Raw genomic sequence first — 70,956 nt, 5'->3', positions numbered from 1 at the left:
AGTCTAGAACAGTTGTACAACTCCAAATAAAAACTCGTAACAAATGAACCATTGTTTAAACATCTAAGTCCTGGAAAAGAGAAGGACTACAAATAACGATAGAGTCTATGGCAGCTTGAAGGAACATCTCACCTTTGAACTCAAAACAACATAATCACTCTTCTAGATGAGGTCTTTTCACAGCCGGCTGAATATGTCCCATTCTCCACAAAAGGCAGAGCAAGAGTAGTATCAGTACACGAAAATAATGGTGTAATGGTAGGATCACGCGGTTAGCCAGTAAGCGAATTATAGACAAGCAAATTCCACATAATAGGCATATACATATGCAGAATAATCAACAAGTCTTACATTTAACCAAATTCAGCAATATCTCAACTCACTATCTTCCATATACTATAACTTTACACAAAAGTCCTCTCAAAGGACCTAAAAATAATCAACCTTGTGTCGGAATGTGACATCTGATTCAAATACATGTCGAAATATGACACTCGATCCAAATATGTGTCGAAATATGACACTCGATCCAAGCATATCACAATCATAATCACATTTAGTATTTACAACATTTATATCACTAAGAACAGTTTCATCATAAAAACAGGCCAGCAAGTGATTATTTTACATATAATCTAGCATATTTCCCTATTCATAGACACACATGCATATCATGAACCAATTTAACAAGTATATGAAATACATACGTGAAACTAGACCATCACCTACCTCAAATTCAAGCTTCAACAACCTTACAATGTAAGAACCTTCTCTTTCCGGATTCGTTCTTCTCGTTCTTGGTCTAGAAATAGTAAATACATATAAAGGATCAATACAATGGACTAACTATTAGGAAATATGATATAATTTCACACCCTACACCAACCCATGATCCTAACCCCACCCTAGGACTATTTTCCACCATAGATTTTCAATTCAAACCTCCTCCCAACAATCACTAACCATACTTTATAGGTTTTAGAAATTAAAGTATGAATTTAGGGAGTAAAATCCTTACCTTAAACATAAAAATCCATGAAAAATTGGTAGACTTCGCCCTAGGTCGCCCCTCAAAGTCCAAGAAACCAATTTTGTATAAAAAGACCATTTTTGGACTTTGTCACAACTGTCCTGCTCTAGTAGGACCCATCCTGCTCTGGCGGCCCCGCTCTGGTGGAAATAATACTGCTTTTGTGGGATATGCGGAAACACTAAGCTTGGATTTTATTCTCCAAGCCCCCATTTCAAATTACACCCCTTCCAAAGATGTATTAATATTATAACTTTCACGTTAAATTCGATTCCGAAAATTATACTCGCCCGAATGCGATTCTGTAAAGTCGAAATGCTCCATATCATCCTGGATATTAGCCTATCCAATAAAATTAGACGTTTGGCCTCCCATCATTTACATGATCACCCTAAACTTCACTTGACTTAGAATTCATTTAAGTCTGGCCTAGGCTAAGTTTTTTCGAAGTTACTACTCAAAATTTTCTGGCCTAAAATCTTTCCCCACTAGCCTATTACTAATGATGGGAATAGGTCATTATAATAGATACCAATTTACCCATCACTCTTCCTTGAGAGACTAACTAGGGAAAATAGAATAGAGTAAAGATAGAATAGTACCTGTCTCACCAAATAATTGAGGATACTTGTCTCGCATGTCTTTCTCAGTCTCCCAAGTAGATTCCTCTACTAAACAATGTTTCCATTGTGCTTTAACCATACTGATCTCTTTAGTCCTTAACTTTTGGACATCACAATCAAGAATTGCAATTGATTCTTCCTCATACTAAAGCTCTTTGTCTAATAACACTGAGTCCTATTTAATGTTGTAATCCACATCTCCATGGTACCTTTTCATCATAAACACGTAGAACACTAGTGTACCCCCAACAAAGTAGGTGGTAAGGCCAATATGTACGCCACTAGTCCTACACAGTCAAGAATTTCAAAAGGGTCAATATAGTGAGGACTGAGTTTTCTTTTCTTGCCAAATCTCATCACCCCTTTAATAGGTGACACTTTTAGAAGCACTTGCTCACAAACCTCGAATTTTATATCTCTCACTTTTCGGACATCATACTCCTTCTAACAACTTTGAGCCGCTAGAATCTTAGCTTGGATGCTTCTTACTTTATCTTGAGCGTCCTTCACTAAGTCAACCCCCAATGGCTCCACTTTCTCAGCTTCAAACTATCCTATGGAAGACCTGCATCCCCTCCTATACAGGACTTCAAATGGTGCCATATCAATAATGTAGTGGTAGTTATTATTATAGGGAACTCACACAGGGGCAAAAACGTGTCCCAATGTCCCCCAAAGTCTATCACACATGCCCTCAACATATCTTTCAGCACTTGGATTGTCCTTTTTGGCTGCCCGTCTATCTATGGATGGAAAGCTGTGCTGAAAGTGAGTTGAGTACCCAACTTTTCATGCAACTTACCCCAAATTTGGAAGTGAACTATGTACCACAGTCCAAAATGATAGAAAGGGGCACCCTGTACAGCCTTACTATCTCCTTCACATAAATCTTGGCAAGCTGTTGTGCATTATAGACCACTCTAACCCGAATAAAGTGTGCTAACTTTGTTAACCTTTTAACTACTACCCAAATAGAATCATGCTTTCCCAAAGTCTTAGGGAGTCACACCACAAAATCCATGGCTATTCTCTCTCACTTCCATTCAGGAATGGGCATTTTTTGAAACAAATTTGCAGGTCTTTGGTACTCATACTTCACCTATTGGACGTTCTGACATTTGACTATGAATTCAGCTATGTATTTCTTCATACCAGGCCACCAATATAACCGCTTCAAGTCTTGATACATCTTAGTCACTCCCGGGCGAATAGAGTATCATGAACCATGAGATTCAGATAGGATCTTCTGAATTAGCCCATTTACCTGGGGAATATAACTCCTTCCCCTAAAGTGAAGCACTCCACCTACATCAAATGTTGAGTCTTGAGCCTTGCCATCAACACTTTTCCTCTGATTTCATTTAAGTTTACATCCTCAAACTGCTTGGTCTTAATATTTTCTATTAAAGTGGGGCTTAGATCAACTTCGGCCATTATCCCACCTTTCTCTGAGATGCCCAGTCATATGAACTTTGCCTCCAAGGCTTGTATCTATCTAGCCAAGGGCCGCTTAAGAGCCCCCAAACAAGCTAAATTGCCCATGCTCACCGGTTTCTAGCTTAATACGTCTGGTACCACATTCGCCTTACCTGGATGGTACTGGATAATGGCATCATAGTCTTTAAGTAACTTCAACCACCTCTGTTGTCTCAAATTCAAGTCATTTTGGGTGAACATGTGTTGTAAGCTATGGTGATCTGTAAACACCTCACACTTGACACCGTATAAATAATGTCTCTAAATTTTTAGTGCAAACACTACTGCTTCCAACTCTAAGTCATGAGTCGGGTAGTTCCTCTCATGCACCTTCATTTATCGGGAAACATATGCTACAATATTCTTATCTTGCATCAACACAACACCTAAATTTGAATGTGAAGTATCTCAATAAATAATAAAGTCTTTACCTTCAACCAGAAGGGTCAGAATTGGTATTGTGGTTAGAAGAGTCTTGAGCTTTTGGAAGATTTCTTCACATTTGTCAATCCACTTGAATGACACTTCCTTTTTAGTCAACTTGGTCAAGTGTGTAGCAATATAAGCAAAGTTTTCACAAACCGGCGATAGTAACTGCCAGCCCACAAAATTTCTTACCTCGGTCACGGAACTAGGCCTAGCCCAATTCTTAACTGCCTCAATCTTTTGTGGATCCACCATTACCACTTCTTTTGAAACAACATGGCCTAAAAAGGTCAACTGAAGGCAGCCAAAATTCACACTTAGACTATTTTGCATATAACCTTTGTCTTCCTAAAATACCTAACACAATTCAAAGATGATCTACATGTTCTTTTTCACTCTTTAAATACACCAATGTGTCATCTATAAACACTATCACGAATGAATCGAGGAACGGTTTGAATACCCCATTCATCAAACTCATGAAGGGTGCAGGTCCATTGGTCACCCCAAAGGACATTACTAAAAATTCATAGTGCCCATACCTGGTCTTAAAAGCTGTTTTGGGCACATCCTTTGGCCTAATTTTTAGGTGATGATAACCAGACCTAAGATCAATATTTGAGAAGACTGAAACACCTTGCAATTGGTCAAAAAGGTCATTAATACGAGGCAAAGGGTATTTATTTCTGATGGTGACCTTATTCAGTTGTTGATTGTCAATGCAAATTCTCATACTACCATCCTTTTTCTTGACAAACAACACCAGAGCAACCAAGGGAAAAACTAGGACGAATGAACCCCTTATCAAGAAGCTCCTCAATCTGAGCCTTAATCTCTCTCAATTTTGTCGGAACCATATGGTAAGGAGGGATGGAAATTGGACGAGTACCTAACTCTAAGTCAATAAAGAAATCTATATCTCGGTCAGGAGGCATACTATGCAAGTCTGACGGAAAAACTTTTGGAAATTCACACACCACTGGGATAGACTCAATAGTAGGAGACTCTATATCCACATATCGGATATGGGTGAAATATGCCAAAAAACCTTGCCCTACTATTTTTCTAGCCTGGAGAAAGAATATGACCTTAGCTGGCTTAGGGTTCTACATCCCTTATCATTCTAACTTTTCCCTCCCCGGGATCTCTAGAATCACAGTTTTTGCATTACAATTAAGTACAACAAAGTAGGATGATAACTAAGTCATGCCTAAGATCACATCAAAATCTATCATTTCTAAAATTACTAGGTCAACCCAAGTCTGGTATCTCATAAACACAACAGAACAAGTAGGATACACATGGGTGACTATGACTAACTCTCTAACAGGGGTAGAAACATGAACAGGGGCATCTAATATATCACACAGTGCATTAAAACCCAAGGCATATTTCACGGACACATAAGAATAAGTGGAACCCGAATCAAATAAAATAGTAGTCATCCGATCACAAATAAGAATAATACTTATGATAACTGCGTCAGATGCCTCTTCTCCAGTCTTACCCGGAAATGCATAAAATTGAGTCTAATCATCTTGATGGGCTACCTCCCTATCTGGACAGACTTCTCCTCGACATGCAGTACCATTACCTCGGCCCCCACGACTTCTCGAATTACCTCCTCGCCCAACCTGTGGACGTCCTCTACCATTTCTCCCTTCAGCTACTGGTACCACTACTTTGGCCTGCTGGGGTGCTGAAACTGCCTCTGCATATAGCCTAGCTCTCCATAATTAAAAAACCATAATCAAAGAACGAGCGACTACTTGGGAAAGATGCTCTCTGACCCTCATGGGCCGAATGCTGCTGTGGAGTACCTGAAAAGATGCCAGTAGAAGTGGGCAATGCTGACTGAATTGGCCGGGCTGTAATCACTGGCCCGCCTGACCTTCTAGAATATGATCCCTGGAAATTACCTTTACTTTTGGGCTTCTTAGCCAAAGATTTGGCTTTCCCACCTTTTCTCACACCTACAACTTCTTAACAAAGTTTGTTACTTCGTTGAAACTCCTTCTCGATAAAGTTATATGGATGCAAAATACCTGCACCTCGGGGTTTAACCCCTTCACGAACAACCTGATCCTCTCTTCCTCAGTAGTGACTAGTTGAGTGGCGTACCTGAACAGTGCATGAAACTTGGCCTTATAAGTAGCCATTGATAACATTCCCTGCTCAATGGCTATAAACTCATCCTTCTTTCTGTCCCTCAAAGTATGGGGCACATAATTCTCTAGAAACAGAGTATGGAATTGGACCCAAGTGAGTGGGGGCAACAAAGATGAATGATACTCTACATAAGCCCTCCACCACTACTTGGCCTCACCCTGCAACTGAAAATTCATAAACTCCACTCCATGTTGATGCACCATACCCAGCTTGTGCAACCTCTCATAGCTATTAATAATAAATTTATAGGCATATTCATTTTCAATACTATGGAAGACTGGAGGTTTGAGCTTAAGGAATATGGTGAGCATGTCATGCTCCATACCAGTCATCACATTACCCATTAGTGGCCTGAAAAATACATTTGTGCCTACCACCTCATCTGTTGGCTAAGCTGCAATAGGAAATAGATGAGTAACAAGAGTAGGTGTTTCACACATGGTGGGGATGGAGCCAGTGCCAGTCATCCCACTCAGGAAGGCCATGATCTACTAAGTTAATATTGGATCTAGAAGGGGAATACGAACAGCCCTAGTTTGGGCGCCCTCCTCCTGTTCAGCCTACTCTTGTTCTTCTCACCTACTGACACCTCCTCAATGGGAAATTCCACTTTGGCAGGTGCTGCTCTACCTCTGCCCCTGTATCTCCTCCCTCTCATGCCTCTTCCTTGGCCATGCCCTCTAACGGTTGGCTCTTCTTCTGGCTCCACTGCAGCTACGGGCCTGACACTGTTGTAGCGAGTATTTACCATCTTTGGAAAATAGAGTGAATGAGATTAGATACCAATTTGGATCGCCAGATACTAATTGGAATCAAGTTATAGCACGAAGGAAAGAAAAAATGAAGCTTTTCCTAAAATCCTGTAGCCTCTTGAAGAAAAGTACAAATGTCTCTATACTATTCTGCAAGACTCTACTAGACTCATTTTGGTACGACGAGATCAACGAACTTAGGCTCTGATACCAACTTTTTCAAGACTTTAATCCATCGTGACTGGCACTCACACTAACCCTCTAGTGGAAGAACCATCCTAAATAGCCCAATATTAATAATCGTAAGGTATACACAAGCTTAAAATGCAAAAGCAATTTTAAATCAAAGATAAATGTTGAGTTCCCATAAACTCAGAAACCAACTAGTTATAAACTTAAAATATGCAGAAGCAAACACATCCTAGAAACTGAAAGTCATCGTATCAAAACTCTAAAACTAACAAGTCTAGAACAGGAGTACAACTCCAAATAGAAACCCATAACAAATGAACTATTGTCTGAACATCTAAGTCTTAGAAAAAAGGACTAGAAATAACAATAGAGTCCATGGCAGCCTGAAGAAACAGCTCACCTTAGAGTCCATGGCAGCCTAAAAGAATAACTCACCCTCAGAGATTTTCACCAAGGTGCCTCATACAATATCCGTGATGAGCATGAGTGCAAATCTTTGCAATGTCGTAGGCAATGCTCTTGTGTCTATCGGAGATAAAGCGCAGATCTGGTTTATCGACCACAATCTGCTGCAACTTCTCAAAGAAGAACATCCAAGATGCATCGTTCTCTTTATCCATGAAACAAAAGGCAATTGGATAAATATGATTTCGGTGTCTTGTGCAACAATGCTCAACAACACGCCCTCATATTTACCATGTAAATTAGTATCGTCGACTGCAATTACCTTTTTCATATGGGCGAATCCCCTAATGCAAGCACCGAATGCTAAGAAGTAATACATAAACCTATGGCTATCTTTATTTACCATGATAGAATAGTTAGAACCAACATTAAGAGTGTCAAACATGTAAGAAAAAGTTGGTAAGCACGAATACCCATGCTCTGCTGTCCCTCGGATCATTTTTTTGGCAATCACACTTCCCTTCCAATATTTCTAATAGCTTGAACTACAACGAAAAGAATTAAAAACAGCCCTATGAATCTCTTTAACATTTGGACCCTTTCCATCATGATATAGACTCACACAAAGTGGTGAAATAACTTTGGTCGAGACTTTTCTATGGCTACTAATAACATGTTCAACACCGCAATTGTGATCGCCAATGTATTTATAAATATTAAATATGTCCGAACATTCATACTTTCTTAGACGCAACATCCATGTACAACTATGAGACACATTTTACCATTAAGTATTTTGTACAACTCTTCAATGTAGCAAAATCAAAAGACTTTTTCGCTGCCGCTTCGACTAATAATAGTTGCAGCTCATTTTTATTACTAAATGTTTGATTTATGTAGAAATTAGTTCCATCATAGAAGGAATGGATGGGTTGTGACCTCAATTACTACTCTCCCTATATTTGTTTAGAAGGTTCGGGGTATTTAGCATCGATTACATCGACTGACTGTCTACCATACCCATTAGATGTTGATGCTTATTCATTGAATCATCACCCAAGCTCTCATTTGAATGATCATCAAATCTCTCATTTGGATGATCACCCAAGCTCTCATTTTTCACTGAATCATCATTATCGTCCTTGTTCAATGAATTTATTGGTCCAATCGAAGGCCTCTCAATGACATTTATCCTCAATATAGGCCTAGAGCTATCAGGAACAACATCCAACATGTACAAGCCCACATGCGTATCATTCTTTATGAATGTGGGATGTATTTTTCCTCTACCATTCATTTGATAGTCAATCACCAAGTCGCTTGGCTCACATGCTAACTCAAAGGCCTTAATTAGGCTTCCAATCATGTCGTTATATGAACCATTGCAATGCAATGCAATAGAAACTGTCGTCTTGCTAAAAAATTTCCAGTTCCAGCTCTTCGGAGTCTCCTGCCATATTCCCACATAATCACCACCAGTGACAACAAATTCAGCTACTGCCATTATAGACTACATTAGATTAAGGTATCATTCTTTAATGGTCGATAAATACTGCAAATTCCGTATAAAATGCAACTGAACAAGATGGGTTCAAATCGAGCTCTAGCAATGGAGGACAACCATCAATACTGCTTCTAAACTATTAAAATATGTCTATTAGCGAGTTATAGGACTAATTGAATGAGTGATCTTGAAGGATTCTCAAGCTTCAAAAATAGCGGGAAGAACATTTTTTTTGAAGATTTTTCAAAGAAAATGGAGATGTAAACATGGAAGTAACGAGGGTAAACATGGTAAGATGATGATGATTTTATCTGTGAAAAGAAAAGTCTCATCAGAAAAGGACGTCGGAATCGTCAAAATCAACTCCAAAAAATCGGGAGTATTTTTTGTGTTTGTTCTTGAAGACTTCTTTTTGCAATTATTATTTTTAATAATGAAATAAAAAGGTTCCATATTTGTTGGATGAGGAGGGACCAAAAGGTAATATGAAAGAATTTGGAAATTGATTTTGTAACTTTTGGAAGTCAAAATGGTGATGTCATAATTAGTGGACATTGACCTAATTCTTAAGACTTGTGTCTAATGGTTAAAATAAGTTTTGAAAGTGGCTATTGAGCCAACTCTCCCGAGTTTCTTCATTCTTGGCTTTTGTTGCCTTATCACTTCTACGAAACAAAGCTTATTTTCCTCTTCAAGGTATTTTCTTATCTTCATTCTACAATTATTTTTTATTTAACATACTAACATTGTTGAGAGCAGTTGCAGAGCTAAGATTTTCATTCAAGGGGTTCAAAATATGAAGAAGTAAATACGTAAAAAAAACAGGATGAAAAATAAAGTGAGGTGCCCGCTAAATTTTAAATCACCTTCCCTTTTTAATATTTCTTTCCCATTTTTTCTCTCCACCATCGACCCTTTTTTAAAAAATATTGTGCCTTTTTTTAACTCTCACTTCGCAATGTCATACTTTATTTTTAACTCTTTTTTTTCTCTGAAATTATACCCCCAAAACATAATCTTTTAAAGAAGAGATGTAAGGATTGAATTATTAATACTATAATACATATTTAATGAAGAGATGTAAGGATTGAATTATTAATACTATAATACATATTTAGTACTCAATAACGATAAAAAATAAAATTAAAAAATATGGAATAGCATCAATATTTATAGGCTGAATGATAAAAAAAATATAGCTGAAAAGAACAAGTTATAATACTAATCAAATATAGTGGGACATAAAACATATAACACACAAAAAGAGATATACATATTGTGATTTTTTTTCTTAGCTGAAAAGTGTGTTAATATTGAAAATCAATTAGAAATTATAGAAATGTAACTAGGGTTTTAAACTAATATTTAAATCATCGAAAGAGAGAGAATTAAAATATTTTTCATTTCAATTATGTGAAAAAAAATCCTCACATAATATTTTAGATCTAATATTTATACTTGACCAAAATAGAAAAAAACTAGCTATTCAAATAATAAGTACATACAAATGCCCCTTGTTGTTCATTCTCCATTTAAAATTAAAAAGGAGTAAAAAAAGAACAAACAAAGCCCATTGTTTATTAAAAATGAAAAAGGAGTGAGAAAAGATCAAACTCTTCAAAATATGTTGTTAGGGGGATTAGACTCGCTACCTCAAAGACAAATTGATACCCCCGAACCATTCAGCTACACCTTTTAGTAGTGTTGAGGGGGATTTATTTAAGATTATATATTTATAATATTAAAATTTGACCTTATATATACAATGTAATTTTACGACCGAGGGTGTAACCCCCTGCCTCCTAGTTAGATCCACCCCTGGTTGAGAGTGCAACTGATCTGTATATTTAAGTTTTTAATGAATATTATGTCAAGTAAAATATCTATAGATAACAAAGGGATTTGACTCCTCTCCATTACACTTTCTCTCAATTTCCTCAAGTACAAAGTACACATTTAGATGAGTGACACTTGTTAAAAATAATTTTTAAAAGTATAAATTTAATTTATTTAACAAGCATCTTAATCATTATTAAAAATACGAAAAAATGCTTAAATTGCCTTTGAATTATTGAAAATGGTACAAAAATGCCCCTCACCCATCTATTGGGCCTAAAATGTCTTTGACATCTACCTTTAGGTCCAAAATAACCTTTTCTTTAACGGAAAAGGGCATGAGGGGCATTTTTGTACTATTTCTAATAGTTCGAGGATATTTTAGGCCCTTTACCGTTATTAAAATTCTATTAAATAAATTTTAATTTATAATTAATTTTAAATAATTAAATTGTAACCAATAAATGGTCTTTACTTATTTAAAAAAAATATTCAAATTATTTAATTAAAATTATGTTAAATAAATTTTAATTTATAATTAAATTGTAACCAATGGATGACCGCCACATGTTTAAAAAAATTATTTAAATTATTTAATTAAAATTATGTTAAAGAAAAATTTATTTTTGGACCTAAAGGTGAATGACAAGGGCATTAATTTTCAGAATGTTATACGATAATCATCCACCTTTAGTTTCAAAAATGACCTTTTATTTAACATAATTTTAATTAAATAATTTGAATAATTTTTTTAAACATGGGCGGTCATCTATTGGTTAAAAATTAATTATTTAAAATTAATTATAAATCAAAATGTTTTGAACATAATTTTAATTAAATAATTTGAATAATTTTTTTAAACACGTGGCGGCCATCTATTAGTTACAATTTAATTATATATTAAAATTTATTTAACAAAATTTTAATTAAATAATATGAATAATTTTTTTAAACACGTGGCGGTCATCTATTGGTTACAATTAAATTATTTAAAATTTATTTAACAAAATTTTAATACGGAAAATGGCCTAAAATGTCCTTGAACTATTGAAAATGAAATATAAAAATGCCCCACGTGCCCTTTTCCGTTAAAGAAAATGTCATTTTTGGACCTAAAGGTGGATATCAAGGGCATTTTAGGCTCAATAGATGGATGAGGGACATTTTTGTACCATTTCCAATAATTTGATGGCATTTTCGGCCATTTTCCATTAAAAATATAAAATTTTGAAATACACTCTCTAATTTTGGTATGAAATATTGAACTCCCCAACATTTTTGGTATTCATTAATGTATCGTTAATTGTATTCTCTAAATTTATATTTAAAAATCAGTAAATTCCCCTCCCTCCACAACACCTCAAAGGCGTTCATGTAATTAGAATTAAAAAGCTGCAAATTAAATATTTTCTTTCACCGAATATTTCATTGACTCTACCCAGTTTCATTCTTGTTCATAATTGAATTAAAGAGCATCAAATTAAATATGATTTTCATAGAAAAAATAAAATCTAATTCATAATTTCATATAGAACTTTTTGCGGATATTCTTTAATGCGGAAAATTAGTAATATGTAATGTGGACAAATTTTACTTTCCATATATATGAATATTGAATTTATCCACATATATACCGTGTATCACAGTTTTAAAAATTAATTAAAATTAAGTATAAGAAAAAGAATTATAGAACATATTAGAGGAATAAACTGGAGGTGTGATAATGAAATCTAATTTTCAAGTGGCAAACATAATGAAAAATTTGTCCACATATATACTATATAATTATTTTTTAAATTTTTTTGTTAAGGTTATGAATATATTTTTTTCGGACTTTTTTATGTGGAGGGGGGTGTAGGGAAGTTCACTGATATTTTGGTGTAATACTTACAAAAAAAAAAAATATTTTCTCCATTTCATATTACGTGAATTTGTAAGGCAATGCACACATATTAAGAAAAATATTCAACCACATAATTTGAATCATACTTTTCACTATTACTGTTTGTAAAATCATAAATATAACTTTGTAAGTTGCCGATTTTAAATCAAAAGAGAAAGAATTATGTTTTTAACTTTGCAAGTAGTGTAATTTATCTCCTAGAAAATATAAAACTTCAATAAATGAAAGGGCAAATATGAAAAAAGTTTCAAACATCTATCTTGAACTTTAAACAATTCAATTATTTTGAACAATGAAAAATTCCTCAAAAATTCACTTAATATGAAATAAAAGGAGTAATGAGTATTAATATTTGTAGGGAGAGTGATATTTCATAACCAAATTAGAAAGCGTTTTCCAAAAGTTTATACTCTTAACTATTGTTAGGAAATCTCTTAAATGAGATTCATTTGCACATTTAAAAACTATTTTTGACAAAGGTCACTTATCGAAATATGTACTTGAACAAAATAGAGAAAAAGTGTAATGAAAAAGAGTCAAATTCGATAACGAACTATTGTTGGGTGTTTATCCTGACTTTTCTAGTATAATTAATTCATTTTTCTAAAAAGAAAATAGAAAGTCTCCATATGTGGCTAGTCTTTTTTTTTGTATGAAAATGTTTATGACTCTATAAATAAATGATCATTTCTTTTAACTTGGTAGCATTTACAATGTAGTCCTAGGGGCTTTGAGAGTTTTTGGGCAGGGGGAGAATTTGTAAGACACACGTGTTATGTTAACACATGTGTGAATCTCTTTTTTCCGAGTGAATTGTGTGAGGTTATTCCCCTCTATATTTTGTATTCTCATATTTATAGTGGATTACTCATCTTCTCTTGTGGATGTAGGTCGATTGACTGAACCACGTTAAATATTTTTGTCTCTTTTAGTATATTTCTCGTTTATCTTTTTACTCATGGTCTTTCGAGGTTTTATTTGCTAGTTTCCGCATGACAACTAATTATTTCGGTCCTAACAAGTGGTATTAGAGCGAGGTTGAAAACATGTGTTCATCTTGGCTGGTTCAATTCTAGCTACAACCTATTTGAAAGTAATGAAGAAATTTTTTGTTTGAGAAATTTTGTCAGAGAGGTTCTCTGCGCGAGATAAAGATTTGATGGAGGAGATTTTAAATATGGAGATGCAACCTGTTGAAGATTATGTGAAGAAGATGGAGCAAATTTATTTTGTCAAAAATTCAGGCCAAGGGGGAGAATTGTTGGGTGTTTGCCCTAACTTTTCTAGTATAATTGGATTTTCCTTTTCCTATAAAGAAAATAGAAAATCTCCATATTTGGATAGTCTTTTTTTTGTAGGAAAATATTTATGACTCTATAAATAGAGGATCATTCCTTTTAACTTGGCAGCATTTACAATGTAGTCCTAAAGGCTTTGAGAGTTTTGGGTAGGGGGATAATTTGTGAGACACATGTATTATGTTAATATTTGTGTAAACCTCTTTTTTTTCGAGTGAATTGTGTGAGGTTATTCTCCTTTATATTTTGTACTTTCATATTTATAATGGATTGTTCGTCTTCTCTTGTGGATGTCAGGTCGATTGACTAAACTACATTAAATATTTTTGTCTTTTTTGATATATTTCTCGTTTATCTTTTTACTCATAGTTTTTCGAAATTTGATTTACTAACTTTCGTAGGACACCTAATTATTTCGATCCTAACAAATATCTCCATCTCTATTTTCTGAGAGTATCCTTCGATAAAATTTATCCCGAACCGGCGATAGCGGTAGGTAAATCTTGATTACCAAAGAAATAAATTTCTTAGATAAAGCAGAATGTTTTAGTAGTGTCGTAACTTTTAAGTGTGTATTGTATTTTTCCAAACTACAGAACATGTGTTGGGAGTCCCACCAAAATTTTCCACCCCTTAATTCAAAACTTTATGTTGTCTAAGATGAATCTTCTATTGTTTGATTATTGACGTAATAAAACGGAACGAAGTTGTCACATATTCCACTGCCCAACAACAATATCGGCAGGCGCCCACACATCTTTTGGTTTTTTTGTCATGACTGGCAATGCACAAAAAGTAGCCTGGAAACTACTCATCTATCTGACTCTCTCACACTTTTTGATTTACAACATGGACCACCTTTTCTGTTGGGGGGAAATCTTTTTGGCCAAAATTTAAGTAGCTGGAAAGAAATAGTCCAGTAATATTTTTCGTCCTTTGCTGGACACACACTCTCCTAAAGAAATTCTATTCTAAAATAGAAGAGATAAGTGTTAAAAATACATTGATTTTTTTTTTAAGTTTTATATTTAAACTATCACTTATTAGCTTGACAATTACACATATCTTTAATTTCACTCTCACCATAGTATGTGTAGTACACTCTTTCTTTTATTTAAAAAAATTTGGATAAAACATTCCACCTTAACAAAAAATAAATAAATTATTAGAATTAGTTAAAATTAAAGATTAAAGTATTACTATTTTCGGCAAAAAAATAATAATTATAAAATAAAATATAAAATATTTTTCTTACCTCACTCCCCCACTTTCTCTCACCATAACCCCCCCCCCCCCACACACACACACACACACCATTTTTTAGTTTTATTTATTAAATTTTTTTTATAAAAGTTCTTAAAAAAAATTCTTACTTCATCTCTCCTCCCCCTCCTCACATTCAAATAATAATTTAGATATTTTTATTTTTTAAAAAAAAAATTCTACCCCGCCCCACCTAACCCTCCGCTTTTAATTTTTTTTCATTTCGTGTTAGATATATCTATATCTATCTATCTATCTCTCTATCTCTCTATCAATCTCTCTCTCTCTCTCTCTATATATATATATATATATACTTTTCTTAAAATAAAATTTGTATTTCTGTTATATTCGATATGCAAGTAGGAAAAAATATTTTTCTAAAAATATATATACATATCTAACACAAAATGAGAAAAAAATATAAAAAAATATATATAAATTAAGAGCGGATGGTTAGATGGAGTGGGTATAATGGGGTGGAAATCAGCAAAATCAATAGCAAGGGCAGACTCAATACAGACCACAGGGAGGTGGACAACAATACAACAATCATGGTCAACAATACAATAACCAAAGTCAAGGTATTCAAGGACCAGGAAAATCAAGAAGCATGAGTGTAGAAGACATGTTGAAACAAATCATGACAGACCAGGCTAAGCTAGCTGCAGATGTTCGACAGAATCAGTTAGCTACACAACAGTTAGAAAAACAGCTTGGACAATTGGCAAGTGCACAAAGTTCTCGCCAACAAAGGGGTTTACCAGGTAACACTGACCCAAACCCCAAACAGGTACATGCTGTGAGTACCCGCAGTGGTCTCCCACTCACTGAATTGGCTCCCAAAACCAAATCGGCAGAGGTAAGAGGTAAGGAACAAGTTAGAGAAGAAGGTGAACCCAGCGATACAAAAGAAATTGAGGAACCAAAGACAAAACCTCCTCCTCCTTTCCCACAAAAGTTTAAAAAGAAGAAAGAAGAGGAGTGTTATGCAAAGTTTATAGATTTATTGAAACATGTGCAAATTAATTTTCCTTTGATTGATATTTTGTAGGGAATCCTAAAGTATGCTAAATTCGTCAAGGATATTGTGGCCAATAAAATCAAGTTAGCTAAATTTGCAACAGTGGCACTCACTAAAGAGTGTAGTTCAAGAATCTTGAACAAAAGTAAGCTTCCAGCTAAACTAAAAGATCCAGGTAGTTTTACAGTACAGAACCATTGGTAAATATAGCAATGGCAGAGGTATCTGTGATCTAGGTGCTAGTATTAACTTGATGCCTAGATCCATGCTTAAGAAATTAGGTCTGGGAGAACTTAAAGCAACCACTATTTTGCTACAGTTAGCTGATCGTTTTGTAGTTAGACCTGGCGGTATCATTGAAGATATTTTAGTACAAGTAGGATCCCTTATTTTCCCTGTCGACTTTGTTGTTTTAGATTTTGAGCCTGACTTCGATGTTCCTTTTATCTTGGGACGCCCGTTCTTAGTAACAGGAGGGGCACTTATTGATGTAGCTACAGGTAGATTGACTATGAGAGAACACGATAAAGTGGAAGTGTTTGATGTATATCATGCACTGAAGTTACCTGCAATCTATGAAGAGTTATCTGTTGTAACCATAATAGATGAGGAAGTCTCAGCTCAGTTCACTGTAGAAAATGATCCGTTGGAAAAAGTACTGATGGGCCAAGATATTGAAGAGGACATGGATGCTAAAGAGTTAGGTACTGTGCTTGACATGCCAAATGTCAGCATGTGGAAGAAAAATATGGAACCTTTGAACAGAGAATTGGGGCCCTCACCAAAGACTTCTTTGGAGGAAGCCCCTAAATTGGAGTTGAAATAATTATCATCACATCTCAGGTATGTTTTTCTTGGAGTAAATAATACCTTGCTAGTAATTCTTTCATCCGCTTTGTCTGAGGTATAGGTCACGGCAGCACTTGAGGTACTAAATAGACACAAAAAGGCAATTGGATGGCAAATGTCTAAGGTACATGTCACGATATTAGCCTCGCTTTATGCATGCATAGAATTTTCATGGAAGAAGAACATAAGGCTAGTGCACAATCACAACGCCGGTTGAGCCCTAGTTGTGAAGAAAGAGATAATTAAGTGGCTAGATGCAGGCATAATATATCCAATCTCTGACAGTAAGTGGGTAAGCCCAGTTCAGTATGTACTAAAGAAGGGGGAATAACTGTGATAACCAATAAAAAAATGAGTTAATCCCCACGAGAACAGTGACTGGTTGGCACATATGCATGGACTATAGAAAGTTGAATGATGCAACAAGAAAAAATCACTACCCTGTGCCGTTCATTGACCAAATGCTTGATAGGTTAGTAGGCCAAGAATACTACTGTTTCTTAGATGGGTATTCAGGTTACAATAAAATCACCATTGCACCAGAGGATCAAGAAAAGACAACATTCACATGTCCTTACGGGACGTATGCATTCAAACGTATGTCATTTGGTCTTTGCAATGCTCCTGCCAATTTTCAGAGGTGCATGATTGCAATATTTCATGATATGGTGGAAGAGTTCGTAGAGGTTTTCATGGATGACATATTAGTTTTTGGAGAGTCTTTTGATCTATGTTTGAAAAATCTGGAGAAAGTACTCGCAAGGTATGAAGAAACAAACCTCGTCCTAAACTGGAAGAAATGTCATTTCTTGGTAAAAGAGGGTATTGTGTTGGGACATAAAGTGTCAAAATATGGGTTGGAAGTGGACAAAGCAAAAAATTGAAGTGATTGAGAAACTCCCACCACCAGTCTCAATAAAAGGAGTTCGCAGTTTTTTAGGCCATGCCGGATTCTACCGGCGTTTCATCAAAGATTTTTCAAAGATAGCCAAACCAATGTGTGGTTTGCTCGAAAAAGAGATAAAATTTATTTTTGATAATGAATGTTTGCAGGCATTTGAACTCTTGAAGAAGAAGTTGATTGGAGCCCCTATCCTACTAGCTTCTAATTGGGAGTTACCTTTTGTGCTAATGTGTGATGCAAGCGACACAGCAGTGGGAGAAGTTCTGGGATAAAAGAAGGAGAAAAATTTTCATTTCATTTATTATGCAAAAAAGACTCTTGACTATGCTCAGGCCAACTACATGGTCATAGAGAAGGAAATGTTGGCGTTGGTTTATGCGTTTAATAAATTCCTCTCTTAATTGGTAGGTACAAAAGTGATTGTTTTTACTGACCATGTAGCTCTTAGGTACCTGTTCAACAAGAAATATGCCAAGTCAAGGCTCATCAGATGGATTCTGCTTCTACAACAATTCGATATTGAAATCAAAGATAGGAGGGGATGCAAAAATCAAATAGTAGACCATCTATCAAGATTAGAGGATTCGTCCCATGTGGCTGAGTAGAAGCCGATAAAGGAGGAGTTTCCAGATGAGCAAATGTTGGGAATAGAGGTACAAGATCTCCCATGGTACGCAGATATTATGAACTACCTTGTTAGTGGATTGTTCCCTCCTGATGCCACCTCGCAACAAAAAAAGAAGCTTATGCATGATGTTCATTTCTACATATGGGATAAGCCTTATCTATTTAAGCGAGGTATTGATCGAATGGTGAGGATATGTATGCCAAAAGTAAAGACACACCAAGTGTTGGATGGGTGCCACTCATCACCATATGGCGGCCATCATGGAGGAGAGCGCACTGCACATAAGGTACTACAATCTAGTTTCTTTTGGCCTACATTGTTTAAAGATGCTATAGGGTATGTGAAGAACTGTGACCAATGTCAAAGAACTGGAACCATCTCACGAAGATATGAAATTCCTTTGAACAACATTCTAGAGGTTGAAATCTTCGATGTATGGGGAATAGACTTCATGGGTCCATTTCCATCATCATGTGGATATCAATATACATTAGTGGAAGTGGATTATGTGTCCAAATGGGTGGAAACCATGGCCCTTCCCTCAGAAGACTCTAAAGTGGTGAGAAAATTCTTAAAAAAGCACATCTTCACTCGATTCGGCACTCCCAGGGCAATTATCAGTGATGGACGGTCACACTTCATAAATCAAACAATAAAGAATCTTTTGTCTTAGTATGGGATGAGGCATAAAGTAGCTACATCATATTATCTGCAAACCAGTGGGCAAGTTGAGGTATCCAACAGAGAGGTGAAGTAGATACTACAAAAGACAGTGAATGCTCAAAGGAAAGATTGGTCGGAGAAGTTAGATGAAGCTCTTTGGGCATATCGAACAGCGTACAAAACACCCATTGGAAACACCCCATACCAAATGATATTCGGTAAAGCTTGTCACCTACCAGTAGAGTTAGAACATCAAGCGTACTGGGCGATCAAGAAGCTTAATCTAAGTCCAGAGTTAGCAGGTCAAAAGAGGTTGGGTAAATTGCATGAGTTAGAGGAGTTTAGGCTCCATGCATATGAAAATGCCAAGCTCTACAAAGAGAAAACAAAACGTTGGCATGATAAACACATCATCACCCGCATTTTTGAACTAGGACAAACGGTACTTCTTTTTAATTCTAGACTAAAGCTTTTTCCAGGGAAGCTGCGATCCAAGTGGAGTGGACCTTTTGAAGTCGTACAGGTAACATCACATAGAGTTGTGGAATTGTGGAATGCGACGAAGACATCCATATTTCTGGTAAATGGATAAAGATTTAAACATTACTTTGGTAAGGATGTTAACCATGAAGAGGAAACCATTGAACTGGAGAACGAGTGAAGCAACTGAGGCTAGGTCGTGCCATGATGGTAAATAAGGCGCTGCATGGGAGGCAACCCGTGATTGGTATTGTAACATAGTTTAAGTTTGTAATTCTTTATTTAAAATAGATGTTGAAGCTTCATGCCATGACAAAAAATAAGGCGCTAGGTGGGAGGCAACCCACCGAGTTGTTGATATAATCATGAAATTTCATGTGCAGAACAACAGGAGGCCAGGTAGAACAAGCAGGAGTTTGGAGAAGCATAGGCAGAGAATGTTCTGGGCGCTATAGTACGCCTAGTGCCACTACAGCGCTAATCCCTACATAGATTTTAGTGGCGCGCCGCGCCAGGAGTAAAACTACTGAGGCTTGTTTTGGGCGCTATAGTGGCGCCCCGTCCCACTATAGAGCCATAAAAAAATAATGCAGAATTTCAGTGTGGAGCTATACTGGTGCGATATGCCACTACAGTGCCAATAGCATATTCGGGCTAAAACTCAAAGAATCAAATCTTTAAAAATTCCCAAAACCCTCCACAAAACCCCATTATTTTAACCTTAACCTCCACTACCACCGCCGACCCCCATTTTCAAACAACCTTCTCCTCCAATTTCCCACTCTAATTTCTACTCAAACCTTCCCAAAATAACCTCCATTCTCCCACACAACCCTTAAAAACTCAAACAACTGCTAAAAAGACCCCCTTTGATCAGTCACCATTCCCAAACAATGAACCCAATTTTTAGTTTGTTCTCCTTAAAATCTGATTCTCCTCTCTAATGGAGTCAAAAGGGAAACAAGGAGACCAAGAAGTAGGAAGCAAGAGGTCCCAAAAAGTGGGGTTTCTACATCCATGGGACAAGTGAGTTCAGAGATACCACCGCATCGGTTCGGTCGGCAGGTAGTAGAACAATATGGCCTAGACTGGTTTGACTCCCAAAAAAAATCCAAATACATGGGAGATGAATACGTCAATGAAGGTAAGCTGCAGACAGAATTTCCCTGAATCCACGAGATGGTGTACAATTTGGGTCTTCAATTCATTTTTGAAGACCAAGGTGAGTGTAATCTAACTTTTGCTCGTGAATTTTATGCTAATTAGAACACTGATTAGTCCGGTACCAATAAGGTAGAGGTTCGGGGTAAAGCTATACTTTTTTTACTAGAGCTTTGAATAAATTTTTGGGGACACCACAATGTGATTATAATGAATTTTTGGGCATGAAAGAACAGCCACCGTATAGAGATATTCATCATACTTTGTGCGGTACTAACTCAGTTACAAGATAAGAGAGGGCGAAAGACATAGTACGCTTTATTATTCACATTTAAATAGTGAAGCTAAGGTGTGGTTGAAAATTGTATGTAGTGTCTTCTTACAGAGTAAGCATATATCGGATGTAACTCGGGAAAGGGTTATCCTGGATTATCGTTTGATGAAATGTTTGCAGGTAAATGCAAGATCTATGATTCGTCATAATATGCTGAAATTTAGAAACAATAAGAGCTGGCGTTTCTATTATGGTAGCATAATAACTCTATTGTTACAGACTGAAGGAGTTGAAGAAGAGATTTATGATCTAAGTGCACCGAGGGTGCCATACTTGATTTGTAAGGTGGTTGACATGACTAAAATAAAAAGTCATGACACGGCACAGAGATAGATATTATTTGTCGTAGAACGACAAGTTCGCAATGAAAGTTGTATAGGTCACATGTTTGGAATGGCAGAATTACAGCTGCGTATTGGTGGTCGTCCGGCAATGAATGATGAGATGGCAAATTTGGCAGATCGCTATCCTATTATGGATAGTGCTATGCATATGTACAGGGTGGGGTCAGCTTTTCAAGAGCCTCCGGATGATGATGAACCCACCATAGAGGAGGTGGGTGATGACGAGGAAGATGAAGAACCAGAGGATACAGCTACCACTATTGTTATGGTGGTAGATGACACAACCTTCATAGATGGAGGAGATGATGACTGAGCAATGCAGGGAGTTCCTTCTTTCATTCTTAAGACTGTGCATTGATATGGAGCACTGAGGCCAGTGCTTTGTTTAAGTGTGGGGTGGGAGTTGGAATGATTATTGTATCTTTGTAGAGATTTTATTTAGTGCATTTTTCATTTTGGGTTTCTTGGTAGTTGTTTATGGTTTTTTAGACAAGGATAGTCCCTTTTGAACCGTACCAAAAAAAATATGTTTTTGTTTGTATGGAAAGCGTCTGACTAGGCTATGCACGTGAGGGAAGGCATGTTATGAAATGAAATAACTAGTTTAAGACACTTAAGCTCTTGTAGTTGACTCAGGTGATGCATGCTTAATTCTAATTTATATGATTATGTAGTTGGTAATCAATAGTTATCATCCTACAGTTGTACATGTGCTATGTGTGAGTAAGGATTGTATGCATTCGGTGCAGACATATTGATAGCTAGAAATTTCTCGGTGTGTATGCGAAATGAAATAAAGAATGTAAAGTGTAGGAAAGGAACTAAGTATTTCGTTGGTAGCCTTGTTTATTTTCCCCTTGCTTTGTGCCTAACTCAAATTCTCAATCCCTTGTTAGCCCGATTGAGCCTCATTATGCAGCTTAAACCCATATTATATTGAAATCATTAATCCAACCCAAAAATTCTAAGTACTCTTATTAAAAAAAAATAGATAAGTGTGATGTATTGAAGCGTTTGGGAAAGGTACCTAATAATGATTCTTACCATTCCATCATTTTACATTACAGCCTATGAAGACCTAGTGATCTTGAAACTACTGCATTCTTGTATTAGTAGAGCAAAACACTAAGGGCAAGCCTATGGAGATTCATGTGTTGCACATGAAATCATTTGAGAGAGTGAGTGATTTTGTTGCTATATACCCACTAAGGCTAATTGAGTGTTTGTGGGTATTTCGATTTTAGTGAGATGTACATGTTCAATTGTAAGGATTTGATAATCTACATGATGTCCAATTAAATTATGCATATGAGTTTGCTGTGTTATAGAGTCAGTTCTTGAGATTAAGGGATGTTGAACTAGTCATGATGATGTAAACATGTTTAGCTAGGTGCTCATTGTATATCCGAGCCGGACTACCCTATGCTTATGATAGATCAATGTCTACGCTTAATTCAGGTATTTATTCGAGGACAAACAAAAGCATAAGTGTGGGGTGGTGATCTTGGGCACATTTATGAGCCTATGTACCATGTTTGGCCATCCTTTGGTAGGCATTTTGAGAAGATATTGGAGCTAAATTATGTGTTTTTAATAGAAAAAGTGTGCACTAAGGTATATGTTCAAGTATATGCAGGAATTTGGAAAGCATAAGCAAAGGAATGTATTGGGCACTATAGTGGCGCCCAGCCCCACTATAGCGCCAATCCCTGCAAGGATTTTAGTGGCGCGCCGCACTAAGTGCAAAACTACAGAGGTATATTTTGGACGCGATAGTGGCGTGATGACCCACTGTAGCGCTAAACCCTACAAGATTATAATGGCGCGCCGCGCCAGAATGCAAACTACTGAGGCATGTTTTGGGCGCTATAGTGGCACCCAGCCCCACTGCAGCACCAAACCCTGCAAACCTTCTAGTGGCACGCCGCGCCAAGTTCAAAACTACAGAGGCATATTTTGGACGCGATAGTGGCGCGATGCCCCACTGCAGCGCCAAGTGCAAAACTACATAGGCATATTCTGGGTGCGATAGTGGCGCAATGCCCCACTGCAGCGCCATCAACTTTTGAATTATTTATTATTCTGCCCATCAATAATTGAAAGGTGGGAAGCACTTTAAATAGTTTTGTGCTAGGGCAAGAAAAGTCAAGCTACGTTTTGGAGGCTGAAAAGAATAGAAGAAATAGGAAGCAAGAAGAGAAGAACAAAAACATCTTAGGTTCCTTTTTCTTCTTTTGTTGTATTTCTTAATTTGTATGAATTTAATTACTTGGTGTTGTTATTTAAATATGAGTAGCTAAACACTCAAATTCTGGGGCTATAGCTATGAAGTCATGGTTTAATAGTATTTGAACTTGGTTGAAGATTGGTTATTGATTTTAATTACTCTTTCATTCTTGTGGTTATGATTTTGATGTTTGGCGAACATTAAGATATATGTATTGTCTATTTTGAAATCGGAAGAGGACAAGTAGATAGAACAAAGAATGGAAGGAATGTGTTCATACTAATATATTTTAGGATGATTAGTATATAGGATTTTTGTGACACATACCTATATACCATATTTGGTTATGATAAAGGATGATAGTTAAATGCGTCTTTATTGTTCCATGCCTATCCCCGCTCAACGATGTAGTTAGGTTGACAATGAAGAAAGGCAATTATAGGTTGGGAGACCATAATTGGATTATTAACCCATTTTGATCAATGATTAAATAGCCCATTAGAAACTGAGATTAAATAATAGTAGGCTTGACTTCACATTATGCTATAGCCATGGAATTTCTAAAAAAAATCTGATTAATAGACGTAACTACTACATTGTTTTCATTTGTAGAAGATTTTCCTACTTCTAAAGCTATTAACAAATCATCTTAAATCTATCTCACAATTATAATCATTATAGTCATTTGATAAAACATTGTTTTCCTTATCAAAATCCCCGTGGGTTCGATATCTGGCTTGAAAGAGCTACTTTACTACTTGAGAGACTACGTACACTTGCGTGTGCAATTGTAGCCACAACAGGGGTGAAGTATGCATTTTATAAAATAAATTTCAAAAATTAAAATGACGAGGATTGTGTGTGTGTTGGGGGGGGGTGAAATGCGTGAACAAAATATTTTAAATTTTATTTTTTTAAAAAAATCTTCTTTCAAAAAGTAATTTCTTTTATAAAAAATAATTTCTTTTTTGGGGGGGATGAAAATATTTTAGCATTTAACTTTAAACTAATATTAATAATTTATTTATTTTTTATTAAGGTTGATTTGTCACGATCCAACCAACCAGGCCTTGCAGGCACCCACTACACACCCGAAGTAGGAGAACCCTGATATAAAAACAGTTGCAGAATTTAAGATAACTTTGAATAATTAACTAAAAACTTTCGAAGAAAACTCTACAAAAATCAGTTCATTCAATTATACAAAACCACCAAGGATACCAGTCTAAATAGGTACAAGAGCTACTAAAGGTAGAAATAAAATACAAGGTCAATGACTCAGCTTCCCCAAGATGAAGGAAAGATAGAAGCTGATGGAGTATCGTCTTCGTCTTCATCTACGAAACATAACTGACCCCGCAATCAGACTATGCCAAGTGGCATAGAAAGAGTAGTATTAGTACAAACAGCACGTACTGATAGGCATCATCATTCAATCTAATACCCACCACATAATATATGAACAGAAACATAAGAGACATCATCACACTTAGCTTCCTCAATTTATTACCCCAGCCCAATAAATGCACTCCTTCTTCTCACCCTCAGGGTAATCACCACCCTAGAAAATACGGTCCCACTACCACCCTAGTCACAACTTAAAAACCTGTGGGTTAGGAACCCATCTTACCTTTATTCCATCACCCTAATAGTCCCCACGTAACCATCTTAACCGTTCAATGATTTCACCTAACCCTCACTAGTTGGTCTAATTACCTCACAACATAAAGAATATCCGTCTCACAACCACACTCTTCAACTCACCTGAGTTTTAAATGTCCACTATCCCTTCCTCAGTTATTCATGGAAATCGTAATGGTAACACTCTCTGTCAACTATAAACCTCAACTCCTAGGAGTATAAATATAGAATACGATTATACCATATAGGTCACATCCAGACCTAACAGGTCCTATTCTCTTACCCATAAATAGGTATATTTACGATCACAATCCTCTGATTTTAGCGCACCTTAACTCAAGAATTTATTTATAGTTCTAAGTCCATGACTCATCTACCACTAGGGGTGTTCATGGTTCGGTTTGGATCGGTTATTGATTAAAACCATAACCAAGCCAATTTAATAGGTTTTTAAATATCTAAAACTATAACCAAACCAAGTAAAATAATAACCACCGGTTTGGTTATTGTCAGTTTGGTTTGGTTTTTCGATTTATGACTAGCCGGGATAATTCAAATATTCTCTCTCTACATTCTTAAAATTTCTTATGAAACTCTTTTTTCCTCATGACCCACAAGGATGAACTTTACTGCATATTGAGGGAAAGACATGCTGATGGCAAATCAGGTGGACCAAATTTGCAACGCAGTTTAGATTTAAAAGAACAATCAAATAGAGGTTCCAAAATACAAACAACTTTGTCCATTAAAATGAAAATATTACATATTTAAACTAAACTAACTAGAGAATTCATAATATAAATAATTATAAATTTTATGTATATAATTATCGATTTGGTTCGGTTATTTATTCAGTTATTTTTTACTATAACCATAACCAAACCAAATATTATCGATTTTTCAAATTTAAAACCAAATCAAATATCGGTTTTTATAGTCGGTTTGATTAAATTTTTTGTTTGGTTTTGATTTTAACAAAAACTGTGAGCTGCCCTATCTACCACTGGCCTCACTAACATATGAAAATATATATACCATCAAGTCCTCTCATGGGACCATCCACACACACATACTTGGCCCTCTCAGGGGACCCAAACCAGTTATATTTGTGTCAGAACGTGATACCCGATCCAAAATATGAGTTAGAACATAACACTTGATCCAGATATAACATGCCGTAACATGACACCCAATCTAATTTATATGTAGGAATATAACACCCGATCCCAATATATTATAATCACAAGAACATTCAATGTTTACAACATTTATACCACCAAGAATAGGTTCATCACAAAAATAGGCCAGCCAATTTTTATTTATATAAAATCTAAACTGTCACCCTTATCTATACACGTTTAGGCATATCATAGGTAACTCAATTACACCTTTAAGATAATTCCGAGAACAATCAACGTCCCCACTACCTATTATAACTGGATCTCTACTCATAACCCACAGCTTAGTATAAGATTTCTCAGTAATTTTCCTTCTATATTACATAGCAGGTATAGGTTTACTACTCAGAAAAGATAAGCCTAAACTAACTGGGTGCCAAACAATTTGTGGAGAGATAGTGCCGTTGAAACCATTGATCATCAACGTCCTATGGTAAGACCGGATTGAATTCCATCGGTTGAAGCCTTCCGAATGTAGAGATTCCCTTCCCTCTTCTCCCCAAGTCAAGAACAGCCTTTTTGGAGGGTTTTATAGAAACCCTCACCTCTAACCTCCACTTTAAAAAAGTGGAGAAAATAAGAAAAATCGTGACTTAAGTTCTGTCCCTCGAGTTCCCGCTCTGGCGGTGGCGCCTCGGCGGGACCATCTCGCTCTGGCAGGGTGGTGGGACCCAGTCACACCAAATTCTTACAATTTCTTTTTAATACAAAATAATGATGGTTCAGATCGTTACAATAGATACCAATTTACCCCTCGTTCGTCCCCAAATGACACGTAAGGAAAGTTACGAGCCGGGTTCGGGCTCACTGCAGAAAAATGACCATTGTCCAAAATCCAAGGAAAATTTACATAATCTGGATTACGGTGAGAACAAAATCACCTCTAATACATGCTCAATATGGATTACCCAAAGGAAGTAGACCCACCTTTTAAACCATACTGACCCGCCCCATCCCGCTCTGGAGGGAATGTTCCCGCTGGACTGATGCCGTTGGAGATGGATCCTGCCGCCCTGGTGGGCTGGAAATGATTAGTAAAGAGTGGGAGAAGAATAGTTTCTCCTATTCTTCACATTCCTCACTCAAAATCTCCCAATACTCTCTCAAGCCTTCCACTTTGATTGCCTATGTAATGGTAAGACTCATTCTTAACTTTAACTTCATGCTAATCTTTACCTTCAATGCTTAATCATGCTAGGAATTTGTAAAATCAAAGGCCAATAGGGCAGTTTTCAAGTCCCGTAGAAATATTTTGCTTGCATTGCTAAATTAATGTAGCATGGACTCTCCCCTTACGTCCACAATGTCTCCCTGATGTCTTGGGCGTAAGGTTAACAAAGATTTTTACCCAAATTGGACTAGATTGTGGGGGTGGAAGTTGAAAGGTTTTCGATGGCCCCAAACTTGATTACACTAGTTATTTGGAGTTTTTGAATCGAATTACTTTGTAGATAATGTTGCTAGGATACTTAGGAGTACTGATCTGCCAAATTTTGGAAGAAATTTATGATTTGGGGTGAAGAGGCGCCATCGATCGTGCCTGGTGTTCATCCAGGATGAAGCCTTCTCTAGCTGCCTTCATCCCGCTCTGGTGGGATCCTACCGCTCTGGCGGGATTTTGCCAGACAGTAGCCTCATTTTAGAGACCCTCTCCCCTTTAACCCCAGATCTCACACTTACCCTCTTTAGTTCTAACCAAATTTTTTTATGAAACTTGCAGGCACTTCACTATGGCTCACCACGACGATGCTAACCTTTCATTTGCCCGATTTCCCCATGCCGCCTCTCAGGAAAGGAACCATGACTTTAGAAATAATAAATTCCTTCCCGAGAGGGGTTTCCACATGATAGGAATGGAAAACAAGATATCTTACTTCTATGCTCGACTGGAGGAGTTCAGGTGGGGTCCCTTGACCGAAACCCCTACTTCCGCACGTACTAGTTAGGTGAGCGAGTTCTATGCCATCCTTCCTACAGTCCACTGGGATGATCCTGACCCCTTTATTCGCATTAGAGGAGTGGACATCCCCTTGAGTCCTGCTTATATTAATGTTGTTCTCGAAGTACCGGAGGCCTCAAATGTAGAGTGTGAGGATAGGTTGAGGGAGATGAACCTAGAGTGGTTACAGGACACTCTGGTGGTCCCAGAACGCCAGAGCAGGGTCTACTGGCCCAGCACCGAGGGCATCACTAGCACTGATTGGTCCGACAATGCAAAAAGATGGCAACACTTGGTGGCCAGGAAAATCTGTCCTTTTAGCAACCGTACCGACGTGACATTTTTTAGGGCTTTAGTGGTAACTTATGCTATTCATAGAATAGGCCTAAATGTGGGGGACCAGATTGTGTCGGAGTGGAAGATGTTCTACCACGACAACAAGAAGGCATTCTTCCTATTGGGCCTGATCACTGCTATGTGCAAGACAGTCGAGGTGCCTTTGCTGGACTTTGATGAGGTACTCCACATGGACCCTTCTTTCCTTCCATTTCTTATCAGGAGAGCCTCCTCTCGAGTACCAAAGATGCGAAGGGATGATGGGAATGAGAGCAGTCAGGAAATAGGGTAGCAGCAGTAGAGGTTGAGAATGAGGACGAAGATAATGCCCCTCCCACTCAATCACAGCCACCAGCTGACCTTCGCTTGGAGGAGGACTTAGACACGGTTCAGAGGTGACTAGGAGAACACTTTACCCGGACCCCTATTCCAGTGCCACCAACTACTGCCATAGAGATGGAAATGCTTCTTCATTAGCTACAGTGGGAGCAGGGGAAGAGCATAGAGAGGAACCGCCTCATGATGAGGATGTGGAAGACTATCAAATCCATCTTCTCCTGTGTCACTCCCCAGAGGGAATTTCCCAGGTTGGATCCCAAAGATTTTTTTGAGTTCCCCTTCCTGAACGAGGACTGGGAAGGAGAGTACCCCTCAGAGGACCTAAATTCAGATGTCGACACTCCCCCTCGCCCTCGTTAGGCTTTTGGTATTTTCTTGGGTTGCCCCGTTTGGGCAAGAGACAAATAATTTATTGTTTTTCTTTACTACTGTTCTAACTTTTGTAAGCACTAGATGCTTTTAACTTTTCTTGCATCACCGTACATGCTAATACCATCATTTTTAAGGGTATTCAGTCTTTGTCGGTCACTATATTGACTTTAGAGGTAGCCAAAAATGCCTTGGAGTTCATTGCAAAAGTAGGGGGAAATAGGGGACCCTTTTTTGAGGTCTCTGACTCACGAGATCCCGCCTTTACAGGATAATTCCTTCTTTGGCGAGACCGCTCTACCGGGATGTTCCCACTGGTGCGGAATTTTGCCGAGACAGTAGCTTCAAAGAATTCCCTTGGGCATTCTTCATGTCTTCTATTCCCCTTTTAGACCTCCCAAGTTAAACTCAACCCCTCTGACTTCTTTTTCCATGAGAATTTTGACGTAGACTGTCCCAGAGTCGAACCCAGCATTATACATAAGGGATTATCGCCCCCCCCCTTAGAATCAAGGACAGCAAGATAGACAAGGCATCATCTAAAACAACTTGAGTCATCAATTTCTTATCAACCCAATGGTTCAATCCCTCACCTTAGATAGACACAATTCTGCAACACTTTGCTTTGGTTTGAGCACGTATGATCTTTCATGATCATCATTAGTCCAATGTTCCACTAAATCTCTTTCTCACCTGATTTTGAACCAAGTTTTGACTGCTCCGAAATAGGAGTTTCTCCACAATCCCCACTTGTTAAGGTCCCTTACCAATTAATACCAATGGTAAGTCCATACACCATTTACAGGTCGCATTTCCTCACACGAGTATATCATTCAACACATTAGGACTCATCCCTTAATAGTCTTGGATTTCACACAGTTCAAGCATGTAACACAGTTATGACTCCTTCCTGACCTCTAGTTCATAGAACCTATTAGGAAAACATACATCACACAAATTCAACATACCAGCAAAGGTATTTCACACGTTAAATTAGGAGTCACTATGCATATAATCAAATGTTCAGTTATATAACTCAAGAAAGTAAAGTAATTAGTTTGCTCCATAGATGAAATTAGTTGATCATCTATGTATCATCGCCGCCTCTAAGGCAAGATACCAATTGGAGCCTTCTTGGTTCCAATTTCCTTGTTTGTGTTCCTTCAGCCGTGACAACAATGTCCAGTTTACCTCGTTGAGATACCAATTGGAATCCATAGATACCAATTGAACTCAACCCATACCATAAGCGATAGATCGCACGAATAAGAGAGAAGAAATGAAACTACTTCCTAAAATATTTCATAGCTTCCTAAAAATTGAATATGGACGTCAACACACTAATCCGCAGGAGTCTACTCCATACTTACTCTTGTACTGGCAGACAGGTAACATGGGCTCTGATAGCAAATTATCACGACCCAATCCACCGGGCCTTGCAAGCACCCACTACACACCCGAAGTAGGAGAACCCTTATATAAAAATAGTTGTGGAATTTAAGACAAGTTTGAATAATTAACTATAAACTTTTGAACAAAACTCTACTAAAATCAATTCATTCAATTATACAAAAGCCCCAAAGATGCTAGTCTAAACAGATACAAGAGCTACTAAGAGTAGAAATACAATACAAGGTCAATGACTCAGCTTCCCCAAGATGAAGGAAAGATAAAAGTTGTTGAAGGATCACCTTCGTCTTCATCTACGAAACATAGCTGACCCTACAATCAGACTATGCTAAGTGGCATAGCAAGAATAGTATCAGTACAAACAACACGTATTGGTAGGCATCATCTTTCAATCTGATACCCACCGCATAATATATGAACAGAAAGATAAGAGACATCATCACACTTAGCTTCCTCAATTTAGTCACCACAGCCCAATAAATGCACTCCTTATTCTCACCCTCAGGGTATTCACCACCCTAGAAAATACAATTCCACTACCACCCTAGTCACAACTTAAAAACCTATGGATTCGGGGTCTGCCTTACCTTTATTCCATCACCCCAATAGTCCCCACCTAACCACTTTAACCATTCAATGATTTCGCCCAACTCTCACTAGTTGGTCTAATTACCTCACAACATAAAGAATATTCGTCTCACAACCACACTCTTCAACTCACCTGAGTTTTAAATGTCCACTATCCCTACCTCAATTATTCATGGAAATTGTAATGGTAAGACTCTCTGGCAACTAGAAACCTCAACTCTTAGGTATAAATATAGAATATGATTATACCATATAAGTCACATCCAGGCCTAACAGGGCCCATTCTCTTACCACTTATAGGTGTATTTATGATCACAATCCTCTGATTTTAGCGCACCTCAACTCAAGAATTCATTTATAGTTCTAAGTCCATGACTCACCTACCACTGATCTCACTAACACATGAAAATATATATATCATCAGGTCCTTTCATGGGACCATCCACATACACATACTTGGCCCTTTTAGGGGACCCAAACAAGTCATATTTGTATCGGAACGTGACACCCGATCCAAAATACATTTTGAAATGTGACACTCAATCTAGATATAACATGTCGGAATATGATACCCGATCCAATTTACTGTCAAAACGTGACACCTGATCCCAAAATATCACAATCACAAGAACATTCAATGTTTACAATATTTATACCACCAAGAATAGGTTCATCATAAAAATAGGCTAGCCAATTCTCATTTATATAAAATCTAACCTGTCACCCTTATCTATACACGTTTAGGCATATAATAGGTAACTCAATTACATCTTTAAGATAATTTTGAGAACAATCAACGTCCCCACTACCAACCCTTAGAGGTTTAACCTCAAAGTCTACTGGTTTTAGTTTTTTGTACGAGATTCTATGACCGATGTAAATTAATCAGCTGCACACAAACATCACAACAATAACTTTTCAATTCCCCACAACACTTTTCTACCAAGGTCACATTCTATTTTTATCCTATCATAACCGGATCTCTACCCGTAACCCATAACCCACAGCTTAGTGTAAGATTTCTCATTAATTTTCCTTCTATATTACATAGTAGGTAGAGATTTACTACTCAGAAAGGAGAAGCCTAGCCTACCTCGGCGCCAAGCAATCCGTGGAGAGATAGTGTTGTTGAAACCATTGATCCTCAACGTCCTACGGTAAGACCGGATTGAATTTCACTGGTTGAAACCTTATGAATGTAGAGATTCCCTTCTCTCTTCTCCCCAGGTCAAGAGCAGCCTTTTTGGAGGGTTTTACAGAAATCCTCGCCTTTAACCTCCACTTCATAGAAGTGGAGAAGTGGACCATCCTGCTTTGGCAGGGTGGTGGGAACCAGTCACATCAAATTTTTATAATTTCCTTTTAATAAAAAATAATGATGGTTTGGATCGTTATAGGATTAATATTTTATCCATGTGGAATGCCATGTGACAAGATTTTTTTTAAAAATAGAGAGAGTGTATTACACACACCACCGAGGTGTGTTTCTCAAATTAATAAGTGATACTTTAGGTATGAAACTCAAAAAAAGTAATAGTTTAGGTGTGTTTTTTATACTTATCTCAAAATAGAAGGGTCCCAAAGAAAAGAAAATCATACGTAAATAATTCAAAAATCTACGTTGAATTTGACATAGAGAGTTTTTTTTGGCAACAATCCATATAATTAAACAAGACATAACACTTGAACATACACTCAAATTTGGTCTCAGCTAACAAGAAATCACTCCAATTTTGAGAGTGCACGTTTAGACACTTCAATGTGGTCTCAAAAAGGAATTAAATATTCCAACTCGTCTCCGTTGCATTTCGTGGACATCCGATACTAACGTAACACATAAATTTTGGATGTGTCTACATGATCATTTTGTAAATTGAAGTGTTCAACTGATACTGTAGAGACAATTGATGTGTCTATAGTCAAAATTGGAGTGCTTACTTGTCAGCTAAGAACAAATTTGAGTGTATGTTCATGTATTTATGCCAATAAACAACTTTTGAAATATTCCATTGTATGATTGAATAGTGACGTTACACTAGTTTAAAGCTACATTGAATCTGTTACTAAATTTCATCTCGAGCAGAGGATGCAGTTGAGGAACTTCCACCCCTCAGAATTAAAGACCTTCCCGTATTCAAGAAAATCTAACATGGATGCACTTTATGAAGTTATTGAAGGAATGATACGAGAATCTAAAGTTTCAGCAGGTCTGATTTTGAATTCATTTGAACAACTTGAACAACTCTCCATGCCTAAACTCCGCGAGGATTTTCCTGTGCCAATTTTCCCAATAGGCCCCTTTCATTCTCACTTTCCAGCTTCTTCCAGCAGCTTGATGTCACAAACCAAACTTCAATCTCTTGGCTACACACAAAACCACCTAAATCTGTAATTTATGTCAGCTTTGGAAGCGTCGCAGCAATAGAAGTTAATGACTTTCTTGAGATTGCTTGGGGCTTGGCAAATAGCAATCACCCTTTCTTGTGTGTGGTTAGGCCCGGGTTGATTCATGGCTCGAATTGTTACCTAGTGAGTTCTTGAAAGCAGTGGATGGAAGAGGACACATTGTCAAATGGGCTCCTCAGCAACAAGTGTTGGCACATCCTGCTGTTGGGGCATTTTGGACGCATAATGGATGGAATTCAACATTGGAGAGTATCTGTGAAGGGGTACCAATGATTTGTATGCCTTGTTTTGGTGATCAAATGGTGAACGCAAGGTACGTTAGCCATGTTTGGAAAGTAGGGATGCAATTAGAGAATGACTTGAAGAGGACCAACATTGAGGATGCAATTAGAACTTTGATGTCGGAAGAAGAAGGGAAACAAATTAAAGAAAGAATGTTACAGCTGAAGGAGAAGACAAAATGTTACAGCTGAAGGAGAAGACAAATTCATGTCTAAAGCCAGGAGGCTCTTATTATGAGTCTCTGAATAGGCTTACAAGTTACATCTCATTTTGATCATGTTTATCTTCTGTTCATGGATGCTCATTTCATCTTTTTGTCTGGATCTACTATTAATTTGACAATAAAAATTTAGACTTTCTTATCAATTACTGCTCTCACAGTTTGATTCAGCTCCTGAATATTTGGATCGATTCCTTGGTTATACATTCTACACCCTAAGATCTTACTTGCAACGGCGCCCTTTGTTGGGTTCCATTTCTAGATGTTGTGCTTGGAAGGTTAAACAAAAAATGAAATAAATTGAATTGCTAAGAAGTTGCAACTTTTTAAGTTTTCAGAATTCAGACTAAACTCAAAATCAATTTATATTACTATTCCAAAGTGCAGTGGAAAGGACCAAATGCAAATGAATAATGTAATCATTTTCTACTTAAGTGATCAGCTTGATCTGAAACTGAAAAGGGAAATATAAAAAGGTAATTTGGTAATAGTAGAGTAGGAAGGTGTGAATATAGAAACAAGATTGTGGCGATGAAAGTAGAGACAGATCCAAGATGAAAGTAGAGACAGATCCAAAATTCAAATTTAATGGCTTTAACTTTTGAGATTTTTGAGTAGCATTGCATTTATTGTAATGTTAAAACTATGGGTTCAAATCTTATGGAGTAATTTTTTACATATATATCCTTACTGTGTCAAAAATTATGGGTTCAGATGAACTACATCCCCCACCCCCCCACCCCCCCGGACACAGGATAAGGTAGATTTTTTGTTGGAAGCTAATGGCTCTTCCTCTAGGTTAATGCATTACTTCTCATTGTTTTCGTTTCATCATTTTTTATATCTTTATTTTTCTTAAACAATTGATCCTCCCCATTGGTAAAGCTTAGTTTATTTATTACTGCAGAGCTACTTGCAAAAGACTGCAGTTGTAAAAGTGAAGATATATTTGTTGCTAAGGTTATTCAGAATAAATCTGCAATGTCTAGGCAACAATTTAATCCCAGCTAACAAAAGCTTGGATCAGTCCTGTTTGAACGAAGGAATCATAGATCTTATGTCCTGTATAAGACGGTCGAGATTAACGTATGACGACCCACCTTCATTGACAGCTCTTTTTGCCAAAGTTGCCATGTGCTTTGTTGTTTGCGAGAATTCACCATTTCTCTTCTCCATCAGATCTCTAATTGATTTTGCAATGATGTCTCTGTCACATGTATCTTTTATGTCCAGTCCCATCTTCCAAACCCCTCCAACAAATCTACTATTGATTTGTTGATCAGCAAATCTTGGCCAGCAAATCATAGGTACACCTTCAACTATACTCTCCAATGTGGAATTCCACCCGGAGTGAGTCAGGAAACCCCCAATTGCTCTATGTGCCAACACCTTTTCTTGTGGAACCCAATCAGCCATGTAGCCCCTTGCCTTTGTACCCTGATCCAACTCTATAGGAATCTCATATTTTTTCTCTTGTCCTATTAGCAAGTCTGGCCTCATCACCCACAAGAACTTTTGCTCACTATTCACTAGACCATACCAAAATTCTAACAACTCATCTTTAGTCAGCCCTGCAACACTTCCAAAACTAACATATATCACAGATTTTGGTGGCTGCGTGTCAAGCCAACACAAGTAACTTTCATCTTCTTGCCACAAACTGTTTGAAGAGGTAGATTTTGTTGCAAGTCTAGCCTTTAAAAGGGCATGAACTGCTCCAATTGTGTAAACATTTGGACAAACAGTTCGAATATGAGAAAGTATGGGCCCTTCAAGATCTTCAAATGTGTTAAGTATGAGCCCTCGTGCTCGAGGGGTTTGTCGCGTCTCAGTCATTACTATCCTGATATCCGGACTAGTTAAGTCACTCGCCCGACAAAAGCTTGGAAGGTCTCGACCTCTCAGAAAATCTTCCATGCCTTTTACCTTCATCAATGTCAAGTCCATTGCATTTCCTGTAATTCATGTACAACCAACTACGTTACTCCACAGCCAAAACACCATTTTCTTTTTTCTTCAAATATACAAGGTAAACAAAATAGAACTTGGCTCATGGAGGTATAAGAATCTTTGATTTTATTTGCGAAAAAAGAAAACTCTAAATCTGTATAATGACTGAATGAGTGCCAAACTATATATATAAGTATCTTGTTGTATCCAAATTTTGTGTAAGTATATTTTTTTTAAGAGATAAGTGTCAAAAATACATTTAAACTATTCTTTTTTTTTTAGTTTCATACCTAAACAAACTTTTGAAAGTGTGAGTTTCATACCTAAACTATCACTCATTAGTTTGAGAAACACACTTTTAGTGACGTGTGTAATACACTCTTTCTATTTTTTGAAAAAATCTTGTCAAATGGCATTCTACATGAATAAAATATTCTATATTGACAAAAATTAAATAAAATATTAATATTAGTTTAAAGTTAAAACTAAAGTATTTTTATCCTAAAAAAATATTTTTTTTAAAAAGTTTAAAATATTTTTCTCACTCACTCCACCTTCCCCCCCCCCCCCCCCCGACCATCTCCCGTTCTTTTATTTTTTTAAAAAATTTCATGTATAAAATATTTTGAAAAAAATTCATACTTCACCCCTCCCCCACTCCTTCCTAAAAAATTGTTATTATTTTTAATTTTATAAAAAAATAAAATTATACCCATCTCATCTAACTTTTCGCTCTTAATTTATTTATTATGTTTTTTATTTTTCTCATTCTATATTAGATATGTTCATAGGAAAATATTTTTTCTACTTGCGTACCAAATATAACAGAAAAAAATATTTTATTTTAAGAAAAGTCTTGCGACAAATAAAAAATACTTTACTACAATCATGTTTATGCATCTAACATAAACGAGAAAAAAATTTGGAAGTGGAGGGTTAGGTGGGGCGGGGTAAAAAAAATTAAAATATAAAAATAATATCTAAATTATTATTTGAGGGGGTTGGGAAGATGGGAAGATGAAGTGAGAATTTTCTTAAAAAACTTTTATAATAGAAATTTAAAAAATAAAAATAAAACAAACAATTTGGGGAGGGGGGAGGAGTATGGTGAGAAAAAGTGGTGGAGTGGGATAGTAAAAATATTTTATATTTTATTTTATAATTTTTTTTTGGAGGGTGGAGGGATAATAATACTTTAATCTTTAATTTTAACTAATTCTAATAATTTATTTGATTTTTATCAAGGTGGGATATTTGTCTATGTGGAGTGTGATGTGATAATTATTTTCAAATGAAAGAGAGAGTATAGCACACACACCATGATGCCAGTGGAATAAGAAAGAGATGTGTGTTTCTCAAACTAATAAATGATAGTTTAGGTATGAAACTCACACTCTCAATACTTTAGGTATGAAACTCAAAAAAGAAGAATAGTATATGTGTGTTTTTGACACTTATATCTTTTTTTAACAAAGGTAATATAAGTATGGTTTTATGGTACATAGAAAATAATATCAAAATTCTTAAATCGAACATGTAATCAAAGAATCGATTAGTTTAATTCGATTTGATTTCTTGAGTTTTCAATAATTTTGTCCAGCTCTAAGTAATTCTATTTCCTTTTTAGACCATCTCCAATCCACTTCTATTTTACTCTTTATTCTCTATATTTGATGAGTCAAATAGAGAATAGACACTCCAACCACCCTTTATTTTACTTTCTACACTCCAAATATAGAGAGTTAAATAGTAGTTCTCCAAATTTGGAGAACTACTATTCACATTATCTATTTCAATTTTTGAATACTTTTTCATTGTTATATGACCTTTCTATTTTCTATTATACAATATTTGTAATTAACATATTATAAATCATATAATTCATTAATTAAATCTCTAAATATTCGTAATTCATTTTTAATGTAATACAATATTTTAAAAAATATATTATTTAATACATACTACTATCATTCTGAATATGAAAAAATACAATATATTTTTATTTATTAAAAGTGACACATAAAATAAAAATTGTTATCAACCAAATTAATGACTGTCCACTTTGCATTCGTGGAGAGTCCTTTATCTTTTTTCAGTGGGCAACTTACCCATTAATATTTTCCTCCACTTACTTGTATGGCTATAAATATAGCCTTCTTCTTCAATGTAAAGAAGACATAGATACATACATACACTGCTTTCTCTCTTTTGTCTCCTATTGTTTTTACTTTCTTCTTCTTATTTTGTCAAGTTAATTTATTTTATAACACGTTATCAACACGAAACTCTAATTTTTTTCAAAAAATTAACTCCTATATCAGGTATATCTATTAAAAAAATTTAATTTTTAAGTTGTCTTTGTTATTTTTAAATTAATTTTCATCATGTCAAACTTGTCAAAATTGAAGTTTGTGGCACTTGATATTTTTGGTTAAAATTATTTATCATGGGTACTTGATGTTGAAATCCACCTTACCGCTAAGGGTCTTGGTGATGCTATAATCGAAAAAAATACAGCATCAAGTCAGGATAAAGCAAAGACTATAATTTTCCTTCGTCATCATCTAGATGAAAGCCTAAAAGTTGAATATTTAACAGTAAAAGATCCACTTGAATTGTGAAAAGACTAAAAAGGGAGGTATGACCACCTCAGGGCAACGATATTGTCAAGGGCTCGTTATGAGTAGATGCACTTACGATTTTAAGATTTTAAAACTGTAATTGAGTATAATTCTATTATATTTAGAATAACTTTCCAATTAAAATTATGTGGGGAAACTATAAATGATGAGGATATGTTGGAAAAGACATTAACTACTTTCATGCCTCTAATGTGATATTACAGCAGCAATACCGTGAAAATAGTTTTCAAAAATACTCTAAATTGATCTCATGCCTTCTGGTGGCTGAGCAACATAATGCTCTTTTAATAAAAAATCATGAAGCCCGTCTCACTCGAACTACTCCGTTACCAGAAGCAAATATGGTAGAAGCACATGGCCAGTCTAAAAGAAGACAAAATAAAAATCATGGCCACAATAATGTGCGTAGATGTGGCAATGGCAGAAGACGATATAATAATCGTTGTGGTGGTGGTCAACATGAAATTGAGAACAATATCAGTTCTCAAAGTGGCCCTTCAAGAAGTAACTGTCATTGTTGTGGCATGAAAGGCCACTGAAAAAATGAATGTCGGACGCCTGAGCATTTTGTAAGACTTTATCAAAATTCTTTCAAAAGAAAGGCAAATAGAGGTGGTGCCTCTTCTTCTAATGCTCGAATAGAGTCACACTTGGCGTTTGAAAATAATGTTGAGGTAAGACCTTTGCATAAAGATAATATTGAAGCAAATATGGCTTTGAAGGATGACGATTTTAATGACCTCAATGATATTACTCATTTGGAGGTTGAAGATTTTTTAAGGATTATAATTGATGTTTAATTTCATTATATGATTTTCAATATGTTGTCGTTTTTATGTACTTTGAATTATCATTTTTTTACGTTTATGTATTTAAAAGAAAAGAAAAAAAAGGACTTATGTTTTTTTAACAATATTGTTACTTATTTTATTTCTTATAATGTATTTTTATTTTATGAAGATAAATAAATTTCTCAGTCTTCAATTGGATTCAAGATGAATAATGGAGATATGTGTCTTTTGGATAGTGTCACGACTCATACGATATTAAAAGAAAAGAAATATTTCTGTTATTTAATTATGAAAAAGGCCTACGTCAATATAATTTCTGATAGTACAAAATTAATTGAAGGTTCTGGAAGAGCGGCCTTATTACTTTCTGGAGGAACGATATTGGTAATTGAAAATGCATTGTATTGTAGTAAGTATCAAAGAAACTTGTTAAGTTTTAAGGTTATTCGACAAAATGACTATCATATTGAGACTGCGAATGAAGGAAAGGTTGAATACCTTTATATTACTACCATAAATATGGAGAAAAAAATTATGCACAAAAAATTACCTGCAATTTCTTTTGGATTGTACCATACAAATATTGATATTGTTGAATCACATGCCATAGTAAACAAAAGGTTTGCTGATTCTAATGATTTTATCATTTGACATGACTGGTTGGACCATCCCGGTTATAATATGATGCGCAGAATTATTGAGAATTCACATGGACACACTTTAAAGAATCAAAAAATTCTTTGATCTAAGGAATTATCTTGTATTGCTTGTTCCCAAGGAAAACTGATTATTAAACCATCAGCAACTAAGGTTGGGATTAAATCCCCTACGTTTCTGAAACATATACAGGGTGATATATGTAAGTCAATTCACCCTTCATGTGGACTATTTAAATATTAAATGGTCTTGATAGATGCATCTACAAGATGGTCGCATGTGTGCTTATTATCAACTCGCAACATGGCTTTTGCGAGATTTTAGCTCAAATTATAAGGTTAAGAGCATAATTTTCAGATTATGCAATAAAGACAATTCGTCTTAATAATGTTGGTGAATTTAAATCTCAATCTTTTAATGATTATTGTATGTCGATTGGAATAAAAGTTGAGCATCCGATCGCTTATGTTCATACTCAAAATGGTCTAGCAGAATCATTGATTAAATGCCTCCAATTGATAGCTAGACCATTGCTAATGAGGAAAAAACTTCCTCTTTCGATATGGGAGCATGCTATTTTTCATGCAGCAGCACTTGTGCGCATAAGGCCAATAAATTTTCATGAATTTTCCCAATTACAGTTGGCTTTTGGAAGGGAGCCAAATATATTCGAACTTAGAATATTTGAGTGTGCGGTATATGTCCCAATTGCTCCACCGCACCGCACAAAGATGGGTCACCAAAGAAGGTTGGAAATATATGTTGGGTATGAATCACCTTTTATTATAAAATATTTAAAATCTATGACTGGAGATTTATTTACGACAAGGTTCACTGATTTTCATTTTGATGAATCAGTATACCCAACATCAGGGGGAGAACATAAGCAATTGGAAAATAAGATAGATTGGAATTCATTATCACTATCTTATTTAGATCCTCAAACAAATCAATGTGAGCAAGAAGTTCAAAAGATGATTTATTTGCAGAATATTGCAAATTAACCGCCGGATGAATTTACTAACCTTCCACGGGTTACTAAATCACATATCCCAGCTGCTAATGCTCAAGTTCGAGTTGATGTCCCAGTAGGACAACATGTTCAGGCAAATTAGTCTAGGCCACGCTTAAAACGTGGAAGACCAATTGGTTCCAAAGATAAAAATTCTCGAAAAATAAAAGAAATAAATGATCAAGATGATCATAATTTGGAGGCAAGTGCTCAAGAAGAGACCAGAGACACAACAAATGGTGATACCACCAAGGAGGTCCAAGTACCTAAAAATAATGAGAATGAAAAAAACTCAATAAGTTATGTCTCGATAGGAAAACGGTGGAACCGAAATGATATTGTGATCGATAATATTTTTGCTTATAATGTTGCCATTGAAATAATGCAACAACATAAGGATCTTGAACCAAAATCTGTCGATGAATGTAGAAAGAGAAGATTGGCCAGAATGAAAGGATGCAATTCAAGCAGAGTTAACTTCACTTGAAAAACGTAAAATTTTTGGATCAATAATCTAAACACCTGAAGGTGTCAAGCCAGTAGGGCACAAATGGGTTTTTGTGCGTAAACAAAATGAAAAGGGTGAAGTCGTAAGATATAAAGCACGACTTATAGCCCAAGGTTTTTCGCAAAGACCTGTCATTGACTATATGGAAACATATTGCCATATGGTGGATGCAATTACCTTCAGGTATCTAATGAATTTGGCAGTTCATGAAAAACTTGAAATGCACCTAATGGACGTGGTCACTGCCTATTTATATGGCTCATTGGACTATGACATTTTTATGAAAATTCTCGAAGGGTTCAAAGTGCCTGAAGCATACAAGAATTCTCGAGAAACTTGCTCAATAAAGCTTCAAAAATCCTTATACGGGTTGAAACAATCAGGTCCCATGTGGTACAATGCTCTTAGCGAATATTTGCTAAAAGAAGAATATAAAAATAATCCAATTTGCCCTTGTGTCTTTATGAGAAGGACTGGATCTGAATTTTTCATAATAGCAGTATATGTTGATGATTTGAATATTATTGGAACTCCGAAAGAACTTTCAAAGGCAATAAAATGTCTGAAAAAGGAGTTTGAAATGAAAGACCTCGGAAAGATAAAAAAAATTCTTGGTCTACAAATTGAATATTTTACAAATGAGATATTTGTCCATCAGTCAACATATACTGAAAATATTTTAAAGAGGTTTTATATGGATAAAGCACATCCATTGAGTACCCCAATGGTTGTGAGATTTCTTGATATTAATAAGATCTATTTCGACCTCATAAAAATGATGAAGAGTTTGTTGGTGCTGAAATATCATACCTTAGTGTAATTGGTGCATTAATGTATCTTGCCAATAATTCTAGACCAGATATAGCTTTCTCAGTAAACTTGTTAGCAAGATTTAATTCTTCCCCAATGCGTAGACACTGGAATGGAATTAAGCATATATTCAAATACCTCCGAGAGACCATTGATATGAGATTGTTTTATTCAAATGAATCCACATCACAATTGATTGGTTATGCAGATGCGGGATATTTGTCTGATCCCCATAAAGTTCGATCGCAGACAGGTTATTTATTTACGTGTGGTGGTATAGCTATATCATGGCGTTCAACAAAGCAAACTATGGTTGCCACTTGTTCAAATCATGCAGAGATAATAGTCATTCATGAAGCAAGTCAGGAATGCGTTTGGTTAAGATCAATAACTCAACACATTCAAGAAACATATGTCCTTTCTTTGAAAAGAAACGTTCCAATAATATTGTATGAAGACAATACTGCATGTATAGCTCAACTGAAGAGAGGATACATCAAAGGAAACAGAACAAAACATATTTCACCAAAATTATTTTTAACTCATGATCTTCAAAAGAAGGGTGAAATAGATGTCCAACAAGTTTGTTCAAATGACAATTTAGCATATATGTTTACCAAGGCATTGCCGACTTCAACCTTTGAGAAAATGAGATACAAAATTGGAATGCGTCGTATTCGTGATGTTAAGTGATGTTTTTATCAGGGGGAGTAAAATACGCGTTGTACTCTTTTTTCCTTAGCCAAAGTTTTGTTCTACTGGATTTTCCTGATAAGGTTTTTAATGAGGCAACACTCAAAGCGTATTACCAGATGTGTGTACTATTTTTCCTTCAGTAGGCTTTTTCCCACTAGGTTTTTCCTAGTAAGGTTTTAACGAGGCACAACATCTATGGATGTTCAGAATAACTATGTATATTGTTTCTTGTAAAGTTTTTAATGAGACACATTTTATGTGGACATCCAAGAGGGAGTGTTATCAACCAAATTAATGGTTGTCCACTTTGCATTAGTGGATAGTCCTTTATCTTTTTTCAGTGGGCAACTTACCCATTAATATTTTCCTCCACTTACTTGTATGACTATAAATATAGCATTCTTCTTCAATATAAAGAAGATATAGATACATACATACACTGATTTCTCTCTTTTATTCTCCTGTTGTTTTTATTCATCCTTCTTATTTTGCCAAGTTAATTCATTTTATAACAAAAACTATTTATAAAATAGTTAAGATGTAAAATAAACAGAGAAAGTAATTACATTTATTGAGAGACGCATAGGAGTTAACCTTTAATTTTTTTCCTTGAAATGATAGGCAAAGCTAACCTCGTCATGGTGCAATAATTTAGTTGGTCCCAGCAATAGTTGAAAAATGAAACAAAAGTTGGCCTGCCTACTAAGGCATTTCCAATCGATTCTCTATTTTACTCTCCAAATATAAAAAATAGAGAGTATTTAAAGACCAATCAACTCCAACACAATTCTCTATTTTACTCTCTGAAAAATATCTTTTCTCTCTCCTCAATATTATATTATTATGAAAAAAAGATCAAAAATGTCCTTAAACTATTTGAAATGAATAAAAATATCCTTAGCGTCAACATTTTGATCCAAAATTGCCCGTATTGGTATTTAATGGGTAAAAAATGTCCCTATTGTTATAAAATAGGTCAAAATATCCTTTTCTGAATAAACATATTATTTTTTAAGAAAAAACAAATATTGTTCCTTATAAAAATATTACTTTTAAGAAACTCTACTCTTGTTTTCTTTCTTTTTAAACTACTTTAAGTAATAAAAATGTGGAAAATTATTTTATTTTTCGTAATCACATTTTATCAATTAAAAAGAATAATTTCATGTACTCTATATTTTAACGGATAATATATGTCATATATATAAGATCATAATAAATCCATTATTAATTTTTATTCAAATAACGATAAAAAATAATTTTTCATAAATGATTTCTTTGGATTTTTTTCTTTTAATTATTAGTTTTAGGTAAAGTTTTATCAATTCATTGTTGAAAAACATCATTTTACTGAGGCAGTCATTATATGAATTGTTAACATATAATGATTTCACTGGGTTGTTGTTGTTGTTGTTGTCTTTTTGTACTCTCTTCAAATTTTTAATAAGTATTCCCTCTATTTCATACTAACTGAATTTTTAAGATAATGCACACATATTAAGAAAAATATTTAAGGACAAAATTTGAATCATATTTTCCTCTATAAGCCTTATGTTTAATCAGTCTCATAAAAATGATTAAATGTGAAATCATAAATACAAATAGTCTCTTATTTGAGTATAACTTTGTATGTAATGTAGTTTAACTCCTAGAAAATTACAAAACTTCATTAATGGAAAAGGTAAATGTGGAAAAAGATTCAAACATTTCTTTTGAACTTTGAATAATTCAACTATTTTGAACAATAAAATAAAACTCTAGAAATTCAGTTAATATGGAATAGAGGGAGTAATACTCTGTCAAAAAATAAGAATCAATAGCCGAAAAGTATTAAACAAGTGAATTGCAAATTCTCTTTTTTTAATTTCTTCTTAGACTTTCAAGCATTACATCAAGCATGTTAAAATGGAGGTATAGCAAGTTATCAATTTCTTGAATCAAATTCTATGGTTATAACTCTTATTTTTATCTAAATTTTCTCAAGTTATTACTTATAATTATGTTAACAATTCATATAATGATTACTTCTATTTGAAACGGTGTTAAAGAGAATAAAATAATTAAAAGAAATTAAAAAATTATATTTATTATCATATATAATAAAAAAAAATTCTATGAGAAATACTAAAACATAATTTATTCTTGGTAAAAATTTGAGGCCCAAAATGCCTAATTTTTTTAAGCATAGAGACAGCACTGTTAATGTGCCTTTATCCCTTTGATTTTATCTGTAATTAGCTTGTTTATTTGGAGTATTTTTTTTCAAAAAAATTGTGCTTTTAACTTTGGACTCTAAACAACAATATCAATCTAAAATTCTTTTGTCAGATTTTTAACTTTCGTTATACATCCAGACATTTATTGGGAGAAAGTAATACTTCTTCCATTTCATATTAAGTGAATTTTTGAACGATTTTTTATTATTTAAAATAATTGAATTGTTCAAAGTTCAAAATAGATATTTGAAACTTTTTTCATATTTGTCTGTCACGACCCAAAATGGCAATGAGTGGCACACACACTTAACCTCCTAGGTGGGAGAACCAACGATAAAAACCCCAACTTCTAATTAATTTCCTAAATCTCAAGTCTACGATTAAGCATCAATTCCTCCAATATCATAACTCTAATGATAGTCATATAATACAATAAATCTAATATTTAATTACATATCTCAATATATCAAAACTTAAATCATAATATGATAATCGTAAAAAAAATTAAAAGTAATATAATAAATACATAGGAACTAACATCAAAGTTACCATATCAATAACTCAATTTGAAAAAAACTCAATATGCAAATCCTTAAACCTGTCATAATCATTCCATTATGCGCACATATATATATATATATATATATATATATATATATAACCATCCAATTGATCAGTCATGATAACTGTACAGTGATAGGGCATAACCATTATCCAATGATTCCCTTCTACCATCTATAAACGTATAAGAATAAAATGTTACATAGGCATATCACTTTCCAATTCAATTTCTCTTGTTTCTCTTTCACTACCCACATTATAATAACAATATATGATCCAACTCATATACACAAGGCAAGGATTTAGGGGCGTGGTTGATTTACCTGGAGCACTCATAGTCTCTCTTTGTTGCCATACATGTATGTCTCCTCGCCTAATTTATTTTCTCTAAATAAAACAATCATATACTAAAAGTGACAAACCCTACAAACTTATTTTAATAAATAAAGTAGTATAGAGTATTAAATAAATTATAAATTTAGCCTACCAACTAAATTAATTATCTAAAATTATCCATCAACTTAAGCACCGTAGTTATCGAATAGTCCAAATCTTGATTCAAGTTTACGAGATAAGTCCTTTATGAAATAAAAAGCTCTAGTACTCAAAAAGACCAAATGGGTCGTACGACAGATGTGGATATCTTCCATGCATATCCACCCTAGTCTCCCAAGTGGACTCCTCAAGCAGGCGAGTTTTTCATTGGACCTTTACAGATGTAATTTCCTTAAACCTCAACTTGCGAATCTCCCTGTCTAGAATAGCTACAAGCTCCTTCTCATAGGAAAAAATCTCATCAAGTAAGACCGAATCCCATCGAATAATATAGTTTCCATCACCAGGATATTAATTCAGCATAGACACATGAAATAGTAGGTGCACTCCGGACAAACCTGGAGGCAAAGCCAATTCATAGGCCATCTCTCGAACACGCTTAAGAACTTCAAATGGCCCAATATACCTCGGACTGAGCCTACTAAATCTCACCACACCTTTCATGGGTGAAATCTTCAACAACATTTGCTCTCCCTCAACAAACTCCATGTCCCTGACCTTTCGGTCTGCATACTCCTTCTGCCTGCTCCGAGCTGCTAAAAGCTTTTCCTGAAAGAATTTCACCTTCTCTAACGATTTCCTCAAAAATCAGTTCCCCAAACTCTACCAAGAGTAAGAACTGATCTCAATGACTACCAAAATCTATCACGCACGCGCGAAACATATCCTCTAGCACTTGAATTGTCCGCTCAGACTACTCATCGATATGAGGATGAAATGCGATACTAAGATCCAATCTAGTATCTAACCTAGCCTGCAGGGTCCTCCAAAAGTTAGAAATAATTTGCGTACCTTTATCTGATATGATAGAAACTGAAACTCTATGTAATCAAAAAATCTCGCGAATATAGAATTTAGATAATTTTTCTACATTATAAGTCACCTTAATTAACTGGAATTAAGTGTGTAAACTTAGTTAACTTGTCAATAATCACCCATATAGAATCAAACTTATCCAATGTATTTGGAAGACCAACCACAAAATCCATTGCAATCCTTTTCCACTTCCATTCAGGAATGGACATTCTCCGAAGTGTCCCTCCAGGCCGTTAGTGCTCATATTTTACTAGCTGACAATTTGGACACTGGGCAACAAAATCAACAATGTCATGCTTTATTCTACTCCCCCAATAATGTTGTCTCAGATCACGATATATCTTGGTTGCACTAGGATGTATAGAGTACCTCGAGCTATGAGCCTCTACAAGAATAGTTTGAATCAAATTATCAATACGGGGCACACATACCCTCCTCTTGATCCTCAAGACGCCTTCCTCATCAATCACAGCCTCTTTGGCCTCTCCATGCAAGGCCATATCACAAATTCGGCTTAGCTTTTCATAATCAAACTTCTTTCCTTTAATCTAATCGAGAAAAGAAGATCTTGCCTCCCCAAAGACCAAGAATCCTCTTTTCTAAGTTACTTCCCGCCTCATAAAGTCATCTAATTATAATTCAAACAACCCAAATCAACATAAAAACTCAATCTTCCACACATCACTGCTTGTCACTCAAATCAAAACCCAAATTTCAAACCAAGGGGCTACATGAGATGTCTTAAACCTTCACTTTCTTAGATTCTTCCCATGATGCAAATTCCAAATATCTTAAACTCTTTAATATACCAGACTCTTGTTTCTTTCGCTAACTCGTTTACCAATCTTATCCTTTGACCAACAACCCATGATATTTTACCTTGTCCTCTAAACCAAAATTTAAAGTGAAACGCTCTTTAGGTCCTTTAACAGTCAAAAGTAACCAACTTTACGATCCAAATCATACACAAGTCCTTCTAAGTGCTCAATACTTGATGCGATCGATCATTTCTTACCTTATCAATTCATATCTTGACAACACATACTACCATGAATGTAGACTCACAATAAAAAACTTGAATTATGATACCAAGTTTGTCACAATCCAAAATGGCAATGAGGGGAACCCACACTTAACCTCCTAGGTGGGAGAACCAACGATACAAACCCCAACTTATAATCAATTTCCTAAACCTCAAGCCTAATGATATTCATATAATATAATACACTTACTATTTAATTACCTATTTCAATATATCAAAACTTAAATCATAATATGATAATCGTAAGAAAATTTAAAAGTAATATAATAAATACATAGGAAATAACATCAAAGTTACCATATCAATCACTCAATTTGAGAAAACTCAATATGCAAATCCTTAAACCTATCATAATCATTACTTTATACATATATATATATATATATATATATAACACCATCCAATTGATAAGTCATGGTAATTGTACAATGATAGGGCATAACCATTATCCAATGATTCCCTTCTACCATCAATAAACTTATAAGTATAAAATGTTACATAGGTATATCACTTTCCAATTCAATTTCTCTTATTTCTCTTTCACTACCCACATTATAATAACAATATATGATCCAACTCATATACACAAGGCATGGATTTAGGGGCGCGGTTGATTTACCTGGAGCACTCATGGCCGCTCTTTGTCGTAGTACAGGTATGTCTCCTTGCCTAATTTATTTTCTCTAAATAAAACAATCATATACTAAAAGTGGCAAACCTTACTAACTTATTTTAATAAATAAAGTGGTATAGGGTATTAAATAAATTATAAATTTAGCCTACCAACTAAATTAATTATCTAAAATTACCCATCAACTTAATAACCGTAGTTATCGAATAGTACAAAATTTCATTCAAGTTTAAGGGATGAGTCTTTTATGAAATAAAAAGTTCTAGTACTCAAAAAGACCAAATGAGTTGTTATCCTTTCATTTATTAAAGTTTTATATTTTCTACGAGATAAATCACACTATTTGCAAAGTTATATTTATGATTTTACAAAGGACAATAGTGAAAAGTATAATTCAAATTATGTCCTTGAATATTTTTCTTAATATATGTGCATTGTCTCACAAATTCACTTAATATGAAATGGAGAGGGTAACATTTATTGAGAGACGTGTAAGGAATAAAAATAGTAAAAGATTGATTTGATGAGAGTAATTTTTTTTGGTTGGTGTGGCCGGGGAGGGAGTGGGGTGTTTACGTCAGAAAGGGAGTAGAAAAGGATAATATATTTTTTTGGAGTAATTTTTTGGGCAGAAAACATATCATCTAAAGGAAATTTGGGCTTAAATATGTCTAAATAAAAGTTCGCCAAAAATATATAAAATGAGTAATTATTAAATTATTAAGTAAAAAAATTATTAAATTAGTAAATCAACCATTATATTTTGTTGTAAAAAATAATTCATCAGTATTTTTACAATAAGCAAATAATGATTTTTAAATTATTTTCTCAAATATTTATAATAAAAAATAAATACAAAAGAGTAAGTAAATAAATAATTCTGCAAGTGATTATTATAATAATAATAAATTATATTAAAATAATAAAAATAATTTTTAATATCACAAAATCTTATAATAATAAGTAAAAATATTATTTTCGATCTGATGAGCACAATAAATGCTCGAACTATTAAAAATAATAATTAATAAAAAGAATAAAATTGGATGTAAACAACAATGTGGACCAAATATTCTTTTGTCAGATTTTTAACTTTCATTATATATCCAGACATTTATTGAGAGAAAGTAATTACATTTATTAAGAGTCGTGTAGGAAAAAATATTAGGAAAATATTGATTTGATGAGAGTAATTTTTAGGAGGAAATTCACCTGGGAAAGGGAGTAAAAAGAATAATATTCTTCATGGAGTAGTTTTTGGGCAGAAAACATATCATCTGAAGGAAATTTGGGCTTACATGTGTCTAAATAAAATTTTGCCAAAAATATATAAAAAGAGTAGTTATTAAATTATTAAATAAAAGAAAATATTATTAAATAGTAAATCAACCATTATATTTTGTTGTAAAAATAATTCATCGGTATTTTATGATAAATGAATAATAATTTTAAATTATTTTCTCAAATATTTATAAAAAATAAATAAAAGATAAATGCAAAAAAGCAAATAAATAAATATCTCTCCAAGTAAATAATATAATAATAAAAAACTAAACTAAAACAATGAGGATAATATACCACAAAATCTCATAACAAAAAGTAAAATTATCACTTTCGACATCGTGAAACGACAATGTCGACATAAATTTTTTTTGTCAGATTTTTAAACTTTCAATATACATTTGGACATATTAAAAATTATTTTATTTTATAAAAAATATGGTATAAGTAGTAATTTTATATAGAGCTATACGTCTATCTAGACTAGATTTTTACGTCGATCACTAAAATTAGTTGTTAAGTGGGTTTAGTACATCATTTATTCATTTTTACTTGTCACATTTAAATTTAACACATTCATTAAAATAAATTAAGGAAAATTTACATAAATGTACTACATTAAAAAAATATTTACCATTTATAGCAATAATATTTTTTTTCACTGAACACTTATAATACAATTTTAATACATATTAGCGAGAATAATTTATAAAACTCATATAATACAAGTTTTATTCATGGATAATTTATTTATCACATACTTTAATACACTTATAATACATTGTGTCAATTTCTTACCAAACAAGTATAATATATTTTAAAACACTTATAATACATTTATATTGCATGCATAATTCACTTTTAATACATAGTAAATATATCATAATATTGCTATATATTGCTGTAAATGGTAATAAATAAAAAGTATCGCTAAAATCAATAATTATTTATTAAAAAGTATTTTTTCTAGTAATTTTTCCATAAATTAATTAATATAACTATTTTCTCATACTATCCCTATTAATTGGTATTTAGTATTAAATTTTTAAAAAATAAGTAATAAATATTAAGTATAAAATTTAAATTTTTTTGCCGAAATGAGAATGTTGAGATGGATGTGTGGGTATACCAGGAGCGACTGGATTAGAAATGAGGCTATTCGGGATAAGGTAGGAGTGGCCTCGGTGGAAAACAAGATGCAAGAAATGCGACTGAGATGGTTTGGACATGTGAAAAGGAGAGACACAGATGCCCCAGTGCGGAGGTGTGAGAGGTTGGCCATGGATGATTTCAGAAAAGGTAGGGGTAGGCCAAAAAAATATTGGGGAGAGGTGATTAGACATGACATGGCGCAGTTACAACTTAACGAGGACATGACCTTCGATAGGAGGGTGTGGAAGACCCACATTAGGGTAAAAGGCTAGTACATAGCCTCATTATTCTTCCTTATTAGTATGCGCATTAGTGCACTATAATTTCTTGTGCTCTGATTTCTGTTGTTATCTATTACTTTCTATACTTTGATTGCCCTATTTTATCTGTGTCGCTTTCGTTATTTGCTTTCTCATATCGCTTTGAAATTTTTAGTCTTATCTGACATCTTTTTATGCTTTTATTGAGCGAGGGTCTTTCGAAAACAGTCATCCTATCTTGGTAGTGGTAAGGTTTGCGTACACTTTACCCTCTGCAAATCTCACGTTGTGGGATTTCACTGGATTGTTGTTGTATAAAATTTAAATTTTTGTCACTTTAATTTTCATCAAATATTTCAAATCTATTATTTTTAATTTTCGTTAAATAGTTCAAATATATTATTCGATATGATTGGATTATGCCGAACATGATATAACATTGTGAAAAATTAAACATCAAAATTACTAACTTGATGTTTTCAAAATTGTACCATTTTGTATCGTGAAAAACTTAGAAATATCATTGGACAAAAAATGTTTCTTCCAAACCAAACAGATATACCAGTATTCCTTCTTCTGCCAAATCAAACACAAATATTTCAAATATATTATTTTTAATTTTCATCAAATATTTCAAAAATTTTAATTTATTCAAATATTTAAGTGATATAATTTAGAATTTTGTAATATTTACGTAATTGTATTTCATTAATGACATCACTTTTATTTGAATTGTCCATTAATATGTATATTATTTGATATTTACTTGCAATTTATGTTGATTTAAAATAAAAAATTAATTTTATATTAAATATTAAGAATTTGAAAAAAATAAATTTTATATTACGTGAAAGTTAAATATGCTGATTATTTGGAAAAAATAAAGAAAAAATTTATATTATGAAATAAGAAAAATTTTCTTAAACTATTTGAAATGAAAAAAAATGCCATCCGTTTATATTTTGGTTAGTAAATGCCCTTACCGTCAATATTTGATCCAGAAATGCTCTTGCTATTAATTAATGAGTCAAAAATTCCCTTTTTCAAATAAATATATTATTTAATTTCTTTTTGAACACATTTTTTCCTAATAATATTTCTTTTATTAGCAAATATTTATTCTACTTCAATTAGAAAAAAAATTAAAAAATTAAAAGTATTTCTTATTTTATTATAATTGTATTAAATAATAATTTGCCTCTAAAAAGCTAGAAAAAATAAATTTTAAAAATGAATACGTATTAAGTTTCTTTAAATTTTAGGCCTCTAATTGAAATTTCGCTTTAGGCCCTCAATTATGTTGAGCCGCCCCTGCACATGAACCCTCGCACCTTACCTCTGACGTCGTTAATGGTGTTAAAGAATTAAAAGAACGAAAAAGGGTCAAATATACCCTTGTACTATTGAAAATAGTTTAAATATACCTGGTTATACTTTCGGGCTAAATATACCCTTCCCGTTATACTTTCAGTTCAAATATGCCCCTCTCATTATACTTTGGTACAAATTCGCACTTAATTTTAACGGAAGAACACTTGAAAAGCTCAAAATTAAATAACTCATTCCCAATTTTAAATATCTGTTTTTTTAGAAATAAATAAAATTTCCAAGTACTAATTTGAGTTTTTTTTTCTTAGAAATAACAAAAAAGTACTAATACATGAAATTTCTAAGTACTAATTTGAGTCTTTTTTTCTTACAAAATGATAAGATAGAAAATGCTGCAAAATAATTTTGCAGCATTTTTTGTTTTATTATTTTTTAAGAAACAAAACTAAAATTAGTATTTAAAATTTTATTTATTAGTATTTAAAATTATGCAATGCATTTTATATTGTCATTTCTAAGAAAAAAAACTCAAATTAGTATTGAAAATTTTATTTATTCCTAAAAAAATCAAATATTTAAATTGAAAATGAATTATTTAATTTTGCGCTTTTCAAATGTTATTCCGTTAAAATTAAGAGAGAATTTGTACGAAAATATAATGAAAAAGATATATTTAAATCGAAAATATAATAAAAGGATATATTTAATCCAAAAATATAATGAGAGATGTATTTAAACTATTTCTAAGTATAAAAATATATTTGATCCTTTTTTGTTAAAAGAAAGAAGGCGCACAAAGTCGCTTTGCAAGGACCACTGATGCCTGCGTCTAGCAAGTTATGTGGTCCCCCGATCCCCTTTAGTGAATTTCCCCGCCCCCAGCCCACTCCAAATCCCCCCCCTCCCCCCTCCCTTAATTTATTGATCGCCCCCTACCCCTTATTTCTTTACGTTCCAACTCTTGTTTTTTTTTGTTTTTTTTTTAAAATCTTTTTCCATAAATTATACCATATAGCATTTTTTTATTTTATATTTTATGTAGATTATACCTATCTATATATACATACACACATACATTAGTTAAAAAAAAATTAACACTACTTTATACATCTGTTTTACATTTATAATTTTAGGTAAAAATAATTGACATTTATTTTTTTCATTTATGTGATATTATATTTTAAATTATTAATTATTGTAATTTATACTTGTTTTAACTCTAATTAATTTTTAATTTCAGAAATAAACTATCTGATATAATTATGATGCCATTTTTTTCAATTTCAAAATAATTAGGGTTAAAATAATCAATAATAAACTTAATCTGGAAAATCCATTTTGCCATTAAATCTAATAATTACTTTTATTCAGGAATTAGACTCATGATTTAGAAAATCTATTAAATTAAATAAATTATAAAGGTGAAATTCTTTAGAAAATCATATAATATTTGGCTCTTTAATTTGACAATTATGTGAAATTGTTGGTGATAGTCGTTATCAGTTCACTTTGACTAATATATATATATATATATTGGTTTTGGAGACAGTGGCCAAAAGGTAATTTGCTTGAATTATAATGTTGCACCCAAATAAAATATCCACTTTTAAAATAAAGAAAATAGAACTTGGTACCTTTGAGGGGAAGTTGTCCAGCTTGAATTAGGTCAGGGATGCAAAAGTAGGACCAGAAGGAACAAGCACTGACGGTGCGGAAATAGATGATAGGCAAGTTGATTTCTTGGGCTACGTCAGCCGCCATGCTTAAGATTCCGTCGGCGATGAGACATGTCACGGTAGAATTCGCTATGAATTCTCTAAGAAATGGTTTGGCAAATGTGTTTAGAGAATCGTATAGCATCGATATTCCATCACGAGTATTCACCACATCCATAGAAATCTCATGGGGGAGTGCTTGCAACTGGAATTCGCTACCAAATCGGGATAGTACATCTGTGTGACTGAGGAGGCGGTCATGTGTGTCGACGGTGACAAGAAAGATGATGTGGAAGTTGGAAAGAGAAAGAAGGTGTGCTAGTTTAAGCATGGAGTTAACATGACCATGTGCAGGGAAAGGGAAGATGATAACATGGGGTACCAAACCCAATGGATCCATCTTAATAGTTGTAACTATGCTTGTGTGTTTCCTTTTGCATCTTATATAATGACAAAATTTCATATATGACAAATCTTTTAAATATAATAACTTTATGTAATTATAATTTTTTTAATTATTTATAATGACAAATTGGTTCATTTAAATTTGTATAATCAGAATTTTAAGTAAAAAAATATATAATTTTTTTTTATAGATGAATGATGTGTGCGATTATACAAATGTTGTGCGTGAATTGTCTACCGAAATATACAAACGCTGGAAATTATATAGTGAATTATACAAATGTTGTACATGAATTGTATAGCAAAATATACAAAAGCTATACAAAAACTACGAATTGTATAGCGAATTGTACAAACGCTATACAAAAACTGCGAATTGTATAGCGAATTATACAAACGCTGTACCTACGAATTATAGCGAATCTCAGCAAAATATACCACAAATCGTAATAAAATAAAACCATACACATATGAAATAATAAACTAGTAATGTTTGCCAACTCGCGTAATTTTCCCTTATATATATTACTAGGACTAGAAAAAATTGAACCAACAGAGAAGGGGCTATTTCTACTACTCATAACATCTTTGAGTCTTTCGAAGTGTCTGTTTGACTTAATTTATTTTAAGCAGCTTATAAGTTGAAAATTACTTATAAGTTAAAAAAAAAGTTGGGGTAGCTGAACTTATTATTTTTGACATAAACTGCTTTAGATAAGCTAAAGCCAAACAGATCCAATTATTTTTTTGGACTTATTTTAAGCACAAAATGACTTTAAGTTGGTCAGCCAAACGCTAAAAAAATTGAAAGCAGCATATAAGCAACTTATAAGTCAATCCAAACGGACTCTAATACTTATAACATTTTATACTCCCTCTGTCTCAGGCACCTTTCTGATTTCGAGATTCAAACAAATCTATCTTTGACCATAAAATTTCCAGATATCTTTTAAATATTTTGAATTGTCAATTATTGTGACTTATAGTACTTTTCACGTATTTTACAAATATATAAATTTCATTTCAAAAAAATTGAAGATTTCATGCCTAATTTTTCAGTCAAACTTACACTATTTGACTTTCGAAAAATGAAAAATGCCACATAAACTGAAATAGAAAGAGTAATAAATTGAATCTTTTATGCTACTCTTTATAACATCTCATTATAAATAAAAAATAATTACTATTTTATTTGGTTAAAATGTTCACAATTTCTTGAGTCTGCTTTTCCATCCTCTTTAGTTCAGGTGCTTAATGAAGCATAACAATTGGTAGTTTATGCTTTCATTTTTCTAGGTTTTGGTTGCCATACAAATACTTTTCATAAATGATGTTGTATTCTCTTTGTGCTCTGCAACAATTACTATACAATCATCTTTCTTTTTTATTTTTTACTTTTTTATATTCATGTGTTTGAGTCAAAGCAAGGTTCTATTACTTCTAACGATTTTTAGATTGATCATGATGTAATTCAATATATTTATTAGTTTGTTTTTATTATTTAACAGTTAATTTTAAGAGATAAATACTTTTATTATATGCATATTTATTTATTTTCGAGTTTGTATTTATTATTAAATTAAAAAAATGTATATGTCACCAAAGCAACATCAAATTTCCAAGAGTTTTTAACCTCAATTTATGAATTGTTACTTTCTTTATACATTTTATTTTTATTGCATAACACAAAAAAGTTCAATAATATATGTTCCATTTGAAATTTATCATTTATTACACAAAACTTATATTAAGTTTTTTAAGATAAACGTATATTCAGAAACTAATTATCTAATTATCTACTGAGAACATATCTAATTATCTAGTACTCAATAACATATTCAACCCAATCACTCTTAAGGAGCTATAAAAGGCCATTTATTATTATCATTCTGAGCCTTCGTGGCCATTTTGTATGATCCTCAGAGCTTCTTCTAGCTACTAGGACTTGCATATTTAAAAAATTAATTAGAAGAGAACCTTTGATTTTATTTGCGAAAAAGAAAATTTTAATACCGTATAATGACTGAATGAATGCGAAATTAAATATCTTTTGATCCAAATTTTGAGTAGTATATTATTTTTAACAAAGGTAATATAAATTCGGCTTCATGGTACATAGAAAATAGTACCGAAATTCTTAAATCGAAGATGTAATCAAACAATCGTTTAGTTTAATTCGATCTGATTTTATAATTTTTCAATAATTATGTCCCGCCCTAAGTGATTATATGTCCTCTTCAGTAGGCGGGCCATCTTTTGTTTCATTTTTCAACTATTGCTGGGACGAACTAATTTATTGCACCATGATGAGGTTAGCTTTGCGTATCATTTCAAAGAAAAAAACACAATAAAAAAGAATTCGTTTATTCGTCATATATATATATATATATATATATATATATATATATATATATATATATATATATCTATTAATTAATATTATAATGTTAGACAAATTAATACCACACAAAGGACTAAAAATCCTCATGTTAGCGGTTCCAATCGAGATTGGGAATAGCCGGGTGTCAATTCCAACAAATATTGAACTAAAAAAAAAATTCTTGCTTTCAAAATGGTTTGCCGCCCAGGAGGATCACTCACAAACAGGTAAACCCATATGGCATTCCATACTACCGACAAGTACAAACAACTATGCTAGTGATAGGCAATGCATATATGAATGAAAGTCATGCAGTAAAACTAGTAGTACCATCAATGCCAAGTGCATTATACCAAGATATATATACCTACTTTCAGTTTCGTCCAAGAAGTAGGACCCATGCGCCTCTCTGGGATCGCCATGGGGGCTCGGGAACGCCCATATATACCTGCCTAGTCCCGATTTAGGTCTTATATCAATATATATATGTATCAATCTGTATGTTCGATGATCAAAAATCCGCTCCGTCGCGGTGACCAGAGATAAATAGTCAAATAAGAATAGAAAGGGTCGAAAACTCTCTCCGACCGAACCAACATCATAAAATGAGCGTATTCTCGATGCCTCGAATCAGTATCATAAAATGAGTGCATCCTCGATGCCTCCAGTCCACTGAAAATAGTAGTAATAAAGGTAGTACGTCCCCCATTTGAAAATCAGTATAAAATAGTTTGGGTTACAACCCACCTTTCTCAAATCAATGCCAAGAACTAATGCAGACACTAGAGTCGACTATATCCGTGAGAAAACAAGGGTCCAATGCAATGCATGCCATCACCAACACCTAAACAACACGCACAGTTACATACAATAATGATGCCATAAGTACCTTACCCTCTAGAGAATAGAAACAAAATTAGCTGCAACCGACCTCTAACCAAGGACTAAGGCTTAAATCTACTCTTCAAACTCAACAACAAAGCCCAAAAGGGAACTCAACCCTAACTGGGTAACAAGGAGGAGGAAATGAGGAAACAAGTGATCAGCTAGTTAATCAATACTTCCAGATCCAACTGGAATACAACCTCGAGATTACAAACACAACTAGACCCACCAAATGGCTAAAGAAAGCATAAGGGATTCTAGTTCTAAATACAGAAATGAAATCCAACAGTAATTCACAAGCTTAACTGGGTGAAAACCACTACACTAAGGCTCCAAAGTAGATGCTACATTAGAGAAGGACACTAAATCTCAGAAATTCCTGCCCACAACAGCTACATCAACTAAGGGTCATCCCAAACTCAATTCTAAAGCACAAATCCGCCAATCATCATAAACATCGAACAAGCCACCTAAAGTGGGTTAATCAAGGCTAAACTAAGACATAAATAATAATCTTACCAACTTGACTGAAAGTCTCATATTGATAACCTAGCCTAAGGCTCACACCGAGGAAAAGAACCAAGAAACTAGGAATCGAGCCTAATCCATCACATACAATCCAAGCTACAAGCAATTTATACTAAACAATACCTCATGGGGCACAAATTAAGGCTCAAAATGAGAAACAACAACCCAACATAATAAATCACCATTAAAGCTTAAACTATGCTAGGGTAGCCAGTTTGGGGCAGAAATTACCTCAAACCGCCTTACACACTTCCCCAAACATACCAACACGTACGCACGATCAATAAAAGCCCACCGGACTTAGAATCGCTCAATTTAGAGCTATATAGCTCCCAAAATCACCAATAAAGGGAATGGGATCGGGGCTGGTAGCGTCTATCTTTTAACTTAAAGACTAGACGAAATTGGCCTTTGTGATCGCAGAGCCCAAGGCTCGCGATCGAGTCCTTTAAGGACTTGGATCATCGTGATCGCAGGAGGTGCCTGCGAGTGCGAAGGATCAGCAGATTGACCATTGCGATTCCGGATAAGACCTCGTGATCGCATAGGTCTGGATGGCTGGACTTCGTGAACACGACCCCCAGGACTCGCGAATGCAAAGGGCAATGTTGCTTGCACCAACTCAATCTTTTAGCTTTGGAAAGCTCTGATGAGGTGTTGGGATTCATTCAAAATTCCGTGAGTGCAAACGAACTATGCTACCCCATCAAATTTGATATTTCAGACTCAATGGCATAGTCAAAATTTCCATCAAAGGTCGTTTTGATAAAAAGTGGGTCCCACACCCAAGAACCAATTTAAACTAAAATCCATAAAAGGTCTTAGAATAAGACCGGAAGCCTCGGGACAAGCATGAAAGGTCGTTCTAGACCAAACTCGACATTCCAAATCTAACCGCGCTGACAGAATTTAAATCTGAGTGCCTTTATCAAGAATATTGACCAAAGTCAACTTTAGGCCAAATTTCAAAGACTAAAGCGCCAAATAGCCTCAAACTCACACTAATTACCTCGATACTCATGCCGACAATGTTACTAACCTAATTTGGCTATTTCGAAGCTGATGGAACTCTTAAAATGGACTCAAAATTCCATTCTGAGATTGTTTTCTTGGAGTTTTGATCGAAGTCAACTTTTCAAACTCCAAGATATCCAAAATAGGGAATCAGGCATAAAACCCAAACGAATGTCCAGAAGACCAAACTATCAGTGCCAACAAGTCATAAATGGCTTGGGATCACTACAAAAAAGCTTTAAACACTGAAAAGATCAGAAAAGATGAAAATGAACTGGAGGGTCATTACAACATCCACTACTAAAAGGACTTTCGTCCTCAAAAGTCAAATGGTAGAAAAGAACCCAAGGGCACGAAAAGATTAGAAAGCTAGGCCTGCAATCTCTACTAGACCTACAGGTTCCTTATCGGGTCGGACAATGCCAACCCAACACTCAAGCTAAGAGAAAACTCCCAAATTCAGTTTTCTTCTTCATAACTCAACCCAACTTCCAATTCCTATCTTTTGATAGTGACTTTCATCCAACAAGAACAAACTCAACTGAATACAACAGTCTAATCCGAGATAAGTTAAAACCACACAGATTTTTCAGAATTAGGTGACCAATAGATAAGAGAAGATGCTAAATAATTCCCAGATCGAATTCTTTGCTTTATACTCCAAACTCAAGACTCTTTAGTCATCATGGGTATCTTACCCATCCTAAACCACAGTAACAACTCCTAGTACCATCTGAACAATTCCCAAATAACCATAAAGGATATGCAAGCATCACCTAAATATCGAAGAGTGGCAAAAACTCAAAATAAGCAACTCAACCCAGGGCACAAGCCCAAAGTTTTAACCCAATGACTCCCAAAACCAATAACTTGAGTCAGAATCTATCTTTCAACATTGAAAGGGCTACTCCAAGGGACAACCAAGTCCACGAGTGGAAAGAAAACTGCACCGAGACCAACTCTGATGCCACTCTGCTGCTAATGGGACTTTTAGGAAACCGAACCAATATGAGAGTTTAAATTTGAAGTAATCAAAACTAATGCCAAGAGTCCATGTATCACTCTACGGGTGTAAATCTGAGCAACCCACCATAATCCAACTAAAACTGAGCCGGTAGGTAGAGAACAAACAAATAAACTCTTGTTTAAAAGTGACCACCAATAAAACTGAACCACTGCAAGAAATACCATAAGGAGCACTACCACCTAACCATAATGACACATGCGAACCTCATACCCTGAACAAGAAATTAGAAGATGATTCCACAAATTACTTTGACCCCATCTTGAGGCTGAGCCTTCTAAGAGAAATTTCATTCACCCATGGAAGCCAAAGTATGAATTAATCAAAGCACACCACAACAGAAGACTCAAATCAATAATCTGACTCTTTGAACCATCGACACACCCATTGTAGTTTACTAATATAACCAAGGCACAACACGGAATCATCGAGATTGAAGGGAGTCCTGGTTGTAAGGGAAAACCAGCATGTGACTGAAATTTCTGAGACATATTAACTAACCACCTAGAAATCCATAAATTACAAGAGCACACCAAGGCAATATTGATAACTATGACTCATCAATATGAACACCCTCGCTCCACAATCACCCCTTCTTGCTAATTGTTGGTCGATCATAAGCATAAGAAGACCACCATTTCCATGAACCCAATAGAACCCTCTTACAAGATACTTCAAGCCAAAAGATTACCATACTTATAATGAACAAAGACAATTCTCTTTCCAGTCTTTCCAACTCAAATATAGCCATCTGACACTACATCACACAACTAGATGAACCGATAATTAAACTACCAAACTTACTATGAAGAGACAACCCAGCCAATTCGAAGGGCAAATATTAACTTTGCCACCTTAGGAACCAAGAATATAAGGTTGAGCAAATAAAAAATTAATGAACAAAATCTACAGTAAACCACAAGGGCCATAACTACTGACATACCCTTCTCTCGGTGACAACCTCTCACCAGCTAAACACGCTAGGAGGGCAAACTAGGAAGGAGAAAAGAACCAACCCAAGAAAACTCTAGAATGGCTAAAAGAAAAATCTACTAGAATAGTCAACTAAGCTCAACATCCAAAAGGTATAACCCTACCACTACTGCAACATAATAATAAAACCAAAATGATCCACTACTAAAAGAAATTACCTAGGGAAGATAAACACATATATATAAATCAAATAAAGCTGTCATGGCAACAAATGGGCAAGTAATCAGGCTAAATAAGCATGCCTACACAAATCCAAGTAAAGAAATCATCACACTCACCAGATGAACATAAAAAGTCAAGTAAGCAACAATGGGTATGAATACCCCAACACCCAAGCACTATAAGAAAGAGGTCGTAGAAATAAAATTTACACAAATTCGATTGATACCTGGATCTTCGTTCTCTGTTTGACCTGCAGAAGCATGGGATGTAATGAACCTGGCCTCTAACTAAACACATGTACCCCTAACTGCAACACTCGAGGCACTACCTCTAACTGACTGTCCCTAGACCCTATGATCCCTATTCTATCAAGCCTGTCGCCTATGATATGTGACAATAGGAAAATCCCTGGCCAAATTCCCCAACTCACTTCATTTATAGCACTTTCCACTAAAAAAAACTTGCTACGATAGCCCAACTAGCATAGAATGAACCCTATAATCTGAATGCCCAAAAGGCATACCTTGAGAAGTCTTTCTTGAACTCTGTCCATCATGGGTACCATAATCTCGTAAAATCTATCCATCGTGGGTACCATAATCTATCATAGGACCACTTGAAACCTGAGGTGCTCCCTTCATGGTCCAGTAGGTCGAGGGTCAGGGTAAACCTCCTAAGGATGATGCCTACCTCAGAGCGAGGTGCTACCTCTGCTGCACTAACGGTGGGATCTCCTATCTCCACCTCTATAAGTCTCTATACATGCACTCTCTATAGACCTCACATAATTGACCACCAAGGGAAAAATAGAGCCAACTACTATCAAATGCTCTGATCCTAAGTAGAGAGGCAAGCTCAATCCACTAATAAACCCCTAAATCAGTTCTCCTCGATAGGAAACAAGGTGGGAGTTTGCCCGACCCGCTCAAGAAACTCAACCACATACTTAGAAACTAATGAAGAACTTTGCTGAGGATGTACAAGTCCAACCCTGGGTGCTGAATCACTCAATGCACCCAAAAGTACTCTTGCCTATGGTGTATGCTCGTCGAGATGCAAAATCTCCAATGCTGGATCCAAATGAGCCAAGGTGGTTATAGATACTATCGAAGCTTGGGTAGTATGTGCTAATGCTCTGGCCATTCCCATCGGAAAGCTCATACTATCCATCTAAGGAGAAATGAATTCCAAGAAAGTATTTAGAGGTTGATCAAGGAAATTTCACATGATAAAAAATCAAGAATGGAGTTTCCCTAAAATGCCCTATAGCCTCTCAAATATAGGATACGAACATCTCCGCACCGATCCACAGGAATCTACTAGGCACTTGCTCTTATACTGACGATACCGGTGATCCTTAGCTCTGAGACCACTCCTTCACGACCCTATTTCTCAAGTCATGATGACACCTATTATTAAACCACTAGTAGGTAAGTCTATCCCCACAGTCTAGAACCATAGGCAATGGACCATCGTAAGAGAAAGGAAAGAAATGAATAATAATAATACTAATAATAATAAAAAGAAGAATAAGAACAAAACAATAAGATAACCCCCAAGACCTGGTATCACTTGATAGTCGAGATACTAAACTAAATAAGAAAGTACAAGGTTTATACAGATACCATAATAGTAATAGTAATACAGTCTATCTCCAAATACAAAATAAAGACTAGTCCAAGCCTAAAATAGAAGGAGATTGGCAACTCTGAATGCCAAGAGCTCACCCAAGTCTCCAAAATTCAAGAGTCACTCCGCACGATATCCAAATCAATAGTGACAACCCCTACTATGATCTGCAGGGTGCAGAAGTATAGTATGAGTACCAACAAGTGGCACTCAGCAAGCATCAGCCGACTGAGCTCCAAAGATAAAGTAAGTATAAAGAACATGTAAGCAGGGAGTATATATCACAAGTAATTAATTAGAATAATACGGAAGCCTACAATAAAAATCATCTGATATAAGTAAAGGAGAAGATAGAAAACAAGTAATGAACCAAAAGACGTACATGGTGGCGCCAACCTAGAACCTAAATACGACAACTCTCTATGAAGTGGGATAATTAAGTGACAACCTACTAATAGAAGTAAACACAGATATCACATGAAGGCCCAAAGGGCCGCATCAACTAAATCCTTGCACAAAAAGTTAGATGAATAAGAACAAAGGCAGTAAATACCTTCAAATAAGAGACCACCCTTTATACCGCCATAAGTTCACAAATGGTCAAAAAATACCTCTCGAGCCCCAGTGTGCTTAGGAGGTTCACTCACAAACAAGTAAACCCCTACGACATCCCATGCTACCGACATATATAAACAACCATGCTGGTGATAAGCAATGAATATATAAATGAAAGTTATGTAGTAAAACTAGTAGTACCATCAATGCCAAGTGCCTTATACCAAGATATATATATCTACTTCTAGTCTCGGCCAAGAGGTAGGACCCATGCACCTATTTGGGATCGCTATGAGGGGATCGAGAACACCCTATATACCTACCTAGTCCCGATCCATGTCTTATATCAATATAGATATGTATCAATCTGTATGTCTGATGATCAAAAATATGCTCCGCCATGGTGACCAGAGATAAATAGTCAAATCAATATAGAAAGGGTCGAAAACTCTCTCTAACCAAACCAATATCATAAATGAGCACATCCTCGATGCCTTAAATAAATATCATAAAATAAGCACATCCTCGATGCCTCTAGTCTAATAAAAGTAGTAGCAATAAAGGTAGTATGACCCCATTTGAAAATCTGTATAAAATAGTTTGGGTTGCAACCCAACTTTCTCAAATCAATGCCAAGAACCAATGTATGCACTAGGGTTGACTACATCCGTGAGAATAAAAGGATCCAATGCAATGCATTCCATCACCAATACCCAAATAACACGCACAATCATATACAATAATGATGCCACAAGCACCTTACCCTCTAGAGCATACAAATAGGACTAGCACATGTAACTGACCTCTAACCAAGGCCTAGGGATTAAATCTACTCTAACTCAACAATAAATCCCAAAAGGAAACTCAATCCTAACTAGGTAATAAAGAGAAGGAAATGAGGAAATAAGTGCTCAGCTAGTCAATCAATACCTCTAGATCCAATTAGAAATACAACCTCGAGATTACAAACACTACTAGCCCCGCCAAACGACAAAAGAAAGCATAGGGGATTCTAGTCTTAGATTCAAAAATGGAATCCAACATAAATTCACAAGCCTAACTGGGTAAACACCATTACACCAAGGCTCCAAAGTAGATGCTACATTAGAGAAGGACATTAAGTCTTAGAAATTCCTACCCATAATGGCTACATCAACTAAGGGTCATCCCAAACTAAATTCTAAGGCACAAATCAACCATTCACCATAAACATCAAACAAGCCACCTAAAATAGGTTAATCAAGGGCAAAATAAGGCATAAATAATAATATTACCAACTTGACTGAAAGTCTCATAAAAGTAACCTAGCATAAGGCTCACACTGGGACAAAGAACCAAGAAACTAGGAATCGAGCCTAACCCATCACATATAATCCAAACTACAAGTAGTTCATACTAAATAATACCTCATAAAGCTCAATCAAAGGAATGTAGACCGTAGCCTACCTCGAAGGCGAACATGAGCGTTGAAAATCTACTTTTCGATAGCTTTTTGCTCTAAAAATAAGTCCAAATACCTCTATACTATCACAATGTTGATCAATTCGTCAATACGAATGTTTTGACACTATAATAAGATTTTTCGGAGATAGACCCAAAATTGGGTCTAAAATAGGATTGTAGGACCTGCAATGGGAATCCCAAAAATGACTCCGTGAAAAGGTTCTAAATGCATTATTGAGCTTATCCCCTAAAATGGGGCACAAGTCGATGCTCAAAATAAGAGAAAATAGCCCAACATAATAAATCACCATTAAAGCTTAAAACTAAGCTAGGGTAGCCCTTTTAGGGTGAAAATGACCTCAAACCGTCGCCTTGCACGCTTGCCTAAACATACCAATAGGTACCTATAATCAATACGAACCCATAGAACTTAGAATCACTCAATTTGGAGCTCTATAGCTCCTAAAATTGCCAATAGAGGGAATGGGGTCGGGGCTAGTCGCATCTGTCTTTTAACTTAAAGACCAGACAAAATTGGCATTCTCTATTGCAGAGCCCAAGGCTTGTAATCGCATCCCTTAAGGACTTGTACCATCATGATCGCGGGAGGTGCCTCGCGAACGCAAAGGGTCAAAAGACCTGACCATCGCGATCGCAGACAAGACCTCGCGATTGCATAGGTATGGATGGCTGGACTTCGTGAACGCGACCCCTAGGTATTACGAATGTGATGGGAAATGGTTCTTCCACCAGCTCAATCTTTGAGCTTTGGAAAGCTCTGATGGGGTGATCGGGATTAGTTCAAAATCTCGTGCATGCAAACAAACTATGCTACATTACCAAATTTGATATTCTGGACTCAAGGCGCAGTCAAAATTTTCAATAGAGGTCATTTTAACAAAAAGTGGGTCCTACACCCAAGTACCAATTTAAACCAAAATCCACAAAAAGGCTCAAAATAAGATCGAAAGCCTTGGGACACGTACGAAAGGTCATTCTAGAGCAAACTCGATATTCTAGAGCTAATCGCGCTGACGAAATTTCAATCCGAGTGCATTTACCAAGAATGTTGACCAAAGTCAATCTTAGGCCAAATTTCAAATACTAAAGTGCCAAATGGCCTCAAACTCTCACTGATTACCTCGATACTTATGTCGACAATACTACTAGCTTAATTTGGCCATTTTAGAGCTGATGGAACTCTCAAAATTTCGTTCTGAGATCATTTTTTTAGAGTTTTGACCAAAGTCAACTTTTGAAACTTCAAGAGCTCCAAAATAGGAAATCAGGCATAAAACCCAAATGAATGATTACGCGATCGAACTGTCAGTGCGAGCAAGTCATAAATGGCTTGGGGTCACTATAGAAAAGTTCTAAATGTTGAAAAGATTGAAAAAACTTGAAAATGATCTGTGGGTCATTACATTCTTAGGCAGTGTTCCTTTCATAAGTGTCGATTGCATATCCTTCATTTATTTATGAGAAATACTTCTCTTTTGTCTTCCATTTTTTGTTCTTCCATTGTTTCTACTTTCAATATTGTCTCTCCCTGTATTTTCTTGTCTAAATTTCATCTCATGGTCAATTATTTTTATGTTATTTTTAAAGGGAAAAAGGAAGGTATATACTCTACTTGGCAAGAGTGTGCAAAAATGGTGATCGGCATAAGTAGATGCTTGTACCAAAAATATGACAGTTATGATGAAGCTAGCTTTAAAAGATTGGAATCTCCAAATAGATAGAGTGAAATTATTCGAGGAATATTCCAGAGAATCATCATCTAATACAATAGTGGATGAAAATAAATTACAACCTAACGAGAAACATGTATCTATCTTATCAATATTTTTGGTTGGTGTTTTAGTTGAAAAAGTATTGAAAGATTAATTTGTAATATAAAGTTTTAGGTTGATTTTTTTCTGTTATTTTTGTTATGTTAGTTTAGAATTTTGTTACGTTTAACCCGTCTATAAAATATTATGTTAATTACCTTTATGTTTCAACATACGACTCACGAGTTACAATATATGAATCTTATGCTGCAACATATGACTACCTTGATATGACATATAAGCCTTATGTTTCAATATATGACTCACGAGTTTCAACGTATGAGTCTTATGCGGTAACATATGACTACCTTGATGCGAAATATAACTATTATATTGCAATATATGACTCACGAGTTGCAACACATGAGTCTTTGTTGCTACATATGTGATACTACAATAATAAATATAAAAAGTCATAGCTAGTCATCAAAAAGGAACAATTTGCCTATTATAACTTATCAACAAAATGATCTACATCTATCAATGGTTGTAAAAATTTGATCTGAAGGTATGCTGTTTTATCTAGGCCGTCTCTTCGGGTCTCCATTGTCACTAACATAGCCATTTTGAGCCTTTATAACTCCATAATTCTATAAAAGCGAGGCATATCTGATGCTGCAATAAAAATTCCATAATCCCTGCATCGTTTATCATCTATTTAAGAACTAATAACATCATGTAAATGGTAAAAGAAAAAAACGTGAGATGTACAAACTATCACTTGCTTGTTTGACAACACCATTAACACATTTGATTTCGAAGGGGAGAAATTTGTTATTGCCCTTGAAACATTCCAGGGATGATCAGTCAGTTCGGTGTTTTTGATAAAAAAAGCCACTATATTAAAGGAACATTTGCAACATTGTAACCATCGTTTGAATCTCACTATATCTTCTGATTCTCCTCGATGAGGAACTCAAATCATACAACTTTATGCACCATTCCTTCAAAATAATGACTACCAAAACCCAATGAAACTGCCCATCATAATTTACCGAGACATACACCTCATTTGTCAGGTGCCAAGGCAGTCCAACAGCTATACAAAACTCATTGATAATGTCACAAATCTCTTCTATGTTTAGGAACAACATTTCTATTTTGAAATTTTGTTTTAAAAAGACAATTTGTGGGGTGTATTGCTATTATTATTCAATTTCTCCAACTTTTTTTGAAAATAATATAAAATAACATCCAAATGCTACACACATGCATAAATAATAACATAACGTATCAATTATTTGTATTTATGCATCAACATGTGTTTATCAAAACATACGTGGGCATAGTTATACCTCATCATTCCAACACTTGTTGGGTTGGGACATTAGATAGAACCAGTCCTTCATATTGGGATATGCAATGACAAAATCTAGCCGTTCGAATTCAAAACTCGAGCATTTATATATATAGTGTTTATCCTTTGCATTCCTATAATTATATAAACATTAACTATAATTTATTAGTGGACAGTAGGAACATTCAAAATAGTTGACCAACTTACTTTTGTGCATGTCGCTTGTAAATTCCCTCTTGCGTTCATTCTGAGAATGATGCCATTAGCTGAGTTGGACCCTCACCGAAAATGGGATAACCTTCAAATAGATAATTTTTTTGCACATCGGGAGTGACTTTCTCTTTGGCTATCGAGAATGAGCCAAAATCATTCAATGATATAATAGACAGTGGAGCAGTAGGAGTTGTGTTACACCTCGAGAGGGTACCCTAGGCGTGGTCGGCATTCGATAACCATCACTGGCCACAAGCGAACCACTTAGTCTAATCACTCATTCAACCACTCAGCGGAAGACTCGACTCAATAGACAATTAACTCAAGTGGGCATTTAGAAACATCATCATTAGTAAATAAATAATAAATTAAAAATATTCAAATTATAATGTAACTCAATATCATAAACTCAATATTAAAAGTATGTTTAAAAAAATACTGAAAGGACCTCTCTGTCTCAACTTTGACTGACTCATAGAAGGTGCCAAGACGAGTCCATGACTACCTCAAAGAACTACTAACTAAAAAAGAATGAGCGGAAAGAAATGAGCTCCTCCAAATACCAAGAGGTCTCACCAAAAATTGGAGAATATAGATTCTCAACGATGCATTTGTTAATGATCTCTAATACCTGTGTCCGCATAATGATGCAGGCCAAATGACGTCATTACATGAAATGTACGAGTATGTTATATAGTTGAAATGAAACTTACTCAAAGATACTCAACTCAACTCAACTCAAGGGGCTTACTCTGAAATTTCTCGACTCAATAAAACATGAAGTAAAATAATACAATGCTTTAAATAATATGCAATCAGAGATGCAATTCAATATATAAAAATATAATATTTTACTCTTGGGGTTTTTTCTAATCGACAATCATCACTTATGAGCAAGTGATGATACAACGCTTAAAACTCCCATTGCCACAGCCATCCAATACCTTTACAAGGTAATGGACTCTCATACTCACTGGATCCAAAATTACTCAAACTCCATCATTTTGGAACTTAGAGAGGCATAGCCTCTATCCTACGCTGACTACATAATTTATGGGGTTTCAGTTACCTCTACTCTTACACAAATCGATGTTCAATACTACTCCCAAAATACTTTATTATGCTCATATAATAAATAAAATAATCAATTAACTCATTTAGTCTCTTTTTGGACTTAGCTCAAAACTCAACCCTTCTCCTTAAAATAGATACAATCTCAACTCAATGAATGCATTTAAAAGCATAATTTAACTCCTCAACTCAATCCCAAAATAGATATTTTAATATAATAATTCTCAACTCGTTTATACTCAAAATACTCAGTTTAAAATAATAAAACATTTAAATACTTCTCATACTCAACTCATGTTCGACTCATACTTATTTAAGACGTTCACAAATCATGCTTTAAGACTCAATAAAATCATGAATGACTCAAGAACTAAATTCATATGAAAACTCAAAATCATTTAAAATCAATGCTCATGCTCAAATCATCAAATTCTTTCAGTAAATTAGGCTTTTAAAATCATTCACATCTCGTCAAAAATATTTATCAATTAAAATCTATCATGTTCGACCCTCATACTCATTTAGACTATATATATATATATATATATATATATATATATATATATATATATATATATATATATATATATAATGCATAAAAGCCTTCATCTTTACTCAAAAATATGTATATAAAAGTCATGATTATCAAATCAATTGGGGTTTACGGAAAAATAGCCATGAAAAATAATCCCAATCAATTGAGAG

At 34.7% G+C, this 70,956-nt stretch overlaps 1 protein-coding gene and 1 pseudogene across 1 annotated transcript; one reads left to right on the top strand and one right to left on the bottom strand.

Annotated features, from left to right (window-relative positions):
• Positions 1–33,368: 33,368 nt before the first annotated feature.
• On the top strand, positions 33,369–34,217 carry LOC129896468 (UDP-glycosyltransferase 76B1-like; annotated as a pseudogene).
• An 819-nt stretch (positions 34,218–35,036) lies between these two features.
• On the bottom strand, positions 35,037–55,275 carry LOC129896467 (7-deoxyloganetic acid glucosyltransferase-like). Its single transcript, XM_055972382.1, has 2 exons — positions 54,740–55,275; positions 35,037–36,151 (listed from the first exon to the last, which is right to left on the bottom strand). The coding sequence occupies exons 1-2, from the start codon at positions 55,218–55,220 to the stop codon at positions 35,220–35,222; spliced, it is 1,413 nt and encodes a 470-aa protein (XP_055828357.1). The 5' UTR covers positions 55,221–55,275; the 3' UTR covers positions 35,037–35,219.
• Positions 55,276–70,956: the final 15,681 nt, after the last annotated feature.

Source organism: Solanum dulcamara, chromosome 7 (assembly GCF_947179165.1).
Source record: "Solanum dulcamara chromosome 7, daSolDulc1.2, whole genome shotgun sequence".
Taxonomy (NCBI): Eukaryota; Viridiplantae; Streptophyta; class Magnoliopsida; order Solanales; family Solanaceae; genus Solanum; species Solanum dulcamara.
This window is presented reverse-complemented; position numbering and strand designations above follow the sequence as displayed.

What these genes read in the sequence shown, in the direction of transcription:
- LOC129896467 (XM_055972382.1), bottom strand. Translation starts at nt 55,220, where the DNA reads ATGGATCCATTGGGTTTGGTACCCCATGTTATCATCTTCCCTTTCCCT. An exon ending in TGGACAACTTCCCCTCAAAG is followed by an intron (nt 36,152 to 54,739) that starts GTACCAAGTTCT and finishes CATGAATTACAG; the next exon opens with GAAATGCAATGGACTTGACA.